Source organism: Misgurnus anguillicaudatus, chromosome 4, assembly GCF_027580225.2.
Source record: "Misgurnus anguillicaudatus chromosome 4, ASM2758022v2, whole genome shotgun sequence".
NCBI lineage: Eukaryota > Metazoa > Chordata > Actinopteri > Cypriniformes > Cobitidae > Misgurnus > Misgurnus anguillicaudatus.
Window position 1 is genome coordinate 9641657 of NC_073340.2, and position 70903 is coordinate 9712559.

Below are 70903 nucleotides of genomic sequence, written 5' to 3' on the forward strand. Positions count from 1 at the left end.
TTTTACGCTGAAGTTGTGAATATTAAATAAAAAAATAGTTATACCCGTTTAAATGTATTAGAAATAATAAAAATAATGCAATAAAGTTTATACTCTCTAATCAAATGTATATAAAAAATTTAAATGTTGTACTCTCAAAACACCACAACAATAAAGACACAAGTCTCAACTAGTTCTGAACCAAATTTCAAGTTAAAGTAATGAAAAATGAAGTTTGTGTCACACTTTTAGTGGTTTTACCAACCAAGGCCACTAGGTGTCAGCGGTTAGCTGCATTATCTTGTCATAAGTTAATAAATTACTGTCTCTGCATTGTTTTTAATGCAAAAAGGTTTTGAAATATAAAAACTACATTCTTAGAGCTTTTCAACGATATATAGGTTGTCAAGATTTTTGAAGATTCATAGATTCATTTTAGAAGAATATTAGAATTATGAATATATAAGAATTCATATGTACTCCAACGGGGTCAGTGACAATTAACAAAATAACAAAAAATCAACAAATGGCCTTGAAATATGAAAACTACATTCCTAGAGCTTTCCAACAATATATAGTTTGTCAAGATTATTTCAAGTTTATAGGGTATAGTGCTATAAATATATAATCATGCATATGTATTCCCATGGGGGGAGTGACATTTAACAAAATGACTGTCACTATACAAATTCTATCATCAAACAGCCTTAAAATATGAAAACTACATTCCCTGAGCTTTCCAACAATTTATAGTTTGTCAAGGTTATTTAAGGTTTATAGGATTTTACAAATAAATATGTAATAACACTTGTTGTCCTGCGACATTTTAGAAAATGACTCTTACTACATAATTTTTTTCCAAAATGGTGTTGAAATATAAAAACTACATTCTTAGAGCTTTCCAACGGTATATCGTTTTTCAAGATTGGTGTAGGTTTAGACTATGAAATTATTGTTTTAAATATGAAATGCCAAACGTCCCACCTGTGGGACAGTGAGAGTTATTGGGGCGGTATTATCCCCTTCTGACATCACAGGGGAGCCAAATTTCAATGACCTATTTTTCACATGCTTGCAGAGAAAGTTTTACCAAAACTAAGTTACTGGGTTGATCTTTTTCACATTTTCTAGGTTGATAGAAGCACTGGGGACCCAATTATAGCACTTAAACATGAAAAAAGTCAGATTTTCGTGATATGTCCCCTTTAAAATAAACCCACAATATCAGACTCGTCGTCAGCAGTCAAGAAAACAGAACAGAAATTATGGATTTTTTAATTTAATTTATAAAAAATGCATATACCCACTGAAGCTGAACAACATCTACCACTTATATTTCCTTGTGGAACATGTACTATCTGTGCAGACTCATTCAGTTGTTTGAACAGAATAAAATAATATTAACAGGCAAAGAGACAACTTTAACACAAAGATAACAAACACAGCCAACGACATATTGAATATAAAGGAAAACAACAATGGGGAGGAAAGTAAATAACAGAAACAAAATGTAAGTGCATCAATGATCCCAATCATGAAAAATATTATTTAGCTTTTTTCTCTCCTTTCGTCTTCTGCAGTTCCCCGTTTTCGGGAAAACTCATCAGGTACGGCACATTTTCTCAACACGTTCATGCAAACTGATAAAGTACAAATGGAAATATTTCTTATTTCATAGGTTATTGGTTAAAATATGAAAAAAAGAGGATGCGAGTAAACATCATTTTGATTCAATGTAATAGCAAACAACTCAAACCCTCGATTAATAGTGTTTTTAACAAAACAAATGAAGAAACTACATTCATTTCCATGACCACGAGTCCACGTCTTTAAAAAAAAGAAAAACCTTTTAAAAAATAAAAATTATTATTACAAAAAAGAAATGCCAAATGACCTTACTTCAGCACTGCCTGTTTTGGTTGAGTATTTGTGCCTCTGAAAACAAACACACACAAATAAGATCCTAAGGTACACATGTACGACAAAATACTGCATATCTACTAAAGACTGCATTAGGTAGATGGACATGGTAGCTAGCTGCCATGATACAGGAAAGAAAACTCCTCACATTTCCCTTTGCCTAAGAGAAACACTAATTTTCCATTGGTGAATATCAAGCTGAAATGATGAGCGGGTTCACATTTTTAGGAGCTAATCCAATGTTTTTGGCAAGTCCACGTTTGATCCGTCTCAACGTTCTGTCTTCTTCATGTTAATGCATATGTTCAAGACCTCTGACTGGGGAACAAGGGAAGTGCGACCACACATTTGATACACATGCGTGTGTGCATTACATACGTTTATATACGTCATTGGCCGGCTGTTTGTTCGGGTAACACAAAGGGGTTGTCTATTTGCCCATACACCATGCTCTTCTCTCCATTCACATTCAGCCCAGAGGTACTAGTGATGGAGACCTTCTCTGTTGGGTTACACCCAGGTAGGATCTAAAATACATTTCATAACTTCAAGTAGGCTATATTAATATATGTGTACATATATCTGTGAGTATTTACCTATTTATGTAAAAAGCCCACTGCCCGCCTTTCTTCAGACCTTCAACCGTCTTGTACTCGGTACAACAATATCTCCATCACATTGTACTCATCTCTAATTCTAATTGTTATACCAATCCAACATCCACTGACGTTTCAGCTCACCTCACTATTTGGCACCTTTGGTTCATTGATAGGTGATGTAGGTTATAGCAGGTGGGTGGCGGGTGGGGAGAAACAAAAAAAGTTGAGGTCAAAGGTCATGACACTGCTGCACTAATCAGTGGCCGTCTGCTTGTCTCTCTCTGCAGTGATGGCTCCCGTGTCTCCATCTTCAGTCTTGATCCGTTTGGTGTTGGGCTGCTCTGTTTGGTCTCCGTTCTGCCGTTTGGTAGGCAGGGACGCCGAGGCGGAGGCATGGGTTGCCAGCATGTGGAGAGGACTCGCTGATGTGCATATAACAAAGGATGAGATTGCATTAGTTGGATATCAAGTTTAGGATCTGTATACAATTTACATCCTAGATGTATTGTTTCTGCATAGAGATGGGCACCCCCAAAGGTGACATCGACAGTCGATCACGAAAGCAATGAATTTTTGGGGGTTGATTATGATGGCATTTTGAGGTTAGCATGCATATGTGGTCCATAGAAAAGACCGCAAAATGTTGCATAAAACCAAACACACCTCATATTACTAAGGCAATTTGGTTTCAAAAGCAAACAATGATGTTCGGCTTCACTTCGATATGTCAGGTGCAAAATGTGCATCTCATATTAAAACATATTTAAACATCACATATCAATGAGATACCAGAGCACCATACTAGGGCTGCAACTAACAATTCATACTCGATTAATCGGGTGATTATTTTTTCGATTAATTGACTAATCGGATAAAATATAAATATTTACTTACTTAGATGTTTTCATGTATTACAGCTAAAAAAGGCACTAAATTAGGGTGTTTATGTGTAGAAGTGTACTTTTAAATGTGCAAAAGCCACACACTACTACAGAGTTTTACTAATATAATTTTTTGATTTAGATATTTTTAAGCCTTAAAAAAAATGTTTGTGCAACTTTTAAATAGTAAACATCTTTAAATGTCAAAATATCAATTAACAAAATGAAATGAATCTTCAGGGATGTGCTGAGATTTTGCCACAGATTAATAAACTAATCTTAATCTTCAGCTTTAGACCTTGATTAACATTAAAATTATTTGTTATAAAAAAAGCCATTATGATATAAAAGTGGTGATATACATGCATTGTTACAGTAATAAAAACCTGGATTTCCCCCTTAAATTAAAAGATGCTAGTGATTCAGTACTATTTTTATGAAAACCCAACAGCTTGCGCTGTATTAAGAAACAGCACCTGATGCGTGTGCATGTTGGCCGACGGTGGTGCGGGAGCATGTGACGTCACAGACCAACTAATCCATAATGAAATTTGTTGACAACGATTCAGACCAACTAATCCATAATGAAATTTGGTGACAACGATTCTGTTATTGACGTAATGCGTGCATTGACAAAATGCGCAACCAGATGTTCGAATAGTTTGAATATTCGTGTTTATTTTAGAGGGAATATTCGAACGTCATTTTTGAGCAATTTTGACAGCCCTAATTGTAACGCAGCTACTTTACATATTTATACAGGGCCGAGCAATGTGTGCTTTCGGTATTTTTCTTTTACTATCAGAAGATGATTTCCTGTGAATTTGTGAAAGGTTTTGATGCGTTTTGGTTAAGATACTGAACAAAAACAAAGTTTTGAAGGCAGTCTGAATGTTTTTTTTTTTCGATTTCTGAGTTGGGTGTGTAAGTCACCAAATCCAACCTTATATTATTTTAATCACTTGTTACCATTTTGAAACATGTCAGCAACTCCTAGTAACTGATAGCTGGGATTGAAACAATTTTTACACAGCGTTGTTGTAACACAGTGTTACAACTAAGCCTCCAGTATACAATGATAATGAAACGAAAACAATAAATACTATTAACTGTTAATACAGTATCAGGAAAAATAACTCACAATTATGATTTTTTTGTCTTAATTGTGCAGCCCTTTAAAAAAATCTATTTATATGCATTGATGCATAATACAAGGATGATTAAATGAAGGATCATAGATGATGAATGTGTGGATATCTATCTATTATAGGCAGATATATAAACAATGTCCACCTTTAGTACATAGACAGAATTTTATTGAATTATTTGTCTTAATCAAATTTTCTATCAGGTGTTACAGTAAACCCCCTGTCATAATAAACCCCACCTATGATGTAAGTTGTAATGTTTGCACTCCGGTCACTTTTGTTGTACAATAACGGCAGGTCCCACAAACAAACAAAGTCTTCATGTGTAGCAGAGGTGTGCGTGTTGATTGTGTAAAAACAATTATTAATCTAACTTAAATATGTTTTAAATGAAAGAGCCGAATCAAAAAGCATTAGGTTGTGCCCTGCTCTCCCCTATTACATGCTTTAATGCTACCTCCTTCTGGAATAACCTACAGAATACCCTAAAGCTTACAGTGCTTGCACCACAGTTACCGGGACCAGCTGATCATAAGTAAAATTGCCCAATTCCAGTCTTTGGATGGTCAATCGGTGCATCTCTACACAGTACAACAACAAAAAAACAGATCTGCAAAGACAAACATCCATATTCTCACCTGTGTTTCCTGATCCTTGGATAGCAGCAACCACATGAGTTCCATTTTGTGTGATTGCCTTGACAGGGAGCTGATGCTGGCCTAATGGTGCCTGTTGCACTATAGTAACCGTCTGTATTGGGGTGGACTGGGACGTTTGAAGGATTCGACTTGTTCCACCTATAGAAGTGGCTGTAATAGCAGGCACAGGCTCCACTTTCACTAAAAAAAAAAAATATTAAGAGAGACCGAATTTATTTTCCCATCTTCAACAAGAGACAGTAAATTCTAAATTTTATAAAGATTATGCATCCTCACCTTTGACCTCTTGGTGTTCTCCGTTCTCATGTGGCTCTGCTTTAACGGTCATGGCCTGAGTGACCACAGCCTGGGCCTCGACAAAGTGTGTATTAGTTGTAGAAATGCCGGCTACGGTGGCAACAGAAACGGCTGGGATCTGATGCACCACGTGGACTGTCTGCATGACAGGCTGCTGGGATGAGTTAGTGGACACTGGTGTGGCTACAGTGTAGGTCACGGGTTTGATGGTTTGCGGTAGCTGCCGCTGGACTGCGATGAGAACTGGCTGAGTGTTGAGAGGTGAACCTGTGTGGAAATTTAAGTTAGTTTGACTGACCTAGAGCATGTTTGAAAGTATTTTAAAAACAAAACTGAGCGGCATTAAAGACACTAGTTGACCAAACGTATAATGCATAACCTTGAACAGTACTGTAAGTCACTTTGGGCAAAAGCATCTGTCAAATACATTCCTGTATTTTTTTTATTGAAACAGAAGATTTAGGCAGAACATACAGAAGGGTCATCCTTTTATTTTTTTAAATTGTGACTATGAACCATGTTGAGCAATTTAAAAACTTTGCTGCAGATGTTAACAGCAGTGCACACAGATGGCCTCAAAGAAAACATACATGGTCTAATTGTCATAAATCTTACTTCATGAGATCTTTTACCTGGTGCATTTTGTGCAAAGCAAGCCTCTTGTATGACTGCTAATTTGGGCTGGACAGTTGGAGCAGGAGCGGAGGCAGGGGTTGGCTCTGGGTCCATAGGAACAGGTGAGCCTTCTCGTGATAAGCTATCTGGTGTCTGTACACCACTGGAGTGAGCCGACAGCGCCCCTGTGTGGTTAGGTGATGCTGGAGCACTCCTGAGAGCAAAGACAAAACAATCAACTCAATACACAAAAAAGTACACTTTCCATTTATTAAAGCCCCATTTGAAAAACAAAGCAATTATCAATAATAAGAGTATTGAAAGTATCGCAGCATATTAACTAACAAAACACTTAACTAAACAGATCTAGCATTCAAACCTTGCAATACATTTCATCATTCTTTGCATAGTACATGCATATGCATTGTTTCTCTTAATATGTGGGAGATGTTAACACACACAGTCTGTCTCATTCTTGAACGCATACCACAGGGTTCTTGAATTCTTTATTCTGATTGGTTGTGAACCGCTGTACGGGTGTGCATTATTTTTCAAAAAAGCACATTACGCAGTTCCATATCACTAATGATTCACACACAGATTACCCGCTTGTTCAGTTTTGATTTTGCTTCCTTCTTGATAATATAAAACATAGCACTGTATCAAAAATCTTGCCTTTAAAATTGTAGTGCTTGTCTTGTTGCCAGGATGATTGTATTGTACATTGTTATGAATTATAACATAATAAGCAAGCTGGACGTACCCCTCATCCTTAACATACTGCATAGGTTTACATTACAAAAAAAAACTCAGAAACTTTGAAAATTAATAGATCTCCTCAAATAAATACTTTAACATATGAAGAGTTTGGTTCCACAACGCGATTAACGCAATTTTTGAAAAAAATGAGTTGCTGCCAAAATCAGTATTATATCAGGTCAGTGTTTAAAAGTAAATAATTAATTTTACGCAAAATCCAATATCCGCCATGTTATTCTGTCATCTTTTCTCCCTTTTTTCCCAGAATGCGATAAACGCCACTCCTCCTTTTTACAGAACGCAATAAATCCATTCCAGAAATTACAGCCCACCAGTCACGCAATGTAAACAAACAATGGCGGCGCATTTAATGGCATTGATAAACCTGTGAGGTTTTTCTGTGACGGGAAAGATTGTCATCAACATCTAATAATTTACGCGAAGCACTCGGGAGACTGGTGCTCATCTCCCGACAGCATCAAGTTTCTCATGCTAAAACATTGACCCCAGAGGATCTTTGAGTAAAATAATGTAAAGATTTCAAGTCAACAAAATCGAGCAGGACCAAAACATTTTACAGCTGATCGCTGTGAAAAATGCTAAGCAACGACGTCAAGTATAACCGCAGCAATATTGACAGTGATCTTAATATGACAAAGTAAGTGTTTTGATTAATTGCATTAATGTTTATTTTTTTAGTCAGTGTGTACAACTGTTCATCTAAATGAATATATCATGGCAAAGATGAATGCACATTTGTACATTGAATTAATATAGATTTCTAGAATTTTGAAACAAAACCGTCATGGATTTATTGCATTTTGTGAAAAAAAAAAAATTCGTTTTTATAATAAATCTTTGAAAATCAAGTTATGGATTTGAATTTTTTATGTTTTTATAACCTAAAGATGCTATGTTAAAGTTTGTAACAGAAAATAGTGGTTTTCATCTTATCACTTTCTTGGTATAGAAAACACGTTTTTACCGAAATTTGTCAAAATGGATTTATTGCGTTTTGATACCAAACTCTTCATATATATTCATATTTTAATCGAATAACTTAAGTATCCCCTATTAACTTATTTCTGAGGATTTTCGAGTATGCAAATTTTCTTTTAGTAAGGCATTTAAATGGTAACACTTTACAATACATGTTAGCTACACTTTTTCATGTTAGCGAATACATTAACTTATGTTAACAAATACAACCTTATTGTTAATTGTTACTAAATGACTTGAAGCTCGACTCAGACATGTGATGAAAGACTATAACTTTGACTCGGACTTCAGACTTGAGATTAAAGAATTGTGAACATCTCTGGTTAATACAGAGACAAGACTTTTTCAAAATGAGGATGACACTTAAAAATTTGCTAAAGCTGATCTTCGAAAACATTAAACCACAAATAAAAAAGCTAACGCTAAAGGTAAAAACTTTCCATTAAAAAACAAACAAAAAAAAACTTATTTTACCCTTATCTCAGTTAGTGAAACAAATGAGACTTTACTAGTCCTGAAAGTATGTTGAACTTGTGCACAAACAGAGATGGTGCAAATATTTGACCAATTATGACCCTAGACCACAAAACCACTCTTGGGTCGCATGGGTATATTTGTAGAAATATATGGACTTGTAAATACATGGTATGCGTCAAAATGATATCATTAGGATATTAAGTAAAGAAGGTCCATGAAAATGTTTTGTAAATTTCCTACCCTAACATTTCAAAAATGCATTTACCATAAGTAAATAATATATGTTGCTAAGGACTTAATTTGGACAACTTTAAAATTTCAATATTTTTTGCACCCTCAGATTTCAGATATTGTATCTTGGCCAAATATTGTCCCATCCCAACACACCATACATCAATTGGAAGCTAATTTATTCCCTTTGAAAGAAAATACCCTTATGGTTTTGTGGTCCAGCATGCAAAACAATTTATTGATGGTTAGGCCTTTGAATGCTGACTCTCAGTTACGAGAAGAACCACTAAAATATAAAATATATAAAATCTGATTAAAGTAGCAGTCCACCCAAAAATGTTCTCCATTTACTCATCTAAATGTCATCCCATCCCTACAGTTGAACACCAAGATTTTTATTAAAGTATTTGTTGATTTGTTAACGAATAGGTCCCAAATTAAGGCAGGGTGCATGATCTCTGAAAGCCAATGTTGACATTTGAAATAACCCAAACAAACACGCCCCTACCCCAGCAGAATCTGGACCTTCTTTTGATAGACCCGCCCCACACATACACAAACCAGGCAATGATGTCGATTAGTAGACACGCCCCTTACTGCTGATTGGCTACAAGTGTGTTTTGGCACTCTGCCTGACTCCCTTTTCCAAGAAGTTTTTCAAAAATCATGCAACCCTCCTTTAAAGCGCCAAAAACACACACATCCACAATACAACCATAATTAAGAGTAAATTACAATATAAGAATTTTCATTTTTGGGTGAACCATTCCACAATCATCTTTTTTGATGGTATGCTTCCTTCCTGTTTTTTTTTTTTCAAATAAGCAACAGCGTCATCATAAACATGGGTCATCGTACAGTAGATCTGTCAATATTTTACAGCCAAGCCATTAACATAAACACATCTGATTAGACAGAAGACCCTTATCCTATTTTTAGTTGCCCACAGCCCAGTGAAGGCATTTGAATAATTGCACATTAGCTTGCTAAAAATTACCTTGAAGACAGGGGGCCGAGTGGGGTCCTAAAACACGGCACACCGCGTGGTCTACGCTTACGAAAAGCCTGTTCAATGAGCTTGCCCTCAGACGAGGGGTCTATCCTCCAGAAAGAGCCTTTACCTGGCTCCTCTTGTGATCTGGGTACTTTGATAAAATAGCGGTTTAGGGACAAATTATGGCGAATCGAGTTCTGGAAAGAAGGACAAAAAGATTAAGTTTATTGTACAACCAATGTGTACATCTGCTTGGGTAAAGACATTACGTTTACATTACGTCACTCCTAATGAGACAGCTCTTGATCAGGCCCACATGGAGTCTCTTTAGATATTAGCAGAAATCTAGTGGGTTTATCTTATGTACTTGTGGTCCACTTATTATATTTGTAATGTTTTAAATGGTTAAACTCTGATAAGGCTGCCTAATGGTCACGACTATTCATTTGCAGAATAAAAGTTTTTGTTTACATAATTATTATAGACAGTACATCAAATATTATGTATATATAAATACAAACACATGTATATTTAGTAAGGATTTTTTTTTTGATGCAATAAATATGTATATTTATATATGATATAAATTATGTGTAAATATCCAAATATTTCTTAAATATATACACATGCATGCGTGTGCATTTATAGATACATAATTATACACATCACACACACATTTAATATGTAAACAAAAACTTTTATTCTGCAAATGATTAGTCGCGACCAATCATTAGGTAGCTCTAAACTCTGAGTCTGTCATGTTTATGGCAACTGTTCCTTTAAGTCCCTACGCATGAGAAATGAGAAACTGTTTGCCATCTCAAATATAGCTTTAAAATGCATCATGTTTCTATAACAGCCTCTTTGCAATATCTGTATTCCACTGCGAAAAGATTACAAAACAATCAACATAGAAATGTGGCATGCAAATTGATCAGACAGATATGCTGTTAAAAATAAACTTGCCTAATATTAGGATTCCTCAGAAATATGCTAAAGATAACTAATGCTACCATACAGACATATATTACAATATTACATGATTTCCCAGCTTTCTCATAACATTGTTGTGACTGTGAGGCCCAATTTTTTTATGTAATGACATGCATATCGTCGCTGCCCGATGAAAGTCACGTATGTCCAAAACGGTTACTTTTCAGGAAGTGAAAAAATTGAGTTTAAATGGACACACGTGCATATTTCACAGTAACAGTGGTCGATACGCAGGGGGAAACGTTTACCTCGATAAAGAAAAGTCATTGTCTCGCCAGGCTATGTTTATTTGGCTATCCAGTGCTGAGCTTCGATGAAACTTCACGAGACCGGCGAGATGCTTCCTCAGGGCGGGAGATACGCAGCGTGATTGACAGCTTTGACACCAAATTGATATACGTGAAAATCAGATGACATGATTTCACAACTTTTCATTGGCCATTTAGATATGTGAAGCATCCTGTATACGGAAATGAACCTGGACATTCAATCCGTCAAAAAATCTCAAAATCGGCAAAATGGACATCCGTGGTTTTCATCGAACAGCGACGATATGACAAGCGCATCCAATGTAAAAAAAAAATCCCTGTTTATTTAACTGTTTTTTATAAAGCTAGTTAGCTTGAAGTTCCTGTGGTTCAGCAGGCAGAGCATTGCATTAGCAGCACAAAGGTTGTGGGTTCGATACTCAGCAAGCACAAAAAATACACGGAAATGTAAAATGTAGGTTTTAAAAAAAGTTAATTTGACAATGCTTTCAACTACTCAAAAGTGTAGATGTATTAGAGGCCCATTTTTAACTTTATGTAGACTTCTGCATGGAATCAAACACGACACGTAATTTTTGATAACAAGCGAATAAATAACGACAAAATTACGTGAGTTCAAATCAGTGTTAAAACAAAATCAACTACTACACTGAGCTAACATTACTGCAGTGTTGCAGGGTATTGAGATAACGTGCGATTCTACAGTATATCTTTTTTCCTAGAGAAATGATATTTTATTAGCTTTTTTAATAATTTAGATATATAAATTAGATATCATGTTGAAATAAACAGGTAATACATATTCTTCTGATGTAATTAAATCTTAATTCAGACTTAATACCGTTCCATTCTTTTTAGGCACAATTTTTTCGCTGTTGTTTTCCTTGCTTCTCTTTACTCCTGCCATATTTATTTTCAGCTTTCTGCTTTGAGCCGCTAGGTTCACCTTTGCGCCCGCAATCTAGCCAATAGTATAACAGTATAAGACCTATTTGGCAGGTATTTAGTAAGGCTAAGGCCCCTTCTGATTGGTCTAATTTGGACAATGCAAGCATGCAACACATTAATTATGAGAAATGTCAAATAAATTCTCTCTGCAATATGAATATCACACATACTGTTATCACAATAACGACGATTTTTCATTATGTCGTACAACTAGGGCTGCAACAACGAATCGATTAAATCGATAAAAATCGATTACTAAAAGTTGGCAACGAATTTCATAATTTATTTATTGTGTCGCGTGAGGCAGAGATGTTTAATTATTTTAAAAAAGAAAAACTTCAGTTATAAGCGCGGAGCGAAGTGAACACACTCGGTCTCTCTCGCGCACTATTACTTGCAGAGTTCGGCGCCTCATAGACGAGTAGACAGGGCGGAGAAAAGATTAAAAGAAAACAGCGGAGTCAGAGGAAAACCACATGTCAATGTTTTACTCCTCCTAAACATAAGCGCGTCACCTGGAAATTAGCCATCAAAGAGGTAAACAAACAAAGATGACACGCTTATGCTTTATGGAGCGACGACAGCGGGTAAAAAAACGTTTCTAGAACCAATTAAAAAACTTCAAATGATATTAAACAAATAATTAAAACTTTGAGAGAGAGAGTTGTATGAATGCTTTTTCCCGTCATGGACCTGTACGTTAAATCATTGCGCCGTCACTCTCTTGCTGCACTGTACTGCGCGCTCCAGCTCATGGCGAGCAAGGAGACGAACGTGTCCGGCCCAACATACAGTACAACATACAGTAAGTGCCACCTTTATTGCATAAACATCGTCTTACATTTTTTAATGTGAAGTAATGATGGTGTATTTGCATTTTGCGCAAGAGTAGAAGAGGCATTTACCATTTTCACAAGACGCATTTATGTGGCCAAATGTAAATGAAACAGTTTTAACAAATGAGATAGCTATCCGATCTGAGAAAACACATAAAGTCAAATATAAAGGTACAAAGCTGTCACTGGGGCAGTAACCTTTATAAAAGGTCCTAATATGTACCATTTAGGTACAAATATGTATCTTTGAACTGCCAATTTGTACTTTTATGCACTTTTTGGGTGCAACGGTGTACCTTTTTGAAAGGGTACTGTCCAGTGACAACTTTTGTACCTTCATTTCTGAGAGTATACTGGTATACTATCTTTTTGATCCCATCAAGAGAGGCTTCTTGATGGGAAATGCATCATAAAAAAGTCTATATATTTGGCAGATGTAAAGCATACATGTGTATTTTTGTGTTAGTCCATTTTTTTTATTTTATTATAACAGCTCAGGTATGTTTAAGGAGCAACATGTTTGTGTAACTTCTGAAGATTTTAGTTCTGTTTTGAATAAGTGGTTGGAAAGGAATGCTTTTCTTATTTTTTTATCAGATTCATCGAAAAAATAATCGACAGATTAATCGATTATTAAAATAATTGCTAGTTGCAGCCCTACATTACTGTGTAATATTAATGTATCCAATGTTAACTACCAATCCTCAAATTCTTGCCTGGCTGCCAAACACAGTAATAATCCATGCTCGCCGCCTCCTCTCGTCTTAAGAAGACCAAAACATCTTAATTTTTGACAAGGTATTTGTTCTAGAGGTCAGATTAGCCAGACCGATAAACAAACACAGAGCAGAAGTTAAATTCGGGCTAGGTGCGTAACCAAAGAAATCATACATACTAGTACACACTAAGCTGCCGTTAGCTGGAAAGCAGCAGGACTTTCCCAAAAATCAGTGTGGAAAATGCTGAAAATACCATAGATCCCATCTGGGCCTGATCGTGAGCCTCTGGGTTTACCACAAACAAATACCAAGAAATTCAGACTGCAAAAGACTAAATAAATGAATGCTCTAGCATAAACTCAAACAAGATAAATGATTGACACTCACTTGCCAGCCCTTGTCTGCGGTCCTGTAATATGGATAATTCTTAGTTATGTGGGTATATATTCCATTCAGTGTTAGTTGTTTGTCTGGTGCCATTGTGATAGCTTGGACAATAAGCTGCGCATACGAGTAAGGAGGCTTGGAGTCATCCTGTTAAAAACAAAAGATGTTTATAAGAGGTTACTGCATATTTGCATATGCGACCATCCTGTCATATTCGTACTCATGTTGACAAACAACAAATCATAATCAGAAATAAACCACCTTATTAATACTACAATTATAGTGAAATGTCTCATACTTTCGGACTGTCACCCTCTGAAGCTTCCTTGTCATTTTCAGACTGAGAGTTCTCATTGATGAGATCAGCGGTGAGACCACGACCCATCTTGTAACTAGACAGACCGGCCCCCCGAGGACTAGACGGACATGAGTTGGCAGCACTGAAGGAAGAATGACAGAAGATATTTTCGAAATGTCTAATAGCCATAGAAAGCAATCACCAATTGGTTAAAAAGCACAATCATCATCTTACCTGATTGTACCTGTTGGAGATGGTAGTGGACTCATCAGATGGGCGATGTTGTCTGGAATGTTGATGGTCAGCGGTGAGATCTGGGGCTGGACCGCTTTCACAGGAGACTCAGGGGTGTTCCTGCGGTCCCTCTTGTCGTTGGACAGGGCAGTAAACGTAATTTTAATATTTGTGCTCGGAAACCGGAAAGTGCACCTAAAAAGACCGTAAACAAAGCATTTTAACAGCAAGTCAACAAGTTGAACATAACAAGTTATTTACTGCAGCAAACTGGAGTTTAAAAACTTCTGCGCAGTAGTAGACTGCCAGGAACAGAACATAAACCTGGGTTATATACGGACACCAGCATGCCCCAGATATGTATTTTTAATCAGAGATATACTTGAGCCTCAGCCGATGCTTAAAAACAATGACCTCACTGTGGCTTACCCTCAAAGGGTGTTTTTAATTTGCCATTTGGCCCCCAGTTGCATTACATACACAGAACATGCACGTCAAGTACTTGGCAGTCCACGGTTGTACTAATTTCGAACCGAGTGAGATTAACAACTTGATTAACCCTTGATGTAGTTAATTTGACACAAATCTTCTCATCTGCGCCAATGTGACAAAATCATTCTGCATAATGTAACACTTTACAATAAAGGTTATATTTGTAAACAATTAGTTAATGCGTTCGATAACATAAACTGTTCCACAGCATTAATTAATCTTAGTTCATGTGAATTTCAGTATTTACTAATACATTTATAATCAAACATTGTTAACATTAATGAATGCACCATGAACTAACATGAATAACTGTATTGATATTAACTAACATTAACAAATGTTAATAAAAGCTGATACACTATATTGTTTGTTCGTGTTAGTTAATGTATTTACTAATGTTTACTAAAACATCTTATTGTAAAGTGTTTTCGAACAGTGAGTAAAGATAACTTTAAAATCGTTATTATGAATTAAAGCCATGTGTCAAAGATTAAAATAAAAAAAATTAAACGTTGATTCTCCTTATCTCATAATTAAGAAAGCCTGGATTGTACAGACAGGGTCACAAATAATGTAAAGCCACACCTTTATCTTTATATATGTATGCAGGCATATATTATATATGTATACTATATAATACGATTTCTTTTTTAATACAAATATTATTAATTAGTGTGTAACACAACGTTTTCTTAAGTGATTGCAATTAGACTCTGTCCAATTTAAAATACGGACATGTGGCAGCACAGATATCTTTACCTACATACTCGCAAAAAAATTAAATTAAATTAAAACGTATTTTAAAATCAGAGGAAGGCGTGGGCTTTTAAACACCTCATATTGACCAATGTATTTGTTGTGTAAACAGACTGAGATGAACGGTTAGCCGGCGTGCTAATCAACGGTTGCAGTGCTAGCAAGCAACACGAGACGGTTGTCATAATCAACACGTGCTGCCTCACGAAACAAAACAAATACAGGGCACTATCGCCGCAAACATTTAGTTCTGCCCACCGTAGTGGCGCTGGCGTTTCCTACCGACAAGGATGATCTTACATGCGGGGAAGCTGGAGAGGAGGAGCCCCTCGTCTTTGAAACACCCCGTCAACGAACACCCCGTTTTTGCCGAGGCATCGAAGGTAGAAATCTCCGCCGCCCGTTCCGTCTTCGCCGGCGGAGAAGATCTCGAGGTGCCTCCGTGAAATAAAGCTCGAGTGGCCCATGCTCACGTCCACGGAGCCTTGTGACGAATTCCGACCGATGGTGACCGAGCGCTTCTTCATCAGATACTCGAATTCTCGGCCCTCGAGCCGGGCGACAACCGACCCTGACATCCCGCTCACCGCCATCTTTTTACAAGTATTTATCTTGGCGTACTATCAAAAACAAGGACCAAACGATTTATTTGTCAGTCTGTATGACTGGTTGCAAAATTTTGTGGGGGAGATCGAATCAAATAATGAGAAATAAATACGAAGAAACGTGCCAGTCCAGGGACAGCGGCTCCAACCCACAGCCGCGACAGAGAGAACGAGAAAAGGATAAACTCTACCAAACAAACCGAGGGGGCGGGGCCGGGATGAGCGACGGGACTGGCAGCCAATGGTGCGCCAACTCAGCAAGATGAAAAACGTAATCCACCAATCAGCGGAGAGACGAACAAGCGTGTAGCGTTGTGGAGGTTGGTTGCACTGTGTACTGGCTGACACGCATGTAATTGGTGTGTTGTAAGAGGCGGATTGGCGATGCGGGGAGTTTGGGGTAGTGATGCTGTTGACAGACACTATTGGAAACGCATGTTATATTTTGGCGTCCTGTACCGCCACAACATAATTACATTTCAATGGCAATCTAAAGAATAGTTGAATTTATGTAATGATGTTGCATTCGTCCGCTGACGACAATTTGATATTCGTCGCCTTGGCAATACTGTGTGATGTCATTCAATTAAAGGCACGTGCCCTTTTGCAGTGATGCTGCTGCATTGCAAACCAGAGATAAACGGTTGTGGTTTCAGGAAAATGGTGGATTATCATGCTAGTAAAATATTATACGAGACACTGGCAAAAATCACACATTAACACATTGATAAAACACATCAGCTGACGTAACTAAATAACACGTGTCTATGAATATTAATGCTTCATTCATGCACGTAAAGGTATGGTTACCTGCTGTCATCTGTGATATACATGGCAGGCTGTGAGATCAAAATGAAAAAAAAAAAAAATGCATTCTAATTTTATAATATTTTAATATGTCATATAATGCTGAAAGCAGGGCTCACAGAGCATATGAATATCAAGCACAAATTCTTGCACATTATCTGTGACAAAATCATCAAATGAGTAACAAAATAGCATACAGATTAATTTTAAAGAACAGTAAAAATAGCAAACATAAAATACAAAATACTACATGATCAGGTGAGAAGACCGGGCACTTTGGTAGAATTTAAGTGGACTGGTCTTTAAAGCCATTGGTCTGAGGGCATAGCAAACTGGTATGAAATATTACTTTTACTAATACCACTGGTAAATGAAAAGCAAATCAGTTGTGGTTTATTGTGTTAACTTGCAAACATGTTCAAGTAGTATTTAATTTACATCCAAACATTGCTTACATTTAACCTCCTAACAAAATTAGCTTTCGAATGAAAATATACATTTTTACAGCTGCTGATTTTATTTCAATCAGTTAAAGGGATAGTTCACCCAAAAATGAAAATTTTGTCATTTTCTCACTCTCGTGTTGTTACAAACCTGCACTAATTTCCCCGTTCCGATGAACACAAAGGAAGACACCCTGAGGAATGTTTGTAACCAAACAGTATTTTTTATTCCTACTATATAAGTGAATGGGGCTCATGATCGTTTGGTTACAAACATTCCTCAAAACATCTTCCTGGGTGTTCATCAAAACAAAGACATCCATACAGGTTTGCAACAACATAAGAATGAGAAAATAATGACAGAATTTACATTTTTGTGAGAACTCTCTCTTTTAGACAGAAAATGCAAACTGTATAGATGACAAAATCATAATTTCTTATCCATGGGTTATCCTTTGTGCATATTTTTGTATTTCTCATGTAGTTTAAGCAAAACTATAACAGAGCAGTGAGAATACAGATTCGTTTCTCTTAAATTACAACAAGTACTTACGTACACACAAAAATAAAGAAAACTCCATTGCATGAAATAAGAAGCACACATTTACAATGTCAAATGTTTTTGTTATACTAGTCTATACATTGTAAGTCTATGTAGTTTTTTAATTTCTCCTTGTATCTTGTGTTCATACATGAAGTAAAACGATATCTAACACTACCGAGTAGTTTATAAATACATACGGTGAATGATGCACCTCTCATCAGAATTACAGAGGCACTCCCTACATTACATAAGGTTTTTGTTAGTGGACAAATACAATCGTTCTTGCTACCTAGCCAATGACATCCAACGCTTAAAAAAAATCCCAATGGAAGACACTTAAAAAAACTTGTCCTTTCAAAAAATAACATCTTCCTTTTCTCGCTCTGTATAGTCCTGCAGTACTCTGTAGTCACAGTTTTTCAGTCATCTCTCTGCTTATTCAAAGAAAGGTCTCTTGTGGTTTAAATCAAGAGAGAAGTTTCTTTTGGCCTCTCCTCTACAGCTTTGACGTGGTGATCTCCCAAAAAGTGAGTCTGTCATTTGAGTGCCACTTGAGTCCTTTAACATCCTGTAACTTAGTAGTGGCAACGCTCAAATCTTCTCGTCGGTCATTTCTAAGAACTGAGCGTAAACATCCCTTGAGCACTCCCCTTTCTGGTTGAACAGAAACTTGTAGTAGCTGCCATCAGCAGAAATAGCTTGAAGAAGAAAAATAATTAGAAGTTATGGGAAAAAATCTAATTCATTCAAATAAATACATTTATCAGTGAACAGTTCTGTTTGTCATACTTTTTATGCTCATTCACAACATATGCATGCATGAAAAATACAAAACGATTTTATAACCCTATCCATGCAGGGACTGTGCTCACAATACCACTATGTAAATAAAGTAGCTTATTGTTAACCAAGTGCTATAAAACATAAACTTGAAAACTTTACCTATAACAGCATTGGGTTCTGTTCCAAAGGCACAGACACACGGAGAACCAGATGGAACCTGGAACTTGGAGAAACTCCATTTGGAACTGAAATACTTGGGTAGAAAACTGGCTGATGCCAAGCTGTGGTATGAGACAAAATAATATTAAAAAACAACAGTTTGACGGGTTCTCCAAAAACAATCAGTGTGCTTTTACACACACCTGGATTGCTTGTTCCTTTTAGGATCCTCTGCAGCAAATATATGGACTGTTCCATGATCACTGGACACGCAGATGAGAGATGCATCCTGATTGAAATTGATGCTGAAAGACACACCTCCTGTTATAGACGTTCTGTAACACAACCTTTACCTAGTAGATATGCATATAGTAGATTACCAGTATATGTTTGCAGTTTGTGATCCCCTTCTTAGCTCCTGAATAAGATGACCTGCTGACGTGTCAAATATTCTGATCAGTGTCCCCTAGAGAGAAAATACACATTATCCAATCACAATTATATTCCTTGACCAGGCTTTATCTCAACATGATCAGGGCCTCGTTTCCAGAAACCTTCAAGTCAAACTCAACAACGCACCCCTGAAATTTAGCTGCTGGTGGCACTTTTCTTTCTGCCATAGTAGTTTCAATATGTTTCACACGTTGTGCCTTTATTGAGTATGTCATTTAAAGGTGACATAGAATGAATGAACGGAGTATTTATCCTTGTTCTGTGATGTGACATGTAGACAAAAATGTTTTTGTTTGGGTCTGTAATGCCTTAGAAACTTCCTAAAAAACTCTCTCATATAGCTCTATTAGGGTGGGGGATTTTAAACAAGTGGTTTTGCACCTATTTGGCTCCCTCTACTGGCTTAACTTGCAATCTCATTACTGATTGGCTGACTTTGCTGCCACTCAAAAAATGTAGCCAATTATTTTGAAGTGGAAGGGCAGTTAGATGCCTGTGATGTCATAAGCATCAGTTTTTCAGATTGGGCTGTTTTCTGGCTGACATTTCTAAAAGAGGAATTTCTATGAGACTGAGATGTTAAGCATGTTTAGCACTTTTTGTATGTTTGTGAATGTGGGTAGACTACCATTATTCAACAAAGACAAGGTAAAAATGGTTTTTCATTCTCTGTCCCCTTTAATAAGATAATTAGAGATTCACACCAATAATGTTATGCTGGCCATGCGGCTGCTGGGCAATCCACCAATGTTTGTGGAGCAAATGAAGACACTATGGCAAATATACTGTGATAATATAATATAATAAATGACCCTTTTACAGGCATACTGCGGCTGGAGTAGACCATGTTGATGCAAGATACGCTTGGGCATGAGGTTGCGAGTTTGCATATCGAAATTATATAAAATATCCAGGGTCGGATTTAGCTTGCAATTTGGATTATTTTTCAAGATCCCACAGGTCTAAATAAATGCAATTTCAACACTGAAGTGTATAAAGAAGACAGCTATTTCACAAAACGTAGTGAAGTAGTCCCTGCATAGAGTCAACAATTTATTGTCGAGTGATCAATAGACCCTTTTACAGCCCACGTGATCAAATAGCCTGCGCGTGCATTTTGGCAACAGAAGTGGTGTTGTTTCCCAGTTGTTCTAACGTGTTAGCAACTCACAAAAGTTTATTAAAACGGTTTCCCAGCATCAAAATGTCTGGTTGTTGCATTTGGTTGCACTACTATATAATACAATATACTAATATATGTATATCTGGCCATCTGCTAACGTCTTCTATCCACTCCACTATAGTAAACGGATCTGGTAGCTGTGTTGAAAAAGTTGATAACTTTTTAAAATAACTTTCTCTGTCTGTGTTGCTTCACTGCTGATTCTTGCCATACTTCCGTTGCCAAACTGCGCGCGCATACGTTGCAACGTCATCATTGTGTACAAACAGTAAAAGGGTCTATATCATCCAATTCAGCACCACCACCACGGACAGCACCTGGTAACGTCTTACGTAGGAAATTTTACTATAAGCAGCCTGCTAAGGCATAGCTAAGAAAACATACATAGAAAGGTATACCTTTAGAGTCTTCATAGCGTGCTAAGAAACAACATTATCAGGAAACACAGCCAAAATGTGTGTAATTAATTTTGTGCTGTTTGATGTGCAAACTAACTGCACGCTATGTTATTATTTTTGGGGTATCTGCATGCCACTTTTAACTCACTTTTTCAGATGCTGTTGCTATCCTCGTGCCCTGAAGGTTGAGAGCGATGCAGCACAGAGCACCTTCATGGGCAGGAATATCAACAGGAGGTTTCTCTGTGTTGGCCAGATCTACTATCTGAACATGTCCGGAGTGAGTAGCTGGGAATGCTAGCAATGAATTGTTGCTATTTGGGCACAAGACACACAAACCTAAAGAGATAAGAAGAGTAAGAACTGAAAATGTGTTTTACTATTATCTCTGTAAATAAATAAAAAAGTACAGTTGACTCTTGTGGTTCAGTATGTACTGTAAGCAGGTGCAGTATAAGACTATGATTTACTTTCATTCAGTAGTTTGTGAATGAGGTGCAAACCCTACCTTTAGGGTTATAACACGTTTCAAAGACATGCAGCTGATGAGGATTATGTGTAAATGTAAAGACTTTAATCATGGAATCCAGGACGACCACAATTCTGGAACAAGAAATCACAGAAAACTACTTCATCAATTTTTCTATGAACATAACAGATTAAAGATTAAACAGATTAATATGAAAATCTGACTTTTTCCATGTTTAAGTGCTAGCAAATCAACACAAAGTGCAAAAAGTGCTTGTTTCAACCTAGAAAATGTGAAAAAGATCAACTCAATAAAGTTTTGGCCCCTTAATCTGCACTATCCAACCACGACACTGCCATTTAGTGCAGAGATCATCTCATTTGCATTTAACAGGACACACCCAAAAATGGCACATTTTTGCTCACATCTACGAAGTGTCAATTTTAACATGCTATAATAAATTATCTATATGGTATTTGAGCTAAAACTTCACACATGTACTCTGGGGACACCAAAGATTTTTTTCACATCTTAAAAGAGTCTTGTGAAATGTCTTTAAGGTTTGGCAAACTGAAAGACTGCAATGTTTGACGCAAAGACTATTTTAATTTTGAAGCCACGTTTTTATACTTTTTGTACTTTATTTTTATTGCTGCCATTTTTTATAGGCTGGAGTTTTTTTGTGATACAGTCATTTAAAATTATTTCACATCCAGAACACTGTCCAAAACATCAAAGAAAACCAAATGTTTACACCTACGAGGCATAAAAGTATAGATATAAGATAAGAAAATGTAAAGATTTCATGAAAACTTAACAATCTACATGCCCTGAAATTCTTTCACATTGGCCCACAGGACCTATACCACCCTCAATGTCAAGTCCTGATCAGCTGTGAAATCTTCCAGAAACAAAATCTTACAAGTCATGAAAAATGAAAGACCACAACAAGAACACAAAAGGGTGAATTCACATACCTGTCACGGCGGAGCTTAACAGCTTTGACCTCAGTAGAAAACTCAATCTCTATTACAGTCTTTTTCTTGAGGTCATCCCAAATCATCACTTACATAAAGAAGAAGAAGAAGGAAAAAAAAACACTTTTACAGGTGTACTTGCATGATTTTATTTTGATAAATTATTTCTACATTCTAAACACAGACTATGTCTATTGAGTATGGACCACACAGTGCTTTTCTACACATGTAATTTATTAACCGCGATCTTTTAAAAATGTATACCTTTATTAGGAGGGTACTTGGGTTTTTTTCCACCTCCAACAAGCGCCAGGTAATTGCATCTGAAAAGCATCTCCACGTGACCAATTCCTCCCTCAAGAAACTCTGAGAGGAAAGAAAACAAATGATGAGAGTCAACACCTACAGCGATAAAGCAGACATAATGTAATTGTCCATAAACTGAAAGTGAATGGTAAATGCATGACAACTAACAAAAAGCTTCTGAAATTTACAAAAGTAGTTTCTGACTAGGTCTGTGGCCGGCTGCATAAAATGTTTAGACTAGTCTTAAAGCTATCATAAACTTAGTTACCTAAAAATGTAGACTGATCTCATGTCAATCTGAAAAGTAAGACTGACTATAGCCCTAACTAACAGCTAGTTGGTCAGACTTACAAAGTTTTAACTTACCGGATATGTTTATGCAACTGGCCCATGGTCTTTGTGTCTAATTTTTGCCCTTTTTGCTACCCTAATTATCTTCATTTAGTAAAATTGTTGTATTATCCTTTACTGTATTATTCCTATCTAGAGGTTAAAGAGCACCTATTTTATTGCAAAAAACAATGTTATTTTGTGTATTTGGTATAATACAATGTGTTTGCCTGGTTTATGGTTAAAAAACACATTATTTAACACATACCGTACATTTTTTGTAGCTCCAGATATACTGCTTTCCTCAATCTAAAAAGCTCTGTGTTCCTGATTGGCCAGTTAATCTGTACATTGTGATTGGCCTGAATACCTCTGACGTCAGCCGGAAATGTGACGCTCCTTACCATGTTTGAAAGATTCGCTCACAATGCAATGCTACAATGCTAACTCGCGTCATCGTTTACTTTGGAGTTTGTACCTTTTGCATATCGTTAACATGTACTAATACACACCAAAGGAAATGAAAAATCGTGAATCAGACCATAGTTGCTCTTTAATCTTTCTTGTCTGCAGTAATTTTGCATTGCATTGTCCCTGCAACATTGCTTAATTCGGTGCTTCTTAAACTAGGGGCCAACAAATGGTGCCATCTTTATGACATTTTATGAAAAATATTAGGTAAAATAAAGCTACCAACCAACAGAATTACATTGTATGTTATTGTTTCGTTAAAATGTTAAGTTTTAGATTGTTTTATGTCATGAATTTTCACATGCTGCCCTACACATGCTGCACGCTGACAAGTTTGAGAGGAAAGTGGACTCACCCTGTTTTTCCTTTTCTTTAAGGGGATCTGTATTATATACCCTGAATCCATTTTCCATTCCACATGCAAAACATCCTGGTGGAATAAAATGACATATTAAAGCAAACTAAGCACTATGAATAAAAATCTTCCCAAGCAAGAGATTTTCTGCTGCTCATTAGCATACCGCTTTTCCTTAAACAGGACAGTAGGTAAAAGCAGATGAACAAAATCCTACCTGGCACATGCCATTATAAAGGCTTGTGGGTGCCAACATTCTAGCCTGTTTATCTTCATTATCATCATACAAAAACATAATTATTTGCCTTGAAAGTCTGCACTTGGCTTGTACATAGTGATTTGTGCCCAAGGACACACAAGATACAACACAAGATGCATATATTGTACACATAACAAAAAACATGCAAGAAAGAATATAGGGAACGAATATAAACGCCGTTGTTAATGATAATATACTCATGTATGTACAGTATAGATGCATATTGCTATATTTTGATTGCACGTCTGTTTTGATCACCAAAGCAATGATGTTTATGGTTCTCACATCCAAATATGACTTTAACGTGGTAGTACACTGCGTAAATCAAAATTTATGACACCTGACTTGTATGAATCACCCCGTTTAAATTTTGGTATGCGTCATTAAAAATAAATTAAATAAATGCTCAAATGATGGTAACTTATATAATATATTATGGTAGTCACATAATGCATTGTTTTTCGTAATCGAAATGATTAACTTAGGTGCCTCCCTTTGCAATCTTGAAAGTCACATAAGCCAGTTACTGAGCTAGCTAGCATAGGGAGTTAGCCTGTCAACATCAAGTAGATTACCGTCTTCCGATGTTTATTTGATAATATGGTGAAAAGACGTAGCTGTCTCGTAACATTACAATTTCTGATCAAACATGCAGTTGATGATAAAATAAAACAAAAAGCAATAAAACAAAAGAACGCTGACACCAGTCATGTGACATCTTTGTTGCTAACCAGCTGTTAGTTCGCTATCTTACTGTGTTAAACAATAAGTTGACAATATCAACCAACTAAATGTACAATTTTCACAAAAAATTGTGTTTTAACTCTGAAAAAATGACAGCTCACCGACGTATGATGATGTTTATAACGGTAGCTAAATGTGTGGTGTTAGCTTGCTTTCAAAGGCAAGAGTAAACAACTTACCGTGATCCTGGTTAAATCCAGCGTAAAGTAATCCATTACCGTGTGGATTGGATGGCAATAAATTCATAGTGATCGTTGTTCTTTGGTTAATCAAAATGAAAAAATACACAGGTCTAACTTAATGACAGCATTCCAATAGCCACCTATGAGAGCTGGAGTTGGCAGGCTAATGCTAAGTACATAGGATTTAATATCATGATTGTCTCCAGCCAGGAAATAAAGTTGGCAAAGCGCCTGTTGTTCCTCCTCTATCCTGTCCACAGACAACTTGTGACTGGGAGTATTGCGGTCTAATTTCTATAACAAGAGTTTTTAATGTTGTTATGGTTTGTTATCTATAAATCATACGTTTTAAAGAAACAAGACATATTAAGCTCTAACGTTACGCATCACAGACTTTTGCCACCGAGTCTGTGAGGAACGGTTCTTCATACAAAAGTAATTGTATAAAGATCACGCCCACTTCAAAAAATATGATACTATAAAAGATATTTAAAAAAAAAACACACATTTTAAATTCCCATACTTATGTTTAACTATGAAATTGGTTTAGTTATTGACTGTCATCGCCCCAGTGGCCTAATGGATAAGGCACTGGCCTCCTAAGCCAGGGATTGTGGGTTCGAGTCCCATCTGGGGTGGTAGCTTTTGATAATTCTGTGAACAAAGTTCGACAAACATTTTAAATATATTAAAGTTTGTCATTTCAAATTTTTACAATCAACGTAATAACTCTAAGAATGTTATAAATGCCCCAATTTTAAGAGTTTCGGTCTGTAGTTATATTTAGTAAGATCTCTGAAAAGCAGAATGCAAAATGTAATATATTACAAGGTAGAATAAACCCCAAATCATCCAAAGTGTATCAAAAACAGTTAAGTGCTTGTCATATCTATACAGCATAAATATTTAACATATATTCTTTGTTGATAATTGTACTCGTTGGCCGCCTAGTGGAGAAATACGGACATTGATTGACAACAGCGATATTGAAGAGGTTCCATGGTGTAATGGTTAGCACTCTGGACTCTGAATCCAGCGATCCGAGTTCAAATCTCGGTGGAACCTTCCTATTGCTTCATTGTATGGTAATTCTTGACAACTTCAACATCATCACAAGTGCGCACGTTTATATATAACAAGTAAGCGGTTTAACTTGCTATCCTTCGCACCTGGAAGAGAGAACACGCAAAAAATGAATGCTTAAATATCTCAACACTGCAACCACGTAAGTAGCGTGACATTTGAGCTTGGGGGGGGGGTATACAACCTACACCAGAACATGTTCTATGATTTTAACCGCAAACTAGATGAATGAAATGCATGAAAAAACATTTTCGTTAACTACAAAATAAAATGACCACATGAGGGCGCTAAAGAAGCGCGGATGTGCTATGGTTGCTAATGCAAACATCCACGGAAGTATTTTCTTATAAGTATCTGATTTGAACACATTTTGTTTAATCGGTGCTTATTAATATTGTGATAGATATCGGTTCTGTGCTTTTCACTGCTTTTATTAATGTAAAGCTGCTTTGATACAATTACCAAATTGTGAAAAGCGCTATATAAATAAAATTTAATTGAAAAAAAAAATGAATTAAAGACAGGACGTTCCGGTTGGTCGGTGTAGTATTTGTCCCGCCTCTCCTCCATCGTGATTGGACGACCGGATAAAAGTAACTTTATCGACCAATACATGAGCAATATTTGATAAATACAAATATTTTTATCAGATTAATTTTTTTTTACATCGTACAATACAAAGTTACGTTTTAAAATGTATATATGTATATTTATATATGTATTTTATTGTGGAAAATAATATATTTTAAAATAATCATATTAGCCAATGTCTGCAACAACTAGCGTTAATTGCCTATTTAGAAGAATTATATTAAAGTTAACAGGCTTTATGCCGTATTACCCACAATATACACTGCAAGAAATGAAATTCACTAAATTTCTAAAAACCGCGTTTAACTTCCACGTGCTGTACACACGGAAATTCTAGTACGCATAGAAGAAGAATCATAACAGTAGGTGTTATCGACTTCATGCGGTGCTACAAGAACTGACAGGCAGATGACGTCAAGGTACCGCGAGAGCGAGTCAAAATTAGACTTCTCCGTATGGTTTCTCGAATCGCTCTCGCGGTACTTGGACGTCACCCGCTTGTCGTTTCTTGAGGCGCCGCATGAACTCGAACAAGCTTAATGTTTGAGCCAGATGTTTGTTTCTTCCTGATAGCCCATGCAGTGGTTTTGGTTTTAGCTAGAACGGTACAGCAAGGATTAGGTTTGGTGCTAGGATTAGGATTAAAACAGCGCTCATCCGGCGAGATTTCACGAGATTTTGGTGTTTGCTGTAACCCTTCTAGCCACAACCCCATACTGTATTTCAACATGGCGGCTTCCATAGTAAAGAGTTTGTGTTTCTTACAACTGACTAAACTACCGTGTTTTAGGGGTGTATGCAGTCGTTTTGTTAACTTATTTAATATTGATAAATTACAAGTGAAGCGTTATATAGTCAACAGTTATTCACACATGAACAAAGTCCCACATTTAACACAGGTAAACATTCATCTTTCTTTGTTTCACTCTTATCAGTGATGTGCAAAATCGCACTGCCAGTGTAAACAAATCTTGTTTTATATGTTAGGACGGTCAGCTCTCTCACATCCCAGTCGGTAAGAGGAATTTAAGATGGCCGGGTTAATAATGTATGTGATGTAGGCTATTCTAGTCAATTGCTACTAAAACTTTGTTCTTCCAGATAAACTGAAGATAACGTATAGTCGGAGCAGTGGACCAGGAGGTCAACATGTAAACAAGGGTAAATATTTTCAATAGTCAAGTCAGCAAAACAGTCATAAACCAACAAAAAAGAAAAGCCAGATTACACTTTGCTAAGAACATCTTAAAAGTCAAACCAGTTCTGGCCCATTTCCCGATCTGTACCAAAATGAAAGGAATAAAAGTATGGCTTGGAACAGCTCGTGATGATCCAAAGCATACAACATCATATGTAAAACATGCTGTAGGCAATATGATGGCATAAACATACATACATGACTTCCAGTGGCACCTGATCACTGCTGTTTATTGATGGTGTGAACATTTAGGCATTCAGGCACGCTTTTTAGGAGACGTCAGTGACCAAATTTTTATGGATCTGACTGTATGTGTCTTATATGTTGTTGATGACATAGTTAGATGTGTATTGAGCATCAGGCAGTAAATTGCAATCATTTATTTAATAATTTTATATTCCTTTGCAGTCAGTACGAAAGCAGAAGTCCGTTTCCACGTGCAAACAGCCCAATGGATTCCAGAAGAAGTACGGAGAGAGATTCTCTTGAAGGTAAGAGTAACATTATATTTCTAGCAATGCTACAATAATAAGCATTATTATTACACAAGGCGCACATGAATGTCTGTAATTATATTTGGTGTATCCACGGCTGAAATACAGAATGCAACTTGTGTCAACAAAGCAGGGGAGTTAATTGTGACTTCAGAAATTAGCAGAAGCCAACAGAGAAACTTGGAAGACTGCCTACAGAAAATCTCAGAAATTATTACTGAAGCCAGTCAGCGACCACCAGAGCCATCTGCAGAAGATATCACTCTGAGGGCCCACAGATTAGAATGTATAAATTAAATGTATATAGAATGTATAAATGTGAACCCTTTGGGCTTACTTGGATTTCTTCGTGGATTGGTCGTGGGATGTGTTCTGGTCTTCATCTGGGTCACAACAATGGAGAAACAGGGTCTGCTTGATCTAATACAGCACAAACATTATACGTTTTCATGTTTTTATTGAACACAACGTGTAAACATTCATAGTGCAGGGTGGAAAAAGTATGTGAACCTTTGGGTTTAATAACTGGTTGACCCTCCTTTGGCAGCAATAACTTCAACCAAACGTTTCCTATAGTTGCAGATCAGACCTGCACAACGGCCAGGAGAAATTTTGGACCATTCCTCTTTACAAAAGTGTTTCAGTTCAGCAATATTCTTGGGATGTCTGGTGTGAATCGCTCTCTTGAGGTCATGCCACAGCATCTCAATCGGGTTGAGGTCAGGACTCTGACTGGGCCACTCCAGAAGGCGTCTTTTCTTCTGTTGAAGCCATTCTATTGTTGATTTACTTCTATGCTTTGGGTCGTTGTCCTGTTGCATCGTCCATCCTCTGTTAAGCTTCAGTTGGCGGACAGATGCTCTTAAGTTTTCCTGCAAAATGTCTTGATAAACTTTGGAATTTATTTTTCCATCGATGACAGTAATCCGTCCAGGGCCTGAGGCAGCAAAGCAGCCCCAAACCATGATGCCCCCTCCACCATATATCACAGTGGGGATGAGGTTTTGATGTTGGTGTGCTGTGCCTTTTGTTCTCCACACATAGTGTTGTGTGTTCTTTCCAAACAACTCAATTTTGGTTTCATCTGTCCACAGAATGTTTTGCCAGTAGTGCTGTGGAACATCCAGGTGCTCTTTTGCAAACTTCAAACGTGCTGCAATGTTTTTTTTTTGGACAGCAGTGGCTTCCTCCACGGTGTCCTCCCATGAAGTCCATTCCTGTTTAATGTTTTCCTTATTGTAGATTTTTCAACAAAAATGTTAGCATGTGCCAGAGATTTCTGTAAGTCTTTAGCTGACACTCTAGGATTCTTCTTCACCTCATTGAGCATTCTGCGCTGTGCTCTTGCCGTCATCTTTACAGGACGACCACGCCTAGGGAGTGTAGCAACAGTGCTGAACTTTCTCCATTTGTAGACAGTCTGTCTTGCCGTGGACACATGGACATCAAGGCTTTTAGATATACTTTTGTAGCCCTTTCCAGCTTTATGTAAGTCAGCAATTCTTGAAGGGGGGTCTTCTGAGAGCTCTTTTGTGCGAGGCATGGTTTATATCAGACAATGCTTCTTCAGAACAGCAAACTCAAAACTGGTGTGTGTTTTTTATTGGACAGGGCAGCTTTAATCAACGCATCCAATCTCATCACATTGATTGGACCCCAGGTTGACTCACTCCTGGCTCCAATTAGCTCTTGGAGAAGTCATTGGCCTAGGGTTTCACGTGCTTTTTCCACCCTGCACTGTGAATGTTTACATGTTGTGTTCGGTGAAAACATGAAAACGTGTAATGTGTGTGCGGTGTTGGTTTGAGCAGACTGTGTTTCTCTATTGTTGTGACTTAGATGAAGATCAGAACCCATTTTATGACCAATTTATGAAGAAATCCAAGTAAGCCCAAAGGGTTCACATACTTTTTCTTTCAACTGTATATATATATATATATATATAATATATATATACATACATACATACATACATACATACATACATACATACATACATACATACATATACATATATACATATATACATACATACATACAATTTGTTCACTCTGTGAAAAGATTCAGCCTTTCATCACCTCTAGAAAGATCAAAGATGATTTAAAACGATTTAAAATTAAAATGACATCTAATTGAACTAAGCTGTTTGCAAGAAGCCCCCGTAAAGCACCACTGTTGAAAAAAGGCATGTACAGAATTCACATCAACTGGCAAAAGAATAATGGTGTAACATTTTGTGGGCTGATAAGATAACAATTGTTATTTATCAATTGTCTAGTGCCAGAAGTTGGTTGACTCGGTTTGACACATGTGCAGCAGTTATCAACAACAATGGTTATGCAACTAAATATTAGTAATTCAATAGTTTAAAGTCAAGTTAAATCTTAAGAAATTTCTTCAGTTTATAAGTGTCTAAAGAGAAAAATGTTGAGTGCTATTTTTTGAACAGCTGAATATTCATTTTCTTTGCTTCCCTTTAAACGTATAAGACAGACTTGATACATTTTGTTAATGCTTTGACTTGGAATTGCATGTGTAATGTTTTTAATACATTTGAAATAAGGTAATTCACTCTATTTATAACATTTTTGCACTTCATCCACTTAAATTAGTACACTGCTATTTTTTTAACACAACTGTATTTATTATTATTTTTTTATTTTGTTCAGATTAGAGAAAAGAAATCTGATGAGACTCAAACAGAAAAGGATAAATGCCTCAACAAAGCAAGCAAGACGGGTTGAATTTGATTAAACCTTACTTTGCATGGAATTATGTCTATTTATTGATTTATTTATTTAATAAACGTTGTAAAATGAAACAAAAACTTAAGTTGTTTGTGTTCATTCATTGTATGATAACCTAATCCAGCTGTGTTTACTTGTGTAATAAACAGACAATTAATGATTAAGATAACTTTGAAATAAGTTTAAATAAAGGACACAACACAACAAGTGTGTGTGAATGTTGCGTGTCACGTTTTTGGTTAAAAAGAAAAAGCTAGCAGAGGATGGTTTCGATCCATCGACCTCTGGGTTATGGGCCCAGCACGCTTCCGCTGCGCCACTCTGCTATTGTGGCTGCAACTTGGACAAGTCTCTTTATAATCTACGTACGTAATCTACACTAAAAAGATAAATTTTATAATTTCACACATTCTTATCCTTCAGTAAATGTTTAATAATACTTCTAACATCTATGTGTGTATTATTCAGTTTACATTTTCTACATTTATTTCGAAAAAGAAAAAAAAGAACGACCACGAAGGGACTCGAACCCTCAATCTTCTGATCCGAAGTCAGACGCCTTATCCATTAGGCCACGCGGTCAATATAGCAAGTATAATACTTTCAAAGTCTTTTAAGTGAGCAGCTTAGATGTGAACTCGTAGCGTTTTAATCTGTCTAGTAATTGTTTTAATGATTTAAGTTCTTCATGTACCATGAGGTGATATAACTTTTTATTAGTAATTATTGACTAATTTGCTACGTTGCTGAATGTAAAAAGTTATGTAAAGCTTCATGTTTAAAACAACTTCTCATGGTAACTTTAAGTAAAATTGCAGGATTTTATTTTTTCTGATATGGTTTAAGTCGTAATATATGAAGAAGTGTATCGTAAAATGACCAGTGTCATACACTTTTCTTTACTTTTGTAAAGAAAAAAACTCTTTGTTTTTACATACAGACCGTTGGCTGAAAAGTTCGCAGTAGTATTTTGGTTATTGAATATATTAACCGAAAATCGTGTTATTGCAGTCATCTTAAAAAGGCATAAGTTATACATTTACAGTGTGTTACCTAACGTTAACCTTAGTTTTTTTTAAGGCTACAGGCTACAGCTATCTCAAATCGATGTTAGAATAAAGTAAACCAATGGAAACCACAAAATAAACAAAGGTTAATAACCAAACAAGAGATATTGATATATAATGAATAAAGGCAAATCCTATTTTTCCTAATTTTCAGCTTTATAAAATCATTAAAACAAATGATTAATTAAAAATAAATTAATAAAATAATTAAAAGTCAAACCAAATATCTCTTAAATATCTATTAAGCTAATAAAATAGTTTTGCACGACAATTTCGTGTCGTCGTGTGTAATACGCGCCTGCGAGGGTGCACAGACTGCGTGTGACGTAGGCGTTAAACAACCAATAGCAAGACACATATACGCAGCAGAGTTGCGCAGTTGTAATGTGAGCAGCGCAGCCATTACACTTGAGCTTGAATCTTTATAAACCGTCGGCGGGATTGAATCGACCCAGCAGTTTTTCAAGCAAAAATCGCATTAATATACATTTTGGTCGCTAAAACAATTGACCAATATTTAAACGATTTCTGTTCTTGAAAGTTAAAAGTTAAACTTCAAAATCCGGGTTACCGCGCAAAGTTTAGCGTCTTTGCTAGGCTCAGCTTTGACGGATATTGCATACGCGGTTTAATTTAAATTTAAGTGTAGTATAAAGATGGGCACACCTCTTAGAAACGAGTCGTCTGCAGGAAGCTCCGCGCCTTTATGCGATGACCTCACAACTGCAACCGACTCGACTGCGAGCTTATCTTCTGCACGAGCAGTAGTAACATTACAGCAGGGAGAGCAACTAAAGGCCCAGGCTCCTGTTTTACTTTGTGAGTGTTATTGTTTACTATCTTTTAAGAATTTTCATGCAAAGTTATTAAGTTAAAGCAGGTTTTATCAGATTTACAGCTGCAGCATTTGTATAATATTTCTGCAAATTAATCTTCATCTTGTCCATTTATCACAGACGTTAACAGTCCTATATCATCATCACCATTAGTTACCAACAAAGTCGCTCATGGTAAGTGTATAAAATCATACTCCACACTTTCCAAGTTAAACAGCTGTTATGTTTTCTAGATGTGAACGTGTTGTAATTTCTAAAAATGTCACAGGTGGTCGAGGAACAGAGGCAGTTTCAACATCATCCGAGTTTACCCATGATGCCATCTTACACCTCATTGAAGCAATGCAAAGGTGCAAAGATATTTATTGCTCACGTGAGCGCGCGCTTCTCTTCCAGAGTGTTCAGAAAGAGCTGGAGAATCTTGGTCACTCCATACCTGTAGAGAAGATTCGACGTAAATGGAATAACCTCCTTGTTACATACAAGAGGGTTAAAGATCGAAGCTCATTGTGTGGAGCCCCCACAAAGACCTCATGGGAGTACTTTGAAGTATGTGTGATTTTACAGATTGTTTTTTGTTTTATCACATTGCTTTACTCTCACTTAATTCCTTTTTTGACAATGATGAAACATTATATAATGTTATTTTGCTTTGTGAATTATAAATCTAAACAATCAATTTACAATCAACCTCGCACACCTGTTAGTAACCGGTGTATTGGAAAAAAGACCATATATGGTCAATAATCAGAAAAAAAACAAAGATCCCGCACACTATTGTCTTGCAACATTAATTACTGATTTGATCCCATGACCATCATCAACTATACAAACACAAACTCATTTAAAAACAGCCCATGATGACTAATCATCACAATGACACATCATTACTATCATAATCACTGACGTATAGGACTGGGTATTGGCAAGGGCCTCGCGATACGATACGATACAATACACTGCATGCTGCAATATATTGCAATACTTTTTCTTTTTTTGATCAAAAATGTAAAAAAAAATAGGGCTGAATTAAAAAAAAAATGAAACCCAATGTGCTTCCACACGTCGGCTTTGAAAGCTGCAGGTGTTTTTTTACATTTTCTGCCATTTTCTCACTCCCGCTAACTTCTGAGACATTGGCCGAATGGCCGTATATGACAGACAACTGGACAGTGACAACTACAGCAGCACACAGAGGGATTTTTTAAATCTTCTCGATAGAAGAGATTGAAATATCGATACACTATTGGGGGGGATGTATCATGATAGGTGTATCGATATTTTTGCACAGCCCTAGACGTAATGCATGACTAGTATCGTCCCATTAAGGAACAACCTAAAAATCTTTTTATGGGACTGAAAAGCTGTTAAAAATACACTTTTTTATATTGTTGCAATAATGTGCATGTTTTTTCCTAAAATCTATATTATTTTATTTAGTGCCACAATAATTACTCAAGTGTAAATGTTAGCTCTCAAAAGCCAGATAAATGTAATAATCCTGCCCTAACAGCAATACTGATACTATAATCATCAGTTTTATTGATTGAAACAATCTTTGCTGTTTTCTGTTTTTTTTTAACACAGATTATGGATAATGTTTTAGGGCAAAGCAATATTTTTCAGGAAAGCCCTGCTTCAGCCACTCTTGTTGGATTTGCGACCCCAGCTAAAGCAGGTGCAAAGTCGGATGTTCGTCCAGCTATTAGCATGGCTGCAATGACCACCCCATGTCTGCTTCCCACTGGCATCATGACTTCACCTTCCCAGATCCCTACAATGGTGACGTCTCCAATGCTGTGCAAAGTTACCCCTAAAATAAACCCCAATCCCTCCTGTAGCACAGACACAGCCTCCATCTCATCTAAGCCTGCTTCACTGATAAACCGCCAGCCACTGAAACAGAAATTGAAGCGTCTTCGGCTCAACTCATTGGCTACTCGTGCGGCCCAACAGCAAGGGCAGGCTGGGGAACGCACTACACTTCTTCGTAATTTTCTCACCAGTCATGAAGAGCGTACGCGTTTACAGGAGCAACGCCAGCGCAAGATAGATGCACGAGAGCGACGCAAGGAGAAAACCGCACGCGCCATGGCCGATGCGATGGGAACGATGGCAGCGGCAGTGGAGTTGATCTCATCCAAGCAGGATACCATTATTGCTCTACTTCAGAGACTGGCTGATAAGCATTAAGGGGAAAAACTTTACATTACTGTTTCTCTTTTACTAATATTATCTTTATAACAGATTTGAATTTTATTTCATTTTAATTTTACTTGAAGTGTATAAATGCTGTCTAATTCTTAAGTAATCATCAAGTCTACATAGTTGATTTGAAATCGTTTCAAAAGTTTGAGGTACTACAAATTGTAAAAAAATCTTATTACATGTCTTTTCAATTTCATTAAAATATGTAATTTGGAAAACAAGATTAGAATTTAAACTCAATTTTCGGTAATACAGTCATTACTGCTTCTCACCAGTATGTAATTTCAAATAAAGAGCAAGCTGACTCTTGAAGTGTATGACTCTTTGCCATTCATTTTATTTTGCCCATGTGAAAAAGTGATGTAACAGGTGTCATTAAGTGATGTTTATATATAAAGATTTAAGGACTTATACAAAGCTTGCTATATTAAACAGTTAAATTTGATTAAGTTTAATTAAATCAGTAACTTATTAATGCTACCTCATTAACGCAAAAAAAAACACTAGGGCAGTCTAGATTTGTTTTTAGACATAATTTATGACTGAACAAACTTGTGTTTATAGTAGGAAAAAACAAATATATGGAAGTCAACAATTTTGTTGTATTTTTATAGTAAATATAGTAATGCAATAACTTGGTTGCCTGCCAGCCTTTCTCTCTGGCTTTGTTTATTGCCATGGTATTCCCTGTTGTTATCACCACATGTTTTTTTTTACAAGTTTCTATTAGAAATAACTGCTCTGTCTTTACCCTTGGCTATACTTGTTAATTGATTGATGCTTTATACCAGTGGTCACAAACCCTTTTCCTGGATATCTATCCTACTGCATACTTAGATCCAACCTTGCTTCAAATTTTTAGGTAGGAGGTTCAGGTTTGTTTGATTGGGGTTGAAGGTGAAAGGAGGAAAATGTAGGAAAGTATCTCCAGGAACAGGGTTGGTGACCCCTGCTCTATACTGTAGGGCTGTTTAAAAATAGCCATGCACACACCATTACTGCATCTTGACCTGGTTCAAATGATTAACTTTGAGTTTAAGCCTCCTGAGAAAAATCTTGAAAGACAAACCTCAAAAGTCCCAGTCCTTACGATGAACCACTAACCTTCTCCAACACAGAACAAACAGAAATGATGGGTAAAGGGTGGAGAGACTAAAGAATAAAATTTGGACAGGGGGAAAAAACTCCCTTTTATTGAAAAAAAAAACAACTAACCAAAGCAAAAAAGTTTATCACTAAGAAAAAAGCAGTTTGGACCACAAGTGCTTACAAGAATGCTAAAACAATTGGTTAAAAAACGTAAGCATTTCTGAGTAAAAAGCAGCAATCGACTGTGACCCGAAGAATCTTTATGTACCATGTACAGTGAGGAAAATAAGTATTTGAACACCCTGCTATTTTGCAAATTCTCCCACTTAGAAATCATGGAGGGGTCTGAAATTGTCATCGTAGGTGCATGTCCACTGTGAGAGACATAAACTAAAAAAATCCAGAAATCACAACTATTTATTTGTATGATACACCTGCAAATAAGTATTTGAACACCTGAGAAAATCAATGTTAATATTTTGTACAGTAGCCTTTGTTTGCAATTACAGAGGTCAAACGTTTCCTGTAGTTTTTCACCAGGTTTGCACACACTGCAGGAGGAATTTTGGCCCACTCCTCCACACAGATCTTCTCTAGATCAGTCAGGTTTCTGGCCTGTCGCCGAGAAACACTGAGTTTGAGCTCCTTCCAAAGATTCTCTATTGGGTTTAGGTCTGGAGACTGGCTAGGCCACACCAGAACCTTGATATGCTTCTTACAGAGCCACTCCTTGGTTATCCTGGCTGAGTGCTTCGGGTCATTGTCATGTTGGAAGACCCAGCCTTGACCCATCTTCAATGCTCGTACTGAGGGAAGGAGGTTGTTCCTCAAAATCTCGCAATACATGGCCCCTGTCATCCTCTCCTTAATACAGTGCAGTCGCCCTGTCCCATGTGCAGAAAAACACTCCCAAAGCATGATGCTACCACCCCCATGCTTCACAGTAGTGATGGTGTTCTTGGGATGGTACTCATCATTCTTCTTCCTCCAAACACGTTTAGCGGAATTATGGCGATAAAGTTCTATGTTGGTCTCATCTGACCACATGACTTTCTCCCATGACTCTGAATCATCTAAATGGTCATTGGCAAACTTAAGACGGGCCTGGACATGTGCTGGTTTAAGCAGGAGAACCTTTCGTGCCATGCATGATTTCAAACCATGACGTCTTAGTGTATTACCAACAGTAACTTTGGAAACGGTGGTCCCAGCTCTTTTCAGGTCATTGACCAGCTCCTCCCGTGTAGTTCTGGGCTAATTTCTCACTTTTCTTAGGATCATTGAGACCCCACGAGATGAGATCTTGCATGGAGCTCCAGTCCGAGGGAGATTGACAGTCATGTTTAGCTTCTTCCATTTTCTAATGATTGCTCCAACAGTGGACCTTTTTTCCCCAAGCTGCTTGGCAATTTCCCCGTAGGCCCTTTCCAGCCTTTTTGAGGTGTACAATTTTGTCTCTAGTGTCTTTGGACAGCTCTTTGGTCTTGGCTATGTTAGTAGTTGGATTCTTACTGATTGTATGGGGTGGACAGGTGTCTTTATGCAGCTAACGACCTCAAACTAGTCAGAATTCTAGCTGAAAGACAGCTGTTCAAATACTTATTTGCAGCTGTGTCATACAAATAAATTGGTAAAAAATCATATATTGTGATTTCTTATTTTTTTTAGATTATGTCTCTCACAGTGGACATGCACATATGATGACAATTTCAGACCCCTCCATGATTTCTAAGTGGGAGAACTTGCAAAGCAGCAGGGTGCTCGAATACTTATTTTCCTTACTGTATGTGCCAAATGCTCATATGATGAGACTGAGTTAACGTAAGGAACCTGTAAAGTTTATATGAAAACAGTGGGAATAAGAGAAGAGTGTAGAAAATAAGCTATTAACATAGTGAAGACATAACACTGGGATGATCTTCTTAAATAGTAAGCTTGTCTCTCAAGACACCAGTATAACTGGCTCTGTGGGGATACAAACAGAATAGTGTAGATGTCTAAAGTTAGTTTACATCTGAGAAAGAGGGACCCTATCTCAGTGAAGGGGGCTGACTTTTTAGATAACTGTGGCATTTCGCTGAAGACAGATCAGTATCACATCTAAAAGTCACAATTTCAGATTCTCTGCATTATAATGGACATGCTGTCTTTTTATATTATCATTTATAGTAGCTCAAAAAAAAAAAAAAAGGAAAAAATGAACCTAAACAGGACACATTTTAACATACAGAAAAACACTTAAAGTTGTATTTCCATTTTATTTTTTAGATGCTTCACCCATTTTCTGACATTGCAACAACTTTTTTTTTCAAACCAGAAGAACAAACCATTTTAACTTTAGAATAATGAGTGCTAATACAGTTTTCAGCAATAGGCAATCTCTATCCATCTGTAAACATATCAGAAAATAAAATCCTTACTAAAGGTTAAATAGTTCATTATATTCATCACTATGCAGTTATCATATTTATAGTATAGATCATTAAAATAACCTTACTTCATAGATAATCATAGTGAATCAAACCTGGCCTGTGGGAGGAAACCAGCTTAAACCCAAACTGAAACAGGAAGAACATGCAAACTCCACACCGAAAGACCACCTAACCAAACTTCATAAAAATGTGTAATGTAATAAAGTACCAAACACGCTGAAAAAGCATTAGATCAAGGGAAGGCGGCAAACGATTTAACTGGTTCTACCTCTTTCCTGTAAAAATGAGATTCCGGTGGTTTGTTGCATGTTTATAGACTTAACTACCTCATACAAACATCTCATGATGGGTAGAGGCAAAGAGCTCCCCAAACACCTTTGCAACAAGACTGTTGTTTACCTTCTCCAAACATGACCAGACTAGGTTTTCCCAGTAATTCAAAGCCTTCTCCAAATGTTGTTTAGCAAACTTAAATGTTCCTGTCAGCACCACCAGGTTCAACCCCTCGCCAACACCACTCCCCTCCCCAGAATAATTGCAACTGGACGCAGAGGACTCGAGGCTGCCTTGCATATGCTAATAATGATGTTTGACGGTCCCGCCCGAACCTACGTTTAGCCTCCGGTTCGCTCTCTCTGAAGGTTTAGAGCTCCCTTTGAGGATAGCAAGCCAAGTTTGTTTACCATGAATCCTTAAAAGGGCTGTTCACCCAAAAATGAAAATTATGTCGTCATTTTTACATCTTCATGTTGTTTTAAACCTGTATGAATTTCTTTTTTCTAATATTTTGATAAATGATGGTTAGCACACAGTTGACGGTGCCCATTGAATTCCCTTGTATTTGTTTTTCCTACTATGGAAGTCAATGGTTACAAACAGCTGTGTGCTTACCATGGAGAGGAACCAAGGAGCACAATCGTAAGTTCTTGTAAACTTTGCTTGACATTTAATTTAAACGTTTGTCTGGTGATATGAATTATTTGAAAATGTTAAAGGTGGGGTGCATGATTTCTGAAAGCCAATGTTGACATTTGAAATCACCTAAATAAACACGCCTTTAACCCAATATAATCAGGACCTTTTTTTGATAGAGCCGCCCCACACGTACCAGCCCGGCAATAATGTCGTAAATGAGTGAAATCAATGTTCATACTACGGTAATACTGGTCGAATGTGTTTTTTGATAGTACTGCATGTTTTAACATCTGAATGGTTTTGCTTCTTTTCACAGGGAAGGCGACGTTAAGGCCGGTGTCATGAGCAATTCTGTCCCCCTGGCAATTCTGCCCCCTTAGGACCCCGCGTGATTCCATTGGCTGAAAAAACTCCTCATGGGTAGTTTATTTAGCGCCTTATTACAATTCCTACAAAATCGCGTTACAATTTATGCAGTAAGAATGTTGTTAAAATTACAATTGATGTCTTTTAAATGATATATAAATAATATATATAAGGCTTTACGGCCTCGTTATAGTTGTGCATAGGTCCTGCTGCGTAGGTTCCGTGTTGGTTTTCATTTATACTTTTGCGTCGTTGTCCGCGTCGATGTGCAAACCCACACGCAGACCGCTGGTAGGCAGTAACCACGCGTGTAACCACAGTAGCAGCGCGACCGTCAAAGAAGTAGAAGGTTGGCAAGTTAACAAACAAACAAAGAAGAAACAGCAACTTGTTGTGTATGATTTGAGAAGACCAGCAATGATGGAAGTAAATAAACAGCGACTTTTGTTGCAGTTTGAGTTAAATCACTCCTCAACTTGGCGCATCTTTGTTTTCACTGTCGCGACTCGCAAACGGAAATACCTATGACGCAGTTTTTTTTACCTGACGGGAGGGGTTCTGGTGGACCAATCACAGCGCTTGCAGTCTGCGTAGATCTACGCACAGGCGTGGAGCTTACGCACGACTATAAATCGGGCTTTAGGTGGTAAGATCTTCACATTGCTTGTGTCATTTTATTATAAGATATTATATACTGGACCCTTTCCACTTTTGTATGGTGTAAAGTTAATAAATTACTTATAAAGAACATGATTACTACATTGAATTACACATTAAAATTATCATTTATAAGCCATGATTACTACACTTTTACTATAAAAAAACTACATTTCGTAAGGTATGTTACTAATTTACAAAAATAAAAGTATTGTTTTTGTAAAGCAGATGATGACACAAAACTACTGATGTGTCTGCAACATAAATATTAGTTTATTATATTATTTTTTGTAAGCTTTTATGTAAAACAAATATTTTGTATGCTTCTATTTTGTATGAAGTAATTGCTAGACCACTAACGCAGACAAGATATCGCAATGACAACTTTTGACCAGGCATTATTGTTAGGTACCAGTCGGGGTCCTAGGGGGACAGAATTACTCACGACACCAGCACAAGAGTAAGAGGCGAGGTCGGAACTGAGCGCTCTATCCTCTGTGTCATTAGTAGACACGCCCCTTACTGCTGATTGGCTACAAGTGTGTTTTGGTACTTGGCCCGACTTTTCCAAAGCGCTTTTAAAATTGTGCACCCTGCCTTTAAAAAAAATCTTGAAAATAACCTATTTTTTGTACCATTAGGTCACATTGTTAAGTAAACTAAATTGACTTAATCAAATTGAACTGTTTAACATAGCAAGCTTTGGACGTCACATAATAAGATCTACATGTATTACAGCCAGTAAATAGATAGCAAAAAGTCATACACTTTACTTTCTTTTAAGAAAATACTTGTGCTTTATTTGAAATGCTCAAAACTGAGAAGCAACATTGTTGTTAAGTAATAAATGAAAATTATGGAATAAGATTTTTTTGCAGATTGTATTACCTTAAGCATTTTAAATAGAAAACAGAATTTCAAAATCAACTATGTAGACTTAATGATTACTTAAGAATGGGATAGCAATTAAATAAAATCTGTTATAAAGGTAACATTAGTAAAAGAAAAACAGGAAGGTAAAGTTTTTTCCCCTTAATGCTTATCAGCCAGTCTCTGAAGTAGAGCAATAATGGTATCCTGCTTGGATGAGATCAATTCCAGTGCCGTTGCCATCGTTCCCATCGCATCGGCCATGGCGCGTGCGGTTTTCTCCTTGCGACGCTCTCGTGCATCTATCTTGCGGTGACGTTGCTCCTGTAAACGCGTACGCTCTTCTTGACTGGTGAGGAAATTACGAAGAAGTGAAGTGCGTTCCCCAGCCTGCCCTTGCTGCTGGGCCGCACGAGTAGCCAATGAGTTGAGCCGAAGACGCTTTAATTTCTGTTTCAGTGGCTGGCGGTTTATCAGTGAAGCAGGCTTAGATGAGATGGAGGCTGTGTCTGTGCTACCAGAGGGATTGGGGTTTATTTTGGGGTTAACTTTGCACAGCATTGGAGACGTCATCATTGTAGGGATCTGGGAAGGCGTTGTGATGAGGCCAGTGGGAAGCAGACATGGGGTGGTCATTGCAGCCACGCTGTTAGATGGACGTACATCTGACTTTGCACCTGCTTTAGTTGGGGTTGCAAATCCAACAAGAGTGGCTGAAGTAGGGCTTCCTTGAAAAATATTGCTCTGACCTAAAACATTATCCATCATCTGTGGTAAAAAAAACAACAACAACCAAGATTATGATAATGATCATGGAGGCACCTAAATATAATTAAAACGTTTACCAGAAACTTCACAGCAAATGGACTTTTTTAGATTTATAAACCACAGAAGGTAAATGTTTTACTGGTGCCACGTCAGTTTGATTTGGGACACAATTGACACAAATGTTAAAATAAAAATGTACAGGACTTCTGTTAAAGTCATACAAATGTACTTTCAGACTATGAAAATCGAGTAAAGCAATGTGATAAAACAATTAACAATCAGACTGCAAAATCATACATACTTCAAAGTACTCCCATGAGGTCTTTGTGGGGGCTCCACCCAATGAGCTTCGATCTTTAACCCTCTTGTACGTAACAAGGAGGTTATTCCATTTACGTCGAATCTTCTCTACAGGTATGGAGTGACCAAGGTTCTCCAGCTCTTTCTGAACACTCTGGAAGAGAAGCGCGCGCTCACGTGAGCTATAAATATCACTGCACCTTTGCATTGATTCAATGAGGTGTACGATGGCATCATGGGTGAACTCAGATGATGTTGAAACTGCCTCTGTTCCTCGACCACCTGTGAAGATTTCAAACATTTTTAGAAATTACAATACAATTACAACTAGAAACACATCTAGAAACATTACAGCTATAAATAACTTTTACCGTGGGTTCACACCAGCCTCGTTTGAGGTGCCAAATTCGTGTCTACTGCGCCTAGTTTGCCACTTAAACAGTTTGAGTGCACTCGCTTCATTCGCGCGTGAAATTCTAGTCATCAAGACATTTACGCGGAAATGTGCATCATGGGAGGGTCTTCTGCGACTCCGCTCGCTTTCTGTAATCACGTCACAACTAGAGCAAGCTCCTGATTGGTTAACGCGGCACGTTTTTCCACCAAAGTTCAATTTTTTTAACTTGTGTGTTTGCCGCGGCAACGCTCAATTCGCGCCATTCACACAAACTAGACGCCTCTACCGCGGCTGGTGTAAACGCAGCATTATAACTTGAAAAGTGTGGAGTATGATTTTATACACTTACCATGAGTGACTTTGTTGGTAACTAATGGTGTTGATGATAAAGGACTGTTAACATCTGTGATAAATGGAAAAGGTGAAAGTTAATTCTGAGAACATGACAAACTATTACTGCTGCAGCTGTTAACCAGACAAAACTTGCAATAACTTTAGCTATAGTTGTATAGCCATTTTAGTTTGTGCCACCATACTTACTCGTGTAACTACTCATGTAACCGTCTTTAAATATGGAAAACATGGAAGTGTTTGGTGGCTTCTAAATTCATCCCTGTTTGGATCCTAAGGAATGAATGGGGCTAGGCTAAATGCTAACACATTCACAACACGCCTTACAAAGATTAAATGCACACATTGAAAAAAGATAGGTATATATTAAGTTGTCTAAGTTGAGGTAAGAACATGGTAAAATATTAAAAAATGGTGGTGCTTTCCTTTAAGGTACTATCATTTTCAATGGGACCTGTTTTGCATCTTAGGCAGTGTTGCGTAAACAAACTACCACAAAAGCAAACTGGGTGTCATAATACTGTCAAACAATTATCTTAAATAAGGGGAAAAACAATCAGAATGCATGAAAACTCCTAAAGATGACAAGCGATAACACTCACAAAGTAAAATGGGTGCCTGGGCCTTTAGTTGCTCTCCCTGCTGTAATGTTACTACTGCTCGTGCAGAAGATAAGCTCGCAGTCGAGTCGGTTGCAGTTGTGAGGTCATCGCATAAAGTCGCGGAGCTTCCTGCAGACGACTCATTTCTAAGAGGTGTGTCCATCTTTATACTACACTTAAATGAAACCGTTTATGTCATTAAAAACAAAATCGCTAACAATTCGGTTAGCCTATAACGTTACTGGCATTAGCAAACACGCGGGACCTTGCGCGTTAACTCAGTCTGTGTAGTTTTACAAATTTCCTGAGCGGATATCTCTTCCAGCGATATACTATAACAAAATTTTCACAGAAAATTGTTTGGTCGACTTAACTCATCCAACTGTTTGTAAAGATTTAGGAAAACTGTAATGGCTGCGCTGCTCACAATGCAACTGCGCAACTCTGCTGCGAGTATGTGTGTGTTTCTATTGGTTGCTTATCGCCTACGTCACACGCAGTCCGTGCACCCTTGCAGGCGCATATGGCAGACGAAATTGCTGTAGAAAAATCAACGTTTAACTCTGGTGCCTTGAATGTTTTGTCATATTATGTACTTAAACATTTTATTAAATTATACACAACCAGAAAGTAAAAAATAAAAAATAAAGTTTTAAGTTAATGGGTTTGATTTCTTAATTATTTTATTTTTGTATGATTGTTTGTATAATTAACTGTATAATTGAATTGTATGTCAATAATTTGTTTATAATATATATATAAAATTTAGCCTATGGGAAAACGATTTCTCTATATATGCTCTATTATATTTTGTTGAGAATTCTTTGCATACAATAAATACTGCCAATGAATAATTGCATACTGCCGGAAGTCTGGAACCCATGAACCCAAGACTAGGTATATTCCTATCCAGAAAATACCTAGTATGCGAATATCAAGGTATGCAGAATACCATTTCTGAACGCACAACACGGCGAACCTTAAAGCAGATGGGCAGGAGGCCACACCGGGTGCTACTTCGGTTACATTAAATATGCATTAAATGTTCGCCCTTGTGCTTATTTGGCTGTATAACTAATTAGCTTGGTAAATTACAATGAGTGTTAGTGATGACCCATAGACACACTGCCCTGCTGAAAAAAACAGCATACCAGCAAGACCAGCATGTGTTGTGTTTTGGCACTGGTTTGCTAATGAACACCAGCTAAACCAGCACCAGCACTAGCACCAGCTAAACCACCACCAAACCAGCATTAGCACCAGCTAAACCAGCACCAAACCAGCATTAGCACCAGCATATGTTGTGTTTTGGTGCTGGTATGCTGGTGACCACCAGCTAAACCAGCATAGGCCAGCATAATTCCCATGCTGGTTTGATGTTGGTTTTTTCAGCAGGGTAATAAACCAATACATTATGATGGCCTGCCTAAAATGCTGTTGGTTCTCTGTGTGCTGCCAAAACAGTGGTAACCTGCTAAGAGATGAACTTTATAAGATCCCTGAAGGTGTCCTGTTTGTGATATCTGGGACTGAGAAATTAGCGGCAAATCCTTCAAAGTTCTGTAGGTTTGCGAGGTGAAGCAAACGTGGATCGAGCTCATTGGTCCACCACATTCTTCATCTTGTTCCTCAAAATGTTTAGGTAGGTAGCACATATCAGATTTACTTCTACATGAACTCTGGGTTTTCAGCTGAATGTTGCTCAGAGCATCACACTCCCTCCACCAGCTTGTTGGCATCCCAGTGTAATCTGATGGTATCACCTAGAATCTGGAAGATGCTGAATTCTTCTTTTTATACCGTGGACAATCAAGAGACTAATACGCAATTATTACAATAGATAGAAACATTCAGTGATACTAAAGACCATACATTTAAAAGTAAGGTATATGTACTATTGGACAGGGTGATCAGTGTAAATTATTTTGTTTAGATATCTTATTTTTTTAGTATTGTCATTCAGAAGCTGTAAAACATACATATTTACCAGAAGACAAAATAGTAACAATTTATTATTTTTAAAGGTTTACACCCACCTGATTTTAATGAATCGTGCTGAGTGAATCCCTGAGCATCACTGAATGTTTGTATCTATTGTAATAGTTGTGCATGAGTCTCTTTTGTCAGTTTGAAAAAGATGAATCATACAGGTAAGAAAATCTAATATTTCGCAGGACATTGAGTGTATATATATATATATATATATATATATATATATATATATATATATATATATATATGCACACACACACTTATATTGTGGGTACATAAAGAGGCTTTGTGAGGTATATACTAAGTCTATTTAAGCCCAGTGAAGACCAGTCAACTGTTATAACTCCTGTAAAGAAGTTTTCTATAGCTGCAACTATAGATATTGGATTGACAGGCTTACTTAAAACTTTAGTTGGTACGAAAGGTTTCTAGCTATTAAATGTACACATTTTTAGTTATGCCATGAGCACACTGCATCCATTAGCAGAATTTTATAGACCATTTTGCAATACAACACTGGTCCAAAAACACTTACTGTTTCAGTTTGTAACTCTTTTCTTTATTTCACATATATCTTAAAGAGGTTTGTTTAACTTCTTGATTCAATTATATGTGTGTTGGTTGAATTTTATCCCAACATTCATGTACTGAAACATGAAGTGCTTCTGGACCAGTGTTGTTTACATCTTGCAAAAACCAGCACAATCATACATTATTGTTTCTGAATTTTGCTCAATGTATTTTTTTTCCAAAAGTTGACATGTTTCCAAAAACAGATATTGACTATCAACTGCCCTAGTGTTATAAGGTTTCCTTGAGGTGACGGTAATTAGTTAGCAAATGGTTCAAGTATATACAGTAGCAAGCTTTGTATTTATTCTGATAGTCCTCAAATCATAATAAAGGATAGGGTCTCGTCACTCACCTGTAACACCTTTTATTAAAGACCTAAATAAATTGGTGCAAGGAGCCAAACACATCCTTTACTAAGAAAAACACTTTTTTATTTAGAAAAACAAACAGACATGTGAAATGTATGCTAAAATGCGAGAAGCAGTAATGTAGTTAATAAAGACAATTACCTAAAATTAATTTCAGTTTTTCTAAGACATACTGTTATTGAATTAAAAACATACGATTTTTAGGTTTTGCTTAACCATTTGAAACGGGCAACATGATTTCAAATAAACAATGCAGACTTGATGAGTACTTAAAAATTAGACGGCATTTATACACTTCAAACCTTATTAAAATTAAATGAAACTCCATTTAGTTATCAAGGTAATGAGTACAAGAGAAACAGGAGGGTAATTTTCCCCTTAATGCTTATCAGCCAGTCTCTGAAGTAAAGCAATAATGGTATCCTGCTTGGATGAGATCAACTCCACTGCCGCTGCCATCGTTCCCATCGCATCGGCCATGGCGCGTGCGGTTTTCTCCTTGCGTCGCTCTCGTGCATCTATCTTGCGCTGACGTTGCTCCTGTAAACCCGTACGCTCTTCTTGACTGGTGAGAAAATTACGAAGAAGTGAAGTGCGTTCCCCAGCCTGCCCTTGCTGCTGGGCCGCACGATTAGCCAATGAGTTGAGCCGAAGATGCTTTAATTTTCGTTTCAGTGGCTGGCGGCTAACCAGTGAAGCAGGCTTAGATGAGATGGAGGCTGTGTCTGTGCTACAAGAGGGATTGGGGTTTATTTTAGGGGTAACTTTGCACAGCATTGGAGACGTCATCATTGTAGGGATCTGGGAAGTTGTTGTGATGAGGCCAGTGGGAAGCAGACATGGGGTGGTCATTGCAGCCACGCTGTTAGATGGACGTACATCCGACTTTGCACCTGCTTTAGCTGGGGTCGCAAATCCAACAAGAGTGGCTGAAGTAGGGCTTTCCTGAAGAACATTGCTCTGCCCTAAAACATTATCCATCATCTGTGGTGAAGAAGAAAAAACATTCAGTTAAAAATAAACAAAAATAAGTGTTCTAAATTGTCTGCTTACCTTATCCCCGATTTACACTGGTAAGTTTATAATAATGGTGTTTAATTTTTTTTAATGGTCAGATTTTGCACTAACTTATTGTGTTTGGATATGCATGCTTGTGCAACTGTGCATGATAGCTGTGATATTTATTTTAGTTTGTTTACATGTATCAAATACCGCATTATTTAGCATGATATGTGATTTCAAGTGTAAATGAATTTAGTCACACATACTTCAAAGTACTCCCATGAAGTCTTTGTGGAGGGTCCACACAATGAGCTTCGATCTTTAACCCTCTTGTACGTAACAAGGAGGTTATTCCATTTACGGCGAATCTTCTCTACAGGTATGGAGTGACCAAGATTCTCCAGCTCTTTCTGAACACCCTGGAAGAGAAGCGCGCGCTCGCGTGAGCTATAAATATCTCGGCACCTTTGCATTGCTTCGATGAGGTGTACGATGGCATCATGGCTAAATTCATATGTTGTAGAAACTGCCTCTGTTCCTCGTCCACCTGTGAAGTTTTCAGACATTTTTAGAAATTAAAATACAATCACAACTGAAACCAATTTATAAATATTACCATTACACTCCTTGAAATCTATCAACTATGATCTTCTATACACTTACCTTGTGGGACTTTGTTGGAGACTTTGTTGTTAACTAATGGTGATGATATAGGACTGTTAACATCTGTGATAAATGGAAAAGATGCAGATTAATTATCAGAACTTGACAAAATATTATTGCTGCAGCTGTTAACTAGATAAAACCTGCTTTAGCTCAGTTACTTTGAGGTAGCATTATTTTCAATGGGACCCAAGATGTGCATTATACCAAAGATTATAGAGATTAAAAAGATTCCGCGATTCTATTACTATGAATGGGGGACAGTGCACCCCTCTAGGGACAGAAGTCCCGCCTTTCACTAAAAGACCCAATCATCAATCGTTATTAAGGACGAATCTCTGAGGGAAGGGCTCTGAAGAGAGAGTTGTGTGCACGCGGTGTTGCTTTTAATCGCAAAACAATTTTAAGAAACAAAACCTGTGGTACAGTCAATGTCAACTTTAATATTTAGCCGAAAACATGTTTTAGTTTGACCTTAGCAAGTGACTTTAAAAATACAAGTTGCCCCCTATTCAAATAGATAAGAGTCAACATGTTATCGTGTGAATAAAGTAATGTTAGCTGCATGGAGGTTTTTCAAATATGGCCGCGGAATGTGGAGACTTCCCTTAAAGGGACTTGATACAGTGTTGTAGCCCAAACAACGTGAACTTTTTGAAGAGACGTGGGAGTAATACAAACACTTAAATATATGAAAAGCAATCAAAATGCATGAAAACATACACAAAAGATAGTAAACAATAACACTTACAGAGTAAAACAGGAGCCTGGGCCTTTAGTTGATCTCCCTGCTGTACTGCTCGTGCAGCAGATAAGCTCGCAGTCGAGTCGGTTGCAGTTGTGAGGTCATCGCATAAAGGCGCGGAGTTTCCTGCAGACGACTCATTTCTTAGAGGTGTGCCCATCTTTATACTAACTTACGCTTAAATGAAAATTAAACCGTGTATGGGATTTCAAAATTAATCCGAGATACTGGCACTAGCAAACACGCTAAACCTTGCGCGGTAACTCGGTTTGTAAAGTTTTGCAACGTTCCTCAGCGCAGATATCGTTAAAATTGCAATTCAAACGTTTTGTTTATATCAGTATACTAGGATAATATTTCCTCTGAAAGAAAAATCCTTGTTTGGTCGATTCAATCCGTCCGACGGTTTGTAAAGATTTTAGGACAACGTGAAATGGCTGCGCTGCTCACTCTGCAACTGCGCAACTCTGCTGCGTGTATGTGTGTTGCTATTGGTTGCTTCACGCCTACGTCACACGCAGCCCGTGCACATTCGCAGACGCATTGCAGACGACACTAAAATTGCCATGTAAAATAGAAGATACGTTTAACTGTTGTGCCTTCGAGTTTTTGTAGGTCTTCTGGATTGATGTGGAATATGAATTTAATATGTCAAGTGGAATTAAGATAGAGAAAAGAGATGTTATTTTTTATTATGACTAAAAAGTATAGATAAGAGTCATGTGTTTATGTTGAATTGTATAATAATAAGGTTATTTAAAACCTTACAAGGACTCTCAAACCGCAAAGCAATCAGAACTATGGACATTTACAAAGACTTAAATTCCTCTTCATTAATTTAAATATATGTATACCCTCTCTGATTCTTTTTTCCTTCAATTTCTGAAAATTGTTTTCTAATATCTTTGATATGAATGTTATTGTTCGCAATATATAATGACTAAGGCTAAAAGTTTTACTGATTCATGGTGATATGAAACTCATCAAAGCATTATATGTGAAACATTTATACATGTTGAATATATGTGAAATGTATACAATAAAAAAAGTTATTGTAGGTAAAGCACAGTAGCTTGAAGACAAACAAAAAAAAACGTGATAAGGAAGCACATGGCAAGTTTCTCAATTTCCTAACCATTTGGTTCTGTGTTGTGTATTGTGTAAACTTTATTTTTTATATATATAAAATAAAAAAATCTTTGAGGTACTCTACTTGGTTTACCTTGCGTTGCCTTACTATATTACTCTACTGCAGGGGTCGGCAACTGGCGGCCCGCGGGCCAAAAGTGGCCCGCCAGCAATATTTTTTGGCCCGCCGGATTAATTTGAAGTCCGTTTTTTTATTTATTTTTTTAATCAGACTTTGTTATTTTACAATAACAGTTTACAAAAATGGCCCCGTGTATCATTCCTTCATTCGTTTTTTCAAATCAAAACCAAAAAGAAAATAAAGAAAAACGACTTGTTTTTGTATTATTTATTTCCTGAACTAAAATCAAACCACTCGTTTTCTGAATGTGCGCTCAGATCAAAAATAAAAAAATGAATGAAAACGGGTTCGGACAAATTTCAATTGAACACCTTAGCAGACATATACCAATGAAATCAATTTAAACAGATCAGGTACTAACAGATTACATTTTAATAAGGGTTTTAATAAGGGTTTGAATAGCAACCATGCTTTCCTGTAAGTCTCATTCGCTTACAGTCCGACTTTTGAACTTTTTTCATTATTATTTATTCGCGTATATTATTATTATTATTATTATTTATTGCTACACTGACAAATAGCAAGAATGTCCTGAAAAAAATGCGTATAATAGCTATCTTAACGGGCCGCTTTTTCTCGTTCTCTTTCTCTAACAGCGCATCCGCGATCATAACTGTCATTAGAGTTTGAGCATACTTCTAAAACACAATCGATCAAATAATTGCAGAGGTATGACTTCATGAATCATTTGCAAATTTACCTCGTAAATCATGTCAATTCATCACGCGTGAAGACGTTAAACTCCGTGACATTGCAAATTACTGAAAAGTAATTGCTGGCTTTTAGAAACCACTACAAAATATGATAAAAATAAACTCTTTTACTGCAATAATATTTTAACTAATACACTTTTAAAGTAGATTTGAAAGGAATACTGTTGTTTTCTGCTACTTGAACTTGGGGCTCGAGCCCGACCTAAGGTTCGACCTGCCTTCGAAAACAGCAAGTCAAGTTCGTTTACCGTTAATTATTAAGACTAAATGGGCAGGTAAATTCGTTAAAAAAAAAAGAAAGTAATCCGCCAAAATATGGTTTTACATGTCTATTAAAATAAAGCCATTATTAATTTTCCTAACGCATAGTTCTTTGATCTTAACCTCCGTTTAAAACGTTATAAATTTGGCAAAGGAGGATGTTCAGCAATTTGAACAGCAACTCAACCAACTCGGTTTATGATGGTGAGAAATTTGAGTGAGAGGCTTTGTCCTATTTAATTTATTATTTATATTTCATTATAAATACAATGAATACAATGTTAAAATAATATTTTTATTGGCACGAACACAATTTTTGTATAACATTTAAAATTATCTGTCTCTTTTCGTTAGAGACATTTGAATGTGAGATTCTGGAAACGAAATGTGACGTTAAGTTTTGCGGACCCGTCAGGTCGGGAAATAAAGCGGGTGAACACAAAGTGTATGAATGTATGAATAGAACCATGTCGGAGCTGGACAAAAAACAGTCCAGCGGAGACCTCCTTAAACCTTAGGTGTGTATGTGTGTGTCCCGGTTAAATATTAATAAAAAAGGGAATAGTTCAAAAGTCGGACTGTAAGAGTATTTCATGAGAGCATAAATGCCTGTAATATTACCACTATAGTACTTGATCTGTTTAAAATGATTTCATTGATATATTATGCCTATAAAGGAGTTAAATAAAAAAAATGTCTAATCCAGTAATTAATTTTTTTTATCTGAGCACACAATCAGAAAACCCGTGGTGGTTAATTTTTTCATTTTTGTTTTTAATTTGAAAAAAAAAACGATTGAACGAATGATACACAGACCCATTACCATGTTTAATGCCGTCTTTCGTCTTTTAAATAGGAAATAAAGACAATGTTTCTTGACAAAAGATCAGATAGCCTATATTAGGCTAATTCAAAATAAGACGTAAGTGTGCCAACAACAGTTGGCCCGCCACCTACTGGCTAAAAAAAATATTGGCCCGCGGCCAAAGTTACTTGCCGACCCCTGCTCTACTGTAATTGACAATAGCAGCACCAGATGGAGCTGTGGACCATTGTGTCACATGAGTGAGAAACAGTTTTGTGGATTTGATTGTCTGATTTAAGATGCAATCTATTAATTAAATTTTAATTGAACAGCTTTTAGCATTTCTAATTATGTAAAATCAATGCAAGTAGGGTTCATGTTTTCACTAGGAATGTACTGCTATTGTATTTATTATTTATTTATTTATTTATTAGTATATGGTCAATGCTACATTGAATGTTAATAAAAGTCTCATCCCTTGTTCTATGCAGTAATGTCTTGTCTCTCTTATTTCCAGAGCACATAAGTCACTTTTTAGTTTTATCCCATGGTCATGTAGCTCAATTGGTAGAGATTTGTGCTATAGCAACCCAAAGGTCAGTGGTTTGATTCCTAGGTAAGATGCATACTGCTAAATGGACTGTAAGTTGCTTAGATAAAAGTGTCTATGAAATGCGTGAATATAGCAAATTTTAAACTCCATCATCAGGTAACTTGCAGATGTGCAACTTTGGTTGCAAATTTAATCTACATCTCTGTCTCCATGACGACAGTGACATAGTCGGCACTGCCTTTATGACACGGTAACTCTCATACTAATGTTGATTTGCCTTGCTCCACTTTCCAAAATAATCTATGGGGTCTGAATTGTGCTTGTTTTTGGTTTCTCGTACTGGTGCACTTAACTTAGTCATTGGCTAAATCAGATCTACTGAACTTAATATTTGATTTCAAATAAAGCATTGAGCATAATGTGTGTGGGCAGATTGTGTTATACATAGTATGCCTCAGTTACCTCAGAGATATGTTGCTATTATTAATGACATATGTGGACTTGTTGAAAAATCCCTTAAGATCCATCATAATTCAATTCTGTATAAATACATTAATATTAATACATTAAACTAAATGACCAATTGTAATATTTTTAAAAAAAGATCCTAAATTTAGATACAGATATACCTTTGAGGTACAAAATTTAAAATTTTGGACTTTTTGAAAAGGTACCACCCCAGTGACAACTTTTGTACCTTCTTGTGCCTTTTTTCTGAGAGTGAAACTGGTTTAAATGGTTATGACTGCTGCCTAGTGCTCAGTGACATAAATGTGCATAAATCATGACAGAATTTTTATTTTGGGGGTGAATCACACTTTCTTGCAGATTCTATGCAGAGTTTAGACTTTATTAACCCTTTCCCCACCAGCGTTTTTTTTTTAAAGTTGCCTGCCAGCATTTTTTTGTGACTTTTCACAAAAGTTTCAACAAAAAGCTTCCAGAAAATATTCTATAAATCTATAAACATTAGAGCTTTATATTCTATAAACATTAGAACATTAGAGATGTATATAAATAGACACACACATTCATTTATGTATTTAAGAAACATTTACATATATTTATTTATATTTTTATATATTCTAACTTATATATATATATAAATAAAAAATGATATTTAAATAAAACATTTCTTAAATGTATCTATATGTGTGTGTGTGTGTGTGTGTGTGTGTGTGTGTGTGTGTGTGTGTGTGTGTGTGTGTGTGTGTGTGTGTGTGTGTGTGTGTGTGTGTGTGTGTGTTTAAATATACATAATATTTACACACATTACAAACTCATATATTATGCAAAAAATTACTTTTATTTTGTATGAGATTAATCAAGATGAATCTATGCCCAGCCCTAATAATCATACAATGTATCAAATAAAAGAAAAAAGTTTCATCCTATTTGTTCTCTTTTATCACCTCTCAAATATGCGTATTTTCTTCAAAAATACAAAATTTTGAGCGAAAAGCTGAAATAGTTGCATTTTTGTTAAGGAATTTTGTTAGAAATCAGATTCAGAATGATGATCAAAACATACATGGAGTTTTCTATGTTTTTGAATTAGTGGATGCTTAAGTTGTGTAAGAGCGTCACTTGGTGGATTGCCGTAAAAGTTTTAGCGTTTTCTCTTAATTGGCTCGTCAATGGCGGGGAAAGAGTTAAACGCAGTGGACACAATGAATAGATGGAACACAATATGTTTTTTTGCAAATAGCTGTATGTAAAAGTTATTACGTTTGAAGGTAAATGCTGCTCAATAACATAATTTATTTTTAGATTAGATTAATTCTGCTTTGTTCTGTGCGATATTTTTTTTAAAGAATGGCCATCATGAAAGAACGTTCACGTATAGAATTAAAATCAAATCCACATACAGTACAACATTAAACAAAATCTAAATCATTATATGGTATAATTTAACTGTCGCTGTACATGTATGAAGTAACATCAATGAATTAGACACCGTTATTGAGAAGAACAGACAGTGGTGGATTGCTGGGTACATGCTTTTGATTTATTATTTAGCAGTTGAATATACATTTGTAAAAGAATAATATATAAGAGGTGTATTTTAGCTAATTGGAGATGTGTCATGTTAAAACTACAAACGTGATTTATTTTTTTAATGAAGTATCTGCCCTACAAAGTAGAAATAATCTGACATATTAAATACATTTCTGCATGTAGGTGAGGTGAACACTGTTAGGAAGTAACTAAAAGAGGTTCAAGTAGTCCATTCTGGTTTTGGTGTAAATGAAGGGGTATTACAATGGCTGTAATGAGTTAAACAATGGCTCAGACTTTGGCACAAACCTTCAGTAGGCCTCTTCTGACTTGCCATAGGTTCTGACTAATGCATTTGATTTATTCTATTATCTCAGCTCAGGTTTCAGTTCATACAATATGGATAAGATGCAAGAGAGGAGATCTCAAATCAATCCATCTCTCATCCACATGCTCCTGCAGAACTGAGTTAATTAACCATCAGCAGTGTCCAAGCATGTAGGTCGTGACTGGTGTTTGAAGAACCTGGCCAATTTACTCTCAGTCTGTTCACATACAGTTCACACGTGTGCTGTGACTTTGTGAATGCGTGAGCAGATAAAAGCAATGTTTCCTGTAGGCTTGCTTACTGGCAAAGATATAATGGTGACTTGATCATTTGGCACAAGTGGCACCAGACCGGGTAACAGGTGGAGCTGTCCACCCCCGAATGTGCTCTTGTGGTTTATCTCAGAGCACCAAGCCTAGCAGTTGCATCTCCCTGGGCTCCATGAGTCACCATTTTGAGGTCAGGTAGACATATGGCATCTTCTTGCTGCAGTGAGCATATAATATTGTCCATCAGTTTCCTATTTATTAGTAGTGGTATTGTGGACATTAAGAAAATACAGGTATATATATATATATATATATATATATATATATATATATATATATATATATATATATATATATATATATATATATATCACCTAAAGGATTATTAGGAACACCATACTAATACTGTGTTTGACCCCCTTTCGCCTTCAGAACTGCCTTAATTCTACGTGGCATTGATTCAACAAGGCGCTGAAAGCATTCTTTAGAAATGTTGACCCATATTGATAGGATAGCATCTTGCTAACATTCAGGGCACGAAGCTCCCATTCCACCACATCCCAAAGATGCTCTATTGGGTTGAGATCTGGTGACGGTGGGGGCCATTTTAGTACAGTGAACTCATTGTCATGTTCAAGAAACCAATTTGAAATGATTCGAGCTTTGTGACATGGTGCATTATCCTGCTGAAAGTAGCCATCAGAGGATGAGTACATGGTGGTCAAAAAGGGATGGACATGGTCAGAAACAATGCTCAGATAGGCCGTGGCATTTAAACGATGCCCAATTGGCACTAATGGACCTAAAGTGTGCCAAGAAAACATCCCCCACACCATTACACCACCACCAGCAGCCTGCACAGTGGTAACAAGGCATGATGGATCCATGTTCTCATTCTGTTTATGCCAAATTCTGACTCTACAATCTGAATGTCTTCAAAAATCGAGACTCATCAGACCAGGCAACATTTTTCCAGTCTTCAACTGCCCAATTTTTCTGAGCTCATGCAAGTTGTAGCCTCTTTTTCCTATTTGTAGTGGAGATGAGTGGTACCCGGTGGGGTCTTCTGCTGTTGTAGTCCATCAGCCTCAAGGTTGTGCATGTTGTGGCTTCACAAATGCTTTGCTGCATACCTCGGTTGTAACAAGTGGTTATTTCAGTCAAAGTTGCTCTTCTATCAGCCTGAATCAGTCGGTCCATTCTCCTCTGACCTCTAGCATCAACAAGGCATTTTCGCCCACATGACTGCCGCACACTGGATGTTTTTCCCTTTTCACACCAGTCTTTGTAAACCCTAGATATGGTTGTGTGTGAAAATCCCAGTAATTGAGCAGATTGTGAAATACTCGTCTGGCACCAACAACCATGCCATGCTCAAAATTGCTTAAATCACCTTTCTTTCCCATTCTGACATTCAGTTAGGAGTTCAGGAGATTGTCTTGATCAGGACCACACCCCTAAATGCATTTAAGCAACTGCCATGTGATTGGTTGATTAAATAATTTCATTAATGAGTAATCGAACAGGTGTTACTAATAATCCTTTAGGTGAGGGTATACAGTTGTGTTCAAAATTATTCAACCCCAACTGAAATTGATTGTTTTGGCCGGTTTGACATTGATTTTGATCATTCAGTCATCCTGCTTACAATTACATCAAAGAGGCATGTGTAGGTCAGACAAATATAACATAACATTTATAATGAAATAACCACAAATGTCTTTTCTGTGCTCACATCATTATCAGTTTTATTCAACCCCCAAGTGACATTCAATCTTAGTACTTAGTACAACATCCTTTGACAGTTAAAACAGCTTTTAAACGTGAAGCATAGTTTGACACAAGTGTCTTGCAGCGATCTACGGGTATCTTCGCCCATTCATCATGGGCAAAAGCCTTCAGTTCAGTCACATTCTTAGGCTTGCGCACTGCAACTGCTTTCTTTAAGTCCCACCAGAGGTTCTCAATCGGATTTAAGTCTGGTGACTGCGATGGCCACTTCAAAATGTTCCAGCCTTTTTTCTGCAACCATGCTCTAGTGGATTTGGAGGTATGCTTGCGATCATTGTCCTGTTGAAAGGTCCAACGTCTCCCAAGCCTCAGGTTTGTGACGGACTGCAACACATTGTCATCCAATATCTCCTGGTACTGAAGAGAATTCATGGTACCTTGCACACGCTGAAGTTTCCCTGTACCTGCAGAAGCAAAACAGCCCCAAAGCATGATTGACTCCCCACCATGCTTCACAGTAGGCAAGGTGTTCTTTTCTTCATAGGCCTTGTTTTTCCTCCTCCAAACATAGCGTTGATCCATGGGCCCAAATAGTTCTAATTTTGTTTCATCAGTCCACAGAACACTATCCCAAAATTTCTGTGGTTTGTCCACATGACTTTTGGCATACTGCAGTCGACTCTTCTTATTCTTTGGAGACAGCAAGGGGGTGCGCCTGGGAGTTCTGGCATGGAGGCCTTCAGTACGCAGGGTGCGCCGTATTGTCTGAGCAGAAACTTCAGTACCCACATCTGACAAATCTTTTCTCAGTTCCTCAGCAGTCACACGGGGACTTTTTTTCACTCTACGCTTCAGATAGCGCACAGCAGTCGCAGTTAGCATCTTTTTTCTGCCACGACCAGGAAGCGTTTCAACAGTGCCCTTTGCCTTGAATTTGCGAATGATGCTTCCTATGGTGTCTCTTGGTATGTTTAACATCTTTGCAATCTTCTTATAGCCATTGCCCTTCTTGTGAAGATTAATCACCTCTTCTCTTGTCTTCCTGGACCATTCTTTTGACTTTACCATGTTTGTAACCACACCAGTAAATGTTTAGAAGGAGTTGAGTATCACAGTCATTTTAAAGCTGCCTAATTGGTGCTTATGAGGCTTTATTGCTGTTCCCTGACATCCACAGGTGTTTTCAATACCTGATTGAAAACACTTCAATGAACCTCTGTTCTTCAGAGTGGTAGTTCTTTAAGGGGTTGAATAATTGTGTCAATGAAGAATTCACAAAAGAAACATTTACTACTATATTACAAAACCAATTGAAGTCATTTTAGTTGCATATGGTTCTTTAAGAAGTCATTGTAGGATTTCATTCTGAATACAATTACAAATGTACACTAAATTCCCTAAAACCCTTAACAGCATTGGGGGGTTGAATAATTTTGAACACAACTGTATATATCCAAGTGTTAGCTTCCCATATGTCCCTCACTTCACCTAACCCATGTCGAGTCACGTACAACATTCATTACATGGAAATTTTCATTGATATATTACAGTAAACCCTGTAGGCTGCTGCATATGTTGCTTCCTATGGTACTAAAATATCCCCACATAATAAGTATGGAAAGGACACTGTTGCTGATGTAAATGTGTGCAAGTTATGTATGGAGATTCACTCAATATGTCATGATATTACACGTGACCAGCTGCTCTATTTCTTATGCACACAACGCTTCCACAAGGCAATTAGTGTTTGTAGAGAAAAATACACATCACAGCTATTTCAGGATATATAAAAAGTTCCTAGTAGTACTCTCTGTAATTTCTCTAATTGTTCAAAATTGTGAGAAAATCAGAATCACATTCATCCTACTCTGCTTGTTACATCGAGTCCCTTGGTGTGGTACTCACTGCAGTATAAATAGTAACAATGATACAATTAGCCACATGGGCCGCAGATGTAAAACATCTCTTTTCATCTCATGAAAAACAACATGCAGATAAATTCTGCATCATTTTGGCAATGTGTTTGACATTTCTGTGCCCCTATAAAGTAGTTCTTTGTCAGGCTGGATGGTTTCATAAAGACACTTTAATATCCACAAAAGCTTTCTGTTGCACAAAAGGTTCTTTGTAGTTGAAAAAGTTCCAGACTATATCAGTGGTTCATAAACTTGTGAATGAGGCCCACTTGGTGGGCACTGCATTGTATCATTTAATATGTTTTATTTAATTAAAATTCATGAATTTCATCAATATATATTTACTTTTAGAGGGGGGCGCATGCCAAAAAGTTTGAGAACCACTGTACTACATAAAGGTAAAGCCCGGGGTATATATATTTTTTTTTTACGTGAACGTACACACATAGTCAAATTATTTGTCTGCTGAATGCACAAGCAATGAGAGCGAAAGACTTTATCGCTTCATCTCATGTCATAGATGAGAAGAGGAATGACGAAGAGCATCAGCAGTATGTAATAAAAAATTCCTAGAACTAGTAAAGTCCTATAATGACAAACACACTTATAGTAAGGGAGAAATAAAACGTTTATTAAAGCTTTTTGTTAGAACGAAGTGCTTTGTTTAACGTCTTTTCCTCTGTCCTACTCATATCAATCTTGCCGCCGTCTAACCTCTCTCTCCCTTTGGTCGTGCTAAACCGTGCACGCAGATGCGCATCCACTGCTCAACATACAGTGCAAGTTTTTTAAGGCAGAGTAATGAATTCGCATTTTTATTCGGTTATTTGCATTTTGTGCGGGAATAGCAGATCGGATTAAAGGAACAGTATGTAGGATTGTGGCCAAAACCGGTATTGCAATAACAAAACTTGTGGCTAAAACTGGTACTGCAATCACACAACTGGTGGCCAATACACAACATGACAACATAAACATCAGTTGAGGGCTGCAACTCCACTTTTTAAATGACAATATCCTGGCCGGACCACTGTTGTGTGTGATATAAGTATTTAAAATGAACATGATTTCTTAATGTCTAGTGACATATCAGGTCCATTTTATGATTAATTGATGTACATTTTTTACATACTGTTCCTTTAATATCCATTTAGCCAAGACTCATTTATGTGGTTGAATAGCCTGGGAAAACCCAGACAACTTCCGTCAAATTTAGATTTGCTCTGAAAGTAGTCTGGCAAAGAGGCCATTCAAGCCCATTTCTAATGCGGAGAAATGTCGGCACCAATCAGGGCTTTACACGATGACGACAGCGCAGCAGTAACGATAAAGCAGATTTTGTATATTACACATATGGATGCCGCTGTGAAACATCACTCGTCCGAATCAGCTATCGCGTCTGTTTTAAGCGATTAAAACTTTTCCTTTTCGTTAGAACAACACTCGAAGCCTTCATATCTAAAAAGATGTTATCGCTTTGTTACCGACTGGATTCGGCAAAAGTCTGATATACCAGCTTGCAACTTTGGTGGTTAAATGTAGTGGTAGTGGTGCCTATGTCAACCCTTTCATCGCTCTGATTGGTTTAAGTCTATCCAATTGTGCCCAGAGGCATTTGAGCAAGGTCTGTTGGTGACGCCCCTTTGTAAATGATTTGTCTATAAAGCTTTGCCAGACCATAACTCAGTTACTACTGAGAATTGTCTAGTTTTAACCAGGCTAGTGGTTGAATGTAAATGGAACAAGTCAGATATCTATCTGATCAGAGAAGTGACCACGTGGAAAAAGGTCCTATATTCACAGCAAAATCACTGGTGTTAAAATAACACCCACGGTGTCAAATTTAACACCGGCAAAGTGTGTATATGTGTCCACACTACACTGTGTTAATTTTGTCAAAAGTGTAGTGTTAATTTAACAACACCCATTATATGTTAATTTAACACTCAATATTGTTAAATTTTACACTTTGTTCAACACTATTCATTGTTGTTTCCACACTACACTGGTGTTGGCACACAAATACAGTGTTAAAAATTAACACTCCTAATTTAAGGTCAACACCAGTGTAATGTGAATTCAACAATGTTAAGTGTTAAAATACTGAGTAATAGCCACTTTTGTTGCTAATGGGTTGTTTCTATAAAAGAAAAATGACAAGAAATATTGCAAAACCTCTTTTTATTAAAGTAAATCACATTTAATATTTACATTGATACACACAACACTTTGCATTTAACACTGCTTATTTAAATACCTCAGATACAATTAGAAACAGAATACAGTATGGAATAATGAAAGTCTTATACCACAGCGCAGTGACATGAAAACCACTTATTATAAAGGTCTTTAATAAATCAAATAAGAGTTAAAAAAATTAGCCACCCTACTCAAAACTTGAACATTAAAATACATGCAATTACCTTATCGGCAAGCAGAAATGCTTATCCTTCACAATACTAAAGATTTTTCCATAACAAAACAGACATTTCAATTCAAAAGACGTTTCATTTTTCTTAAACACGTTCCAACCTGGTATTTAGTTCTGTAGTTGTTTTACTGTACAGTAGTGGAAGGCTGCATCAGTGGTCTTCATCATGGAGGGAATGGCTTTTTGGTCCAGAATGATGCAAAAATTCTGGATGCAACTTTTGTTCCCAACGCAGAGCAGGCAGGGCTGTGCTGATTCATCCCCCTCAAAGCATGGATTGATGCTCATCACCTAAGAGTGTTTTAAAAGAGTGTATTTGATGAATGTATTTGATGTGTATTTATGAACTTGTATGCATTTACATGGGGTGAACAATGCAAGCAAACTAACTGCTGAATAAATAACTAGAACAAAATACCAAAAAACTTACACAGCACAATCAGTAGCTTCAGTTGCACATTGACCCTCTCCAGTCTTTCCTCCTTTCACAAATGAAGGCAAGAGGTGAATGAGCCAGGGAAGAGCTGCCACATAACTGTCCCGTCCTAGCAAAACAGAATTTAAACACCATGAGTATACAGTTAAACTTTAAAACCGTAAAAGTAGCAAACCCATTTACACTTACCATATTTAAACTCCTGTTGACCAGACAGAGGGTCATCCATATCTTCATCAGGATATAGGCTGCAATTATCCTTTAATTGTTGTATGTTGGCTATTTTGCAATACATCACCTCAGCATATTTCTGCAGATTTTCAAAGACAAAAAGGGTCAAGAAAATACCAAAAAGGATGCAGTTTTAGCCGTTATTTGAATCAAAATCATCTCAGTATAATCATGTTAGAGACAGTGTACAGTACTAAAGTACTGTGTGTACTCACATAGTTGGTAAGCTCTTATCCTCCAAACTGGGTTAAGAAATAAAAGTTCCAGAATTCATGGGTATGCCGTATTCGAATATAGTCTGGTAGGGTCCTATCACAAAAAAATGACAATAAAGACTCTGAAAACTCAACATTCTTTTTATATTAAAAACAGCACTCAAGACAATATGAATCTTCAATTATACATTTTCAAAATAGTAATCAATTTGATTACTATTTAATATGATATCAATAGCAAAACGATTTATGAGAAGATAATATATTTTTATTAAAGTTGGCAGCAGGTCATGTCACTTTCTTGCCTGATTAATAACCATAATATGTACAAAACTACATATACTAAAAAGATTGGTTAACTGTTCAGTTATGTCAAATAAAATTATTTATATGTATAAATGAAACTTACCTTCTGTAATGAATTTATGTAAGTATTAGCAGTCGTTTCTCATTGGAAGTCATCCATGTCAGGTCTTCTTTAATAAACTGCCCTAAAAACAGCATCTCTTCTGAATGAAGCACTCAGTGTGTACTTTCACCAAACTAGCATCTATAATGACAGAAAAACAAATGTTCGCCATACACGTTTTACACTTTCGTATGTATTTGCTATTTGCATCTGTCTGACATCTAGTGCCACGAAAAGCTTACAACATACAATGCATCCAATCTGTGCATATTCTGAGGTAAAATGAATTGTTGGTTTGGCGATATTTTCCCTGTTTGCATACATCTAAAAAAAAAAAAAACACATGACGATGCGGTTGCGGTTTTCTCCGTGTTTTTCAGTAATTTGAATAATTAACCGATATCCGTGCACTCACGTGCATGTAAACGACCTCGTTAACTCGCGGTATCTAGCCTATATGATTACCTCATAACGAGCATCATATGGTGAATAAACGAGCTTTCATTTAACTTAATTTCATACCTTCAATTTGTAGTGCATGTCGCGTTTTATCAGGGTTCAATTCTTACATTCATTCTTATCTCCTGTTAATATTATCCTTCTTGGTTAAAACTTTTAGCTAGAAGTTTAACTTTATACCAAACTAACAAGGGAACAACGTAACACAAGGTAGCTCTGATTAAACTGAACCAAATAACGAACAAAGGGGAAATAAAATGGGAAAAATATCTTATTTAGGTTTTTTGGCAAATGGCTGCGTAGAGTCAGACAGAGAAATAACAGTTTAATTTAGCTAAACCATGTGAATATTATGAGATTTACCTGCTCTCTTCAGTCCTCCTTTGAAAGAAAATGGCGGTAAAATCCCTGACAGGAAATGTTTAGTGAAGGCGTGGCTTGATTTACACCGCTCAGTGTGAAATCTGGTAACACCCTTGTTTTACACTGACACTGTCATGGATATAACACTGGCCTAGCAATGGCAGTGTTATTTTATTACCAGATAGTGTTAAAACAGCATCAACACTGTGTATTTAACACCATCCCTGAAAATTTAACACTGGTGATTTTGCTGTGTTGACTGCTGGAATGTTACAAAAATGTAATTGTTAAAAAAATGCTAAATAATTAAAAAGGACATTCTGAAAATGTAACTTGTGCAATGGTGAGAAAATTGGCAAAATAATTTGAAAAATAAAAAACATGTTCAGTTGTTCGGTATTCAGCCTTCGGCTGAGTGTATAATTTGCTTCGGCTAAGAATTTTCCTTTTGGTGCATCCCTATTAAAAATGGTTCCCCTATGATTACAAACCAGTAAACCACTTTTAGTGCTATTTAGAGCAGTGGTTCACAAACTGGGGGCACCTGAGATGATGCCAGGGGGCCCTGATTTATGACAGTTTTAAAAAAATATATTAATTTATCATAAGTTTGGTGAAATTAAACCTCAGAAAAACAAGACTGCTAACCAACAGTAATTTCATATTTTTTCTTTGATTCAAGTTTTAAGCTTTAGAATGTTTTATTTCATAAATTTTCTTTAGGGGGCCACGAACAGGTGCATTGTACACAAGGGGGGCCCCCATGCAGATAAAGTTTGAGAACAACTAATTTAAGATGTACACAGATGGTCGATGTATGCCCATTGCAACAAAATGCAATGCATCTCCTGTGCTAAATAGTAATACTACATTTTCTGGCGCATATGCGCACTATGCTTACAATGCATGCAGGGTTTCAAAATCTGGCAGTGCACATACAGTATGCGCGCCCACTTCTGATGACGAAAATTGCGTTGAGGCCGAGGTATGGTAAATTTTTGTGTACTGTACGAGCACTGCCGGATTTTTGAAACCTTACATGCGTGCCTACATGAGAATGTATGTAGGCCAGGAGATGTATTGCATTTTGTCGCAATTCGCATGATGCGAACGTCTGTGTACACGTACGAGTCAAATAAACTAAACTTTTTATTTGTAAATAATGACTAAACTTCAACCTTAGGAAAGAAATGGTTCTTTGACTAAAATGTAACTTGGGGAACCAAAAAAATGGTTATGGCATGCAGAGGAAAATCATTTATAGTACCTTTATTTTTAAGAATTGTAGTACAAAAAATTGTGGCATGCATGAGCACACTACTACTACTAATACTTCTACTAATACTAAATAAAAATAGCTGTTATTATTATTATAATTACAGAGTGAATTTTAAAAATACATTTTCAAGGTATATACACTCACACAGGAATACAAAAATATATGGTCAGGTTTTATCCTTTTATACCAATTAATTTAATTACATTAGCAAAGGAAAAGCTTCCAGTCATTAGACCATGTATTAATAGAAAAAACAGAATGTGTGAGAGGCGAGAGATGGGCATGATTGTAGGTGGATTTTGCTTTGGGTATCAGCATCATCAATCACACTTGTGTTTGGAGCTCTCTCAACAATCTATGATGTCACAAGAGAAAGGCAACCAATCAGATGTCTCCGACCAACCCCTCTGTTCTCATTGGCTTCAGCCTGGCCCTCAGCTTTGTATACTCCAGTCATCTCTGCTAGCAAAACAGACAATGTGCTGCTGTTACGAGCAGGGCACGCTCACCAATGTGACGGAGCGAGGAACCCATCACAGCCCGAGAGAGGAAGTGAGTAAATTTTCTTTTCATCTGTATGACTCTTCCTCTCCTCATACAGTTCTATAAATAGATCGCTGCCAGAAATATCCCTTCCCCTCAAGTAAATGCTTACTGTTGACAGGGCCAGCAAAAGAAGAAACTGCAACCAAAAGGGCACCAGAAGTTGCCATCGGAGGACTTTATCTCCATCATCTCGCTCTCCCCTGGCTTGCAGCTCTGAGATGGGCTGCACTGCCGGCCGCTTGCCCTGCCAGCCTCCGACCTTAGCACAGCTGCCCGTGCTGGACCCCGACAGCAGTCAGCCTCAGGATGCTTTGGCACCAATGCCTTTACCCAGATCTCATGAAGATCTCTCCACTCTAGAGCGGCTGTCCCAGGCCACAGGTGGCACTGAGAAATCATGGTACCGGTGCGTGTTTCCATTCGGGGTAATCTCGCTGGTAATTGGCATGGCAGGAACAGGCGTCACCTTTACTTTTAACACGCCGCCCCAAACTAAAGCGGTCTCTCTGGTGCTTCTGGTGCTGGGATTTGTCATGCTGTTGATAGCTGTCGCTTGCTGGAAGGTGCACAGGTCCAGGAGAAGAGAAAAGAAGGAAGGGGGGATCTTCACTTCAGAGCAGTGCACTTTGTGAAGAGCATATCTCAGACATGTGAAGCACTTAACAATGAAAGAACGTGTTTAATGGTGCTTTTGTTTTTAGTAGTTAAAGGGTAAGTGCTGTAACACCATGTGTACTTTTCACTAGTGGCCTGTGTACTTTGTAGCCTATGTAAACAGACAAATGTGTCTGCATTGCAGTAGCACCGCAAACGGGTTCGATCCCAGGAAACACTGATAAGATGTGTAGCCCGTAATGCACTGTAATGAACTTGCTTTGGATAAAAGTGTCGTAAACTTTTTTTCCCTGCACTTCATAAATCTTCATTATACTGGCTAAAACAGAAAGAAGTGTGTAACGAGAACTGCAAAGAAACCCTTTTTCTATTTACTTTAAGCTCTAGTGTGTGAAACTGATCCTGGCCGGGAGAAATGCTGGCAGATGAGAAACAGAAGTAGAGATTTTACGCTCCCTGACAATGCTGCAAATTTCACAGCTTAAGACGATTAAGATGTGTTCCCTGGCCCACCTCTTTCTTAGTTGTGTCTTTATAGTCAACACGTTTTTTAATAGAGAACTTATGAAACACTTGAGTCAATGTGAATTGCAGAAGAATAAACCTATAGATTTCTTCGGTGTTGGAGAACACTGATCAGAGATTTGTACCTTGGAATAAAGGGACAGTACCTTTTCTGGGTGGTACCTTAAGGATCTGTTTTGTACCTTTACAGGTAAACAAAATACAATGCTGTTCCTTTTCGTGTACATTACTGTACCTTAAGGGATCTTTTGTGTACCTTTAAAAGTACAGTTAAGTGTTAAGTACCCCTAAAATTTGACTAATACAAAATTGTAGGTACACAAGAGGTCCTTACGAAATAATACAACTTTTGAATGTGTTGCATATCTTTTGACAGGGTGCAGGTTAGTAAAGGAAGGTTTATGTTTTTTAACGTGTTATCATATATATATATATATATATATATATATATATATATATATATATATATATGAATATATATATTTTTTTTTATGTATTATCCAGTCATCCAGTTTATCACAAGTGTAAAGCAGAATTATAAGATTTATTTATTTATAGTTCTTTCTCTTGACAATGTATTCCAGAGAAACTATTTTCTTTATAAATGCGAGTGAAAACTATATGTTTTGCATGACATATTGGTGGTCAGTTTTTGATATATAAGTATGATTTGTGTGCGTGTGTACACTTATTTTCTTGTGCACTATGAAGTATCTGTGCGGCATCAAACAGTTTGTTTATTACAAATTTCAGACTGTTATTTTGCTATTACTTAAATTGCTGTCAAGTGACTTCTAAAAAGTTAATTCTGATATTTCGATAGTAGAGGGACAATGTACACTCACCTAAAGGATTATTAGGAACACCATCCTAATACTGTGTTTGACCCCTTTCGCCTCATATCTGCCTTAGTTTTATGGCATTGATTTAACAAGGTGCTGAAAGTATTCTTTAGAAATGTTGTCCCATATTGATAGGATAGCATCTTGCAGTTGATGGAGATTTGTGGGATGCACATCCAGGGCACGAAGCTCCCGTTCCACCACATCCCAAAGATGCTCTATTGGGTTGAGATCTGGTGACTGTGGGGGCCATTTTAGTACAGTGAACTCATTGTCATGTTCAAGAAACCAATTTGAAATGATTCGAGCTTTGTGACATGGTGCATTATCCTGCTTGAAGTAGCCATCAGAGGATGAGTACATGGTGGTCATAAAGGGATGAACATGGTCAGAAACAATGCTCAGGTAGGTCGTGGCATTTAAATGATGCCTAATCGACACTAAGGGGGCCTAAAGTGTGCCAAGAAAACATCCCACACACCATTACACCACCAGCCTGCACAGTGGTAACATGGCATGATGGATCCATGTTCTCATTCTGTTTACGCCAAATTCTGACCCTACCATCTGAATGTCTCAACAGAAATCGAGACTTATCAGACCAGGCAACATTTTTCCAGTCTTTAACTGTCCAATTTTGTTGAGCTCGTGCAAATTTAGCCTCTTTTTCCTATTTGTAGTGGAGATGAGTGGTACCCGGTGGGGTCTTCTGTTGTTGTAGCCCATCCACCTCAAGGTTGTGCGTGTTGTGGCTTCACAAATGCTTTGCTGCATACCTCGGTTGTAACGAGTGGTTATTTCAGTCAAACTTGCTCTCCTATCAGCTTGAATCAGTCGGCCCATGTACCATTCACCAACAAGGCATTTTCGCCCACAGGACTGCCACATACTGGATGTTTTTCCCTTTTCACACCATTCTTTGTAAACCCTAGAAATGGCTGTGTGTGAAAATTCCAGTATCTAAGCAGATTGTGAAATACTCAGACCGGCCCGTCTGGCACCAACAACCATGCCATGCTCAAAATTGCTTAAATCACCTTTCTTTCCCATTCTGACATTCACTTTGGAGTTCAGGAGATTGTCTTGACCAGGACCACACCCCTAAATGCATTGAAGCAACTGCCATGTGATTAGTTAATTAGATACTGAACAGGTGTTCCTAATAATCCTTTAGGTGAGTGTATGTGCACATGAAAATATTACATTTATTTCTCTAAAACATTTGAGTATGTGTTTGTGTGTGTGTTGCTGCACATTGTAGCTAACACTAGCACACAAAGTAGAGCAATGCATAGCACATCATTACATATCTACTGACATTATAGCAGTAAATCAATGTCTGCTGTGGACTCTACTGTAGTAAATGTAAATGTCAGACTAAAAACCAACTGAATGTGGCGTAGTTTACACAAAAAACAAATTTGTAAATTGTGGTATATTTAGACAATGCAATGTCTGAGAAAACAGTATTTGGGTGTTGGTTCTATTTGCACTGTTATTATATGTATTTCAGCTTTGGTGTGTGTTAAAAAAGCAAGAATTTATTTATATATGGTGTATATATGTTATATATATGCATATAGTTTGTATTTTCTCTGTGAGAAGAATTGCCAGCTGTTTGTAGCCTCAGTGTGTTGTTTTAGTGCCTAGATATTTTTGTATCACCCATCACTGGGTTTCTAAAAAAAAGAAACCCGCTCCCCTTTCAAAAGCTTTATGTTTCGGTCTAAAAGATGTGTTTTATGTGCACAGCGACAGGTACACCTGAAATCACAGCGGGTTGAGAATATTACAGCCTTTTTAAAGAGCAGAGCCTTGTGTTTCAGCATTACAGCAATCAGTGTGGTTGACATGACAGATTATTTCCCCCTATATATAGTGAAAGGGAATAGAGTAAGAGACAAAGAGAGGTGGTGAGGCAGAGTAGTGGTTAGGAGGTATTGAGAAGGGAGGAGGGAACCTCCAGTAGGATTCATTAAGAAAAAGCATCAGGAAGCAGCAGTACGTGCTCGGAATAAAAACCAAATCTAGATAGCTGTGGCGTAGCACTGCCACGTCATAAAATTCAGCCTCCACAGTACTGTGTGGTGCATGCTACAAATATGAATCATATAATCTATTTGCATTGTCAGAAGGATCCACTTTATCATTTGCATTGTTTTGGTGACATAGTTGATGCAGAAATTGCATAAAGCTTGTTATTAATATTTTTGTCATGTAATAACTGAATAGATTCATTATCGTAGATAGTAAAATATAATTATAAAAATTATTTATAAATGAAGCATTAAAGTTCTCCCTCTCTTAAGAAATTTAGAGACAGATCTACCTCGCTCATAATACATGCAGTCCTGACCTTTGATATTTATGAGGTATCATTTACTCTCATGCATGTAAATGTATGCAAGATTTTACATTTGATAAAGGGACACTCCACTTTTTTTTGAAATGGGCTCATTTTCCAGCTCATTTTCCAGAGTTAAATAATTTATTTTTATCGTTTTGGAATCCATTCAGCTGATCTCCCGGTCTGGCGCTACCACTTTTAGCATAGCTTAGCATAATCCATTTAAACTGATTAGACCATTAGCATCACGCTAAAACCGACAAAACAATTGAAGTTGTGATTTTCTGGGCAGGTGTGGCTGGGAACTGTACTCTCATTCTAGCGTGGTAATCGGGGACTTTGCTGCCGTAACATGACTGCAGGAGGCGCAATGATATTATGCAGCGCCTGAAAATAGTCCCATTGGTTACTTTCAATAGCAAAATAGTCACCCCAAAATAGTCCCCTGCTATTGAAAGTTAAGGGGACTATTTTCTGCTGCAGCCATGTTACGGCAGCAAAGTCCTTGATTGTTGCGCCGGAGTGAGATTGTGGTTCCTAGCCATATCTGCCTAGAAAATCACAACATTTAATTTTCTGTCTGTCTTAATGCACGGTGTAACTACAGAAGAGTTAAGTTTTAAATAGGAAAAATATCAAAACTCTTTGGTTATTTTTTATCTAATCAGATTCAATGGATTGTGCTAAGCTATGCTAAAAGTGTTAGCACCAGATTTTTAACTCTGGGGGATCTGGAAAATGAGCACATTTTCAAAAAAAGTGGAGTGTCCCTTTAAACTTCTTTATACTTTGATAAAAACAAAATGGCAACCAAATGAATGTGACTATCTTAAATTTGACTCCCTCACCCTTTATTTTTCGAACAGACTTACATCTGAGGCCCAAGTTATTTGTATTACTTGTGTGGATTTTATTGTCAAGTAGACATTTTTATACTTTTATTTCTGAACTATTGAAAGAAACTATAAAATAAATGCATTGTGCTATACAAACTTGTCAGTTTCCTTCTTTACCACACCAATGCACCTTTACTTTGATGTGAATGCAGAAAAAGTTTGGTATTTGCTTTTGCTCTTTTGCATTACTATT

General features: G+C 37.1%; 6 protein-coding genes, 1 long non-coding RNA gene and 3 other non-coding genes across 13 annotated transcripts; 4 read left to right on the forward strand and 6 right to left on the reverse strand.

Annotated features, from left to right (window-relative positions):
- Positions 1 to 1242: 1242 nt before the first annotated feature.
- Positions 1243 to 16371, reverse strand: foxk2a (forkhead box K2a). 2 transcript variants are annotated; one of them, XR_008636848.2, is made up of 10 exons: positions 15791 to 16371; positions 14243 to 14437; positions 14009 to 14150; positions 13711 to 13857; positions 9562 to 9755; positions 6116 to 6312; positions 5463 to 5750; positions 5166 to 5366; positions 2496 to 2920; positions 1243 to 2426 (listed from the first exon to the last, which is right to left on the reverse strand). XR_008636848.2 is itself a non-coding variant. In XM_055175359.2 (9 exons), exons 1-9 carry the CDS (start codon positions 16081 to 16083, stop codon positions 2751 to 2753), a joined length of 1827 nt encoding a protein of 608 aa, XP_055031334.1. In that variant the 5' UTR covers positions 16084 to 16371; the 3' UTR covers positions 1243 to 2750. The 2 variants fall into 2 exon arrangements, 1 of the variants encoding a protein (XP_055031334.1); XM_055175359.2 differs by having other exon boundaries at positions 1243 to 2920.
- A 597-nt stretch (positions 16372 to 16968) lies between these two features.
- wdr45b (WD repeat domain 45B) lies at positions 16969 to 25390 on the reverse strand. Of its 3 annotated transcripts, none has more exons than XM_055175360.2 (10): positions 24956 to 25386; positions 23774 to 23848; positions 22576 to 22677; positions 22312 to 22399; positions 21374 to 21468; positions 21014 to 21204; positions 19212 to 19297; positions 19035 to 19136; positions 18832 to 18953; positions 16969 to 18587 (listed from the first exon to the last, which is right to left on the reverse strand). In XM_055175360.2, the coding sequence occupies exons 1-10, from the start codon at positions 25020 to 25022 to the stop codon at positions 18481 to 18483; spliced, it is 1035 nt and encodes a 344-aa protein (XP_055031335.1). In that variant the 5' UTR covers positions 25023 to 25386; the 3' UTR covers positions 16969 to 18480. The 3 variants fall into 3 exon arrangements, with proteins under 3 accessions (XP_055031335.1, XP_055031337.1, XP_055031336.1); XM_055175362.2 differs by lacking the exon at positions 24956 to 25386 and adding an exon at positions 24878 to 24902; XM_055175361.2 differs by lacking the exon at positions 23774 to 23848 and having other exon boundaries at positions 24956 to 25390.
- A 133-nt stretch (positions 25391 to 25523) lies between these two features.
- Positions 25524 to 25596, forward strand: trnar-ccu (transfer RNA arginine (anticodon CCU)). Its single transcript has one exon. It is a non-coding gene; the product is annotated as a tRNA-Arg (tRNA).
- Positions 25597 to 25951: 355 nt separating this feature from the next.
- On the forward strand, positions 25952 to 26023 carry trnaq-cug (transfer RNA glutamine (anticodon CUG)). The gene has a single exon. It is a non-coding gene; the product is annotated as a tRNA-Gln (tRNA).
- A 1130-nt stretch (positions 26024 to 27153) lies between these two features.
- mrpl58 (mitochondrial ribosomal protein L58) lies at positions 27154 to 31151 on the forward strand. Its single transcript, XM_073866636.1, has 6 exons — positions 27154 to 27531; positions 27620 to 27647; positions 27734 to 27793; positions 28239 to 28321; positions 28433 to 28599; positions 30991 to 31151. Exons 1-6 carry the CDS (start codon positions 27172 to 27174, stop codon positions 31076 to 31078), a joined length of 786 nt encoding a protein of 261 aa, XP_073722737.1. The 5' UTR covers positions 27154 to 27171; the 3' UTR covers positions 31079 to 31151.
- Positions 31152 to 31580: 429 nt separating this feature from the next.
- Positions 31581 to 31653, reverse strand: trnar-ucg (transfer RNA arginine (anticodon UCG)). Its single transcript has one exon. It is a non-coding gene; the product is annotated as a tRNA-Arg (tRNA).
- An 845-nt stretch (positions 31654 to 32498) lies between these two features.
- LOC129421306 (uncharacterized) lies at positions 32499 to 35494 on the forward strand. The gene is made up of 4 exons (XM_055176729.2): positions 32499 to 32957; positions 33095 to 33148; positions 33243 to 33523; positions 34562 to 35494. The coding sequence occupies exons 1-4, from the start codon at positions 32795 to 32797 to the stop codon at positions 35165 to 35167; spliced, it is 1104 nt and encodes a 367-aa protein (XP_055032704.2). The 5' UTR covers positions 32499 to 32794; the 3' UTR covers positions 35168 to 35494.
- A 5915-nt stretch (positions 35495 to 41409) lies between these two features.
- On the reverse strand, positions 41410 to 44384 carry LOC129421289 (uncharacterized). Its single transcript, XM_055176711.2, has 4 exons — positions 43930 to 44384; positions 43326 to 43379; positions 42581 to 42861; positions 41410 to 42279 (listed from the first exon to the last, which is right to left on the reverse strand). Exons 1-4 carry the CDS (start codon positions 44090 to 44092, stop codon positions 41674 to 41676), a joined length of 1104 nt encoding a protein of 367 aa, XP_055032686.2. The 5' UTR covers positions 44093 to 44384; the 3' UTR covers positions 41410 to 41673.
- A 2519-nt stretch (positions 44385 to 46903) lies between these two features.
- On the reverse strand, positions 46904 to 49749 carry LOC129421297 (uncharacterized). Its single transcript, XM_055176716.2, has 4 exons — positions 49279 to 49749; positions 48528 to 48590; positions 48131 to 48411; positions 46904 to 47846 (listed from the first exon to the last, which is right to left on the reverse strand). The coding sequence occupies exons 1-4, from the start codon at positions 49430 to 49432 to the stop codon at positions 47241 to 47243; spliced, it is 1104 nt and encodes a 367-aa protein (XP_055032691.1). The 5' UTR covers positions 49433 to 49749; the 3' UTR covers positions 46904 to 47240.
- Positions 49750 to 61196: 11447 nt separating this feature from the next.
- Positions 61197 to 62988, reverse strand: LOC129450042 (uncharacterized). The gene is made up of 5 exons (XR_012369213.1): positions 62839 to 62988; positions 62430 to 62523; positions 62173 to 62293; positions 61978 to 62092; positions 61197 to 61838 (listed from the first exon to the last, which is right to left on the reverse strand). It is a non-coding gene; the product is annotated as an uncharacterized lncRNA (long non-coding RNA).
- Positions 62989 to 70903: the final 7915 nt, after the last annotated feature.

Bases quoted from the DNA above. Each gene is read 5' to 3' on its own strand.
- foxk2a (XM_055175359.2), bottom strand. From the start codon at position 16,083: ATGGCGGTGAGCGGGATGTCAGGGTCGGTTGTCGCCCGGCTCGAGGGC. The intron at 5,367-5,462 runs GTGAGGATGCAT...TTTTTTTTTTAG, and splicing joins AGAACACCAAGAGGTCAAAG to TGAAAGTGGAGCCTGTGCCT. The intron at 2,921-5,165 runs GTGAGAATATGG...TATGCACATCAG, and splicing joins CCAAGGATCAGGAAACACAG to CGAGTCCTCTCCACATGCTG.
- wdr45b (XM_055175360.2), bottom strand. From the start codon at position 25,022: ATGAATTTATTGCCATCCAATCCACACGGTAATGGATTACTTTACGCT. The intron at 23,849-24,955 runs GTAAGTTGTTTA...TTATTCCACCAG, and splicing joins TGGATTTAACCAGGATCACG to GATGTTTTGCATGTGGAATG. The intron at 22,400-22,575 runs GTATACATTTTT...TCTTTATGTAAG, and splicing joins CAAGTACCCTCCTAATAAAG to TGATGATTTGGGATGACCTC.
- mrpl58 (XM_073866636.1), top strand. From the start codon at position 27,172: ATGTTTGAGCCAGATGTTTGTTTCTTCCTGATAGCCCATGCAGTGGTT. The intron at 27,648-27,733 runs GTAAGAGGAATT...TTGTTCTTCCAG, and splicing joins GCTCTCTCACATCCCAGTCG to ATAAACTGAAGATAACGTAT. The intron at 28,600-30,990 runs CAGATTAGAATG...TTTTATTTTGTT, and splicing joins GATATCACTCTGAGGGCCCA to CAGATTAGAGAAAAGAAATC.
- LOC129421306 (XM_055176729.2), top strand. From the start codon at position 32,795: ATGGGCACACCTCTTAGAAACGAGTCGTCTGCAGGAAGCTCCGCGCCT. The intron at 33,149-33,242 runs GTAAGTGTATAA...AAAATGTCACAG, and splicing joins TACCAACAAAGTCGCTCATG to GTGGTCGAGGAACAGAGGCA. The intron at 33,524-34,561 runs GTATGTGTGATT...TTTTTAACACAG, and splicing joins CCTCATGGGAGTACTTTGAA to ATTATGGATAATGTTTTAGG.
- LOC129421289 (XM_055176711.2), bottom strand. From the start codon at position 44,092: ATGGACACACCTCTTAGAAATGAGTCGTCTGCAGGAAGCTCCGCGACT. The intron at 43,380-43,929 runs GTGAGTGTTATC...CATTTATCACAG, and splicing joins CCAGGCACCCATTTTACTTT to ATGTTAACAGTCCTTTATCA. The intron at 42,280-42,580 runs GTATGTATGATT...TTTTTACCACAG, and splicing joins CCTCATGGGAGTACTTTGAA to ATGATGGATAATGTTTTAGG.
- LOC129421297 (XM_055176716.2), bottom strand. From the start codon at position 49,432: ATGGGCACACCTCTAAGAAATGAGTCGTCTGCAGGAAACTCCGCGCCT. The intron at 48,591-49,278 runs GTAAGTGTTATT...CATTTATCACAG, and splicing joins CCAGGCTCCTGTTTTACTCT to ATGTTAACAGTCCTATATCA. The intron at 47,847-48,130 runs GTATGTGTGACT...TCTTCACCACAG, and splicing joins CTTCATGGGAGTACTTTGAA to ATGATGGATAATGTTTTAGG.